This window comes from Corylus avellana, chromosome ca1, assembly GCF_901000735.1.
Source record: "Corylus avellana chromosome ca1, CavTom2PMs-1.0".
NCBI lineage: Eukaryota > Viridiplantae > Streptophyta > Magnoliopsida > Fagales > Betulaceae > Corylus > Corylus avellana.
Window position 1 is genome coordinate 18,576,970 of NC_081541.1, and position 60,948 is coordinate 18,637,917.

Consider the following 60,948-nt stretch of genomic DNA (forward strand, 5'->3'; position numbering starts at 1 on the left):
TAAAAGGCTGAACAAGATTAAGGGGGCTTGCTTTTTCTAATTATTCCTTTGTTAAGCAATTCTTTAATCTCGGTTTTACAAAGTTCCATTATGCCATGACTCATTTGGATGGGTCTAGCTTTAGTAGGAATATTTCTTTCACTGAAGTCTTTTACGTAAGGGAGGTTTACAATATGCTTTTTCCTATGCCAAAAGGCATTGGGGAGATCAGAACAGACTTCATTTTGTATTTTTTCTTTGAATCTTTCAATTTTCTGTAAGAGGATATCACTTGATAGCTTTTCTTCAATTCTTTTGTTCTTAATTTCTTCTTTTAGAGAGTTCAAATGCTTGCTCTTATTCTATAAAATGTTAATTGTTTTAAAAATTAAAACATCTTTTAACATATTGATGTCTTTAGCATGGGGTTTTTTAACGAATTTAAATTTTACTTTTTCTCCTAAGACTTCTGTGGTAATTCCTTTGTGATTTGTAATAAAAGGATACAAAATACATAAAAAGAGATTTCCTAGTATGACCTTTGAGTCAGACATGTTTTTTATTAAGACAAATGAAGTTTTGAAACAAACATTATCTTGGCAGACATGTGCTTTAGACAACTTGTAATCTATCTGCATTTTACTGACATTGGCTGATGATAAATGTTCTGTAGTTTTTGAATAATATTTAGTAGGTATCATTTCTTCTTGAATACAGTTTAAATCTGCACCTGAGTCTATCAAGGCTATAACTTCAAACTCAAACTCGTTGTTAATAATGATTGTTACTCTAGAGTTCCATTTTTGAAAAATTATTCTATCAATTATGTTTAAGTATTTTTCATCTGTAGTTTCTTTGAAGATTAAACTTTTAGTTGAAGATTTTGTAGATTTCTCGTCTTCTGAGTCTTGTCCACTTTCAGATTGACTCTATTCTGAAATTTTTATATTAATCTTTAAAATCATTACTTCTTGTTCCAATTCTTTGTTTTTGGCTTTTAAGTCTTTTACTTCTATTTTGATTTGATTGACTTCATGCAGTAAGTCTTGGATGGTTACTTCTCTTTGTTTTGATTTAAATCTGTTGAGGATTTTATCAATACTAATTTGTGGTTCTGTAATTTTTGTTAGTCCATTTTTGGTTTCATTTTTTATTAAATTACTCTTGAATTTTTTAAGGTATTTGGCTTTAGTTTCTGGGTCTTCTATTCCTTCTATTAAATCGATTAGCATTTCTTCATGTTTAGTTAATACATTTATCTTAAGTTCTGTTTTTACAACCTGAATCTTTACAACCGAGTTCTATTTCTGAATTACTAAAATTTTGGTTTGACTCGTAATCTGTTGAGGTGTTAAAAATTTTGTCTTCATTTTCACTAGAATCTGAATTTCGAAGTTCTAGGATTTTATACAAATCTTCTTTCTCTTTATTGGAAATTTTCAATTGATTGATTTTATCTTTTACTTTGCACTCATTTTTGTAATGGCTTGTCTTTCCACATTTGAAGCATTTTACTTTCTTTTTGTCATATTTTTCCTTTTTGGGTTTTTTTGTAATATTTTCTTGTAATATTCATTTGGTTCAAAGTTTTTGTTTTTTTTTTTTCTGTAATTCTTTTTGTAATGTTTTCTAGTTTTTATATATTTATCCTTATGTTTTCTTCTAGAAGGTGGTATAGGAGGTAAACCATATTGTTCACAAAAATTTCTCATTTAATATTTTGTTTCTCTTTTTTCTTTGTTCAAATTTTTATTTTTAATCCTATTTTACTTATTGTACTTATGATGTCTTCGTACGTGAGATTATCGTATTCTATAATTCCAATTTTATTACTTAATTCTTCACGAATTTTATGGACAAATAGGTTGGGTAGACCATTGATAAATTTATCTTTCCAGAAAGCATTTTTACAATCATCTCTTAACATTACTCTTGACATAATAACATCTTTATACCATCTAAAATCACTTAATATTGGACACCTAAGGTTACTTAGTTGGTCATGAATTATAGCTGTAACATTACTTGGGATTCCTATAAAATGTTTCATTATGGTGTAAATTAAAATATTAATTCCATCGAGGATTCGCCTGTTATGTGCTTCATCATAAATTGAGATTCCTTCTTCATCTTTCCGAACGGCATATTTTATTTCATTACGGTTTGTTTTAGTTAGGTATTTTTCCCACCAAGCTTTTAAAGTTCCCGTAAATCCTAAGGTTAAAATATTTACAATTTCTGCATTAGATTTTTTTTGAATTAATAATGTAATTATTAGTAACCATTGACATGTGCTGTAGTTTGTTTAAAATTTTTTGTTCGGATAAACCATCAAGATTCTATTCATAGATCTTATCAGAAGAGACTAAGAATTGGTTAAAAACATTTCTTTCTTCATATTGAATGTTTGGTGGTGTAAGCCTAGAATACCAATTGTGGGTGTTACTTGTTGGTCTAATGATTTTATTAACTTGGAATTCATTGAGTTGTTGTTCAATTTGTTGTATTTCATGATCTATAGTTTGTTCAGATTCTGAACTTTGAATTTCACTTGTTGTTTCATATGTGATTACTTGTTTATCTTTTTTAATGACTTGGATAGTTTTAGAGGTTGAGGCTTCATTTTTTACATTTTCAAGGGGTTTTAGCATGTTATTGACCTTTTCAAGACATGTTTCTTCTTTATTTTTTAGATTTAATGCTTTGGGTTGTGAAATTTTTAAGAGGGGTTGTTCGTAATGGAGTTTTTTCTTTTCAATTTGAGTTTTAGTTGGAGGTGTTGTTACCTTAATTTTGTCTTCTATTCGGTCTAATTGTTTTCCTATGGTTATAAGGCTTTGGTTTGTATAATTGTTTTGTTCCATGAGTTTTTTTTATTTCTTCATCTCTGGAAGTTTTAAAATGAGAGGCTAAAATTTTGATCCTTTGAACTTAATAAAGATCGGTTCTTTTGGTGGGTGACTTGCTTCTGTTATAGTTTTATCTTCTTTTTCCCACTTAGTTAACATGTTTAATTTTTTAATTTCATAAATTTTTATAAATTGAAATAATTTTATATGTAACTTATGTTTGTTCATAAATTTTTCCCATCCTGCAAAAAATTTTATTTTTTGTTCTTTTGTATATTTTAACTTATATTTTTATATATTTTTATTTTTTTTTTTTCCTGCATTCTTGGTAGAATTGTAGTTTTTTATTAAGGGTTGGAGGTTTAAAGTAAATGGTTTACTTATAGTCATTACAGTCCCATCCTGTTAACTGTAATAAAAAATGAAACAAAAAATGGACCAACAAAAATTACAGAACCACAAATTAGTATTGATAAAATCATCAACAGATTTAAATCAAAACAAAGGGAAGTAACCATCCAAGACTTACGACATAAAGTAAATCAAATCAAAATAGAAATAAAAGACTTAAAAGCCAAAAAACAAAGAGTTGGAACAAGAAGTAATGATTTTAAAGATTAATAAAAAAATTTCTGAATAGAGTCAATCTGAAAGTGAATAAGACTCAGAAGATGAGAAATCTACAAAATCTTCAACTAAAAGTTTAATCTTCAAAGAAACTATAGATGAAAAATACTTAAATATAATTGATAGAATCCTTTTTAAAAAAATGGAACTCTAAAGTAACAATTATTATTAACAACGAGTTTGAGTTTGAAGTTATAGCCTTGATAAACTCAGGTGCAAATTTAAACTGTATTCAAGAAGGAATGATACCAACTAAATATTATTCAAAAACTACAGAACATTTATCATTATCTAATTGCAGTAAAATGCAGATAGATTACAAGTTGTCTAAATCCCTTTTTATGTCTTTTGTATCATTTTACTACAGATTACAAAGGAATTACCACAAAAGTCTTAGGAGAAAAAATAAAATTTAAATTCTTTAAAAAACCCCATGCTAAAGACATCAATATGTTAAAAAAGATGTTTCAATTTTTAAAACAATTAACATTTTATAGAAGAAGAGCAAACATTTGAACTCCCTAAAAGAAGAAATTAAAAACAAAAGAATTGAATAACAGCCATTAAGTGATATCTCCTTACAAAAAATTGAAAGATTCAAAGAAAAAAAAATACAAAATGAAGTCGTTTCTTCCGGATTTCAGAACACTCTTTTCTCTTCTCCCTCTCTGATCATTAGTGAAATCTCACAAAAATGTATATCAGAGTTTCATCCATGTATTACAGAATATTTCATTCAATGAAAGTTTTTTCAAGCTAATTTTACAGCATCATATTTTCGTAAGTACTTATTTTCATATATCCTATTTTCATTATGTATATTCTTGTCTCTCTCTCTCTCTCTCTCTCTCTCTCTCTATATATATATATATATATATATATATATATATATATATTTATTTATTTTTGATTTGGTCCTTAAGGGTGGTCGAACCACCCCTAGCCCCAACTGGGGCCACCCTTTAATTTTTACTATTTTGTTTTTTTAATTATCTTTAAAATATATATAATATTTTATTTTATTTTTATTAAAAGGACATATGTCCCATTTATGGCCTTGCCATTAACTGGATATTCTCCTGTCCGTTATCCGGATCCAAAGAAGAAGGCTAAACTATTGGCCAAGTGATGCCTCTTGGGCAATTTTTTTTTTTTTTTTTTTAAACTTTACTTTATACCCTTGAATTATTGCGCGTTTTTTATAAGCTCATCAAACTTCAAAATCTTTCAATTTGTACCACTGAACTTTTAATTGCAGTTAATTTAAAGTCCTCCGTCAAATTTAGCCGTTAACTTCTAACAACAGTACCTAAGAAGATCAAAATATCTCTGATTTTCGTTTTTTTTTTTTTTTTTTTCTAAAAAAAGACGTTTTGGAATTAAAGGTAAATTTGGAATTTTATAAAAATTTTAGGGATATAAACGTCATTCTCTCACTTTTAACGTTTAAAATCTAACAAAGGGAAATAAATTGATTGCAATTGAAAGTTCAGAAGTTCAAATTAAAAAGTTTTAAAGTTTAGGAGGCTTGTCAAAATGCACGGTAATTCATGGGTCGAAAGTGAAGTTTATTTTTTTAAGGAGAAACTTCACTAAGCCCCCCTAAACTTCTGGTCGATTTTGCAGACCTCCCATGAACTTCCAAATCTCTCATTTTAGACCCATAAACTTCCATTTTCTCTCACTTTGAACTCCTCTGTTAGTTTTCAACGTTAGATTAAACGATTTGACTTTTTATACCTATTATACCCCCTACATTAAAACTACACCGTTTTGGGCCTCAAAACTACAACACCCACCCAGCCCAAAACGATGTCGTTTTGGGCATTAATTTTTTTTTTTTTTTTTTAAAAAAAAGAAAAGATAAAGCAAAATATTAAAAAAAGAAAAAAAAATTGGGATGGCGCCATGGTAGCCGGTCTGGGGTGGTCGAACCACCCCCATGGCCAAGGGGGTGGTCCAGCCACCCCAAAAAAAGAAAAAAGAAAAGGGGGAATGGCTTTGGGGCTTTTGGGGGTGGTCGGACCACCCCCAAAAACCAAACCCATCCCAAAACCCTTTTTTTTTTTTTTTGGCCTTTTGGGGGGGGCCGGATCACCCATACCGGCCATGGGGGTGGCTCCTCTGGCCAAAAATGGGGTGGTTCGGCCACCCCATTTTGGCCAACCGATTTTTTATCTTTTTATCTTTTTTATCTTTTTAAATATTTTGCCCTTTTTAGAAAAAAGAAAAAAAATTGTTGACTTTAATGCCCAAAACGACATCGTTTTGGGCTAGTTTTTTTTTTTTTTTTTAGTTTTTAAGTTTTTCAATATTTTTAATATTTTGCATTTTCTTTTCTTTTTTTTTTTTTAAAAAAGAAAAAAAAATTAATGCCCAAAACGGTGTCGTTTTGGGCTGGGGTAGGTGTTGTAGTTTTGGGCATTTTCGGAATTTTAAGTGGGTTGGTAGGGGTATAATGGGCATAAAAAGTTAGACTGTTTGACTTTAACGTTGAAAACTAACAGAGGGGTCCGAAGTTAGAGAAAATAGAAGTTCAGGAGTCTAAAATGAGAGATTTAGAAGTTCAAAGAAGGTCTGTAAAATCGGCGGAAAATTCATAGGAACTTAGTGAAGTTTCCTTTTTAGTTTTTTAATTTATTTATTTATTTTGAAATACTGGTGCACATGTCACTAACATGCAGTAAAACTAGATAAATAAAAGAGATGGCTACCCTCTTGCTGTGCTCTGTGCGAGAAGAAAAGAGAAGTGCAGGCTTTTCAAGAAAACAAGTTCCCAAAACTCTGAGCGAAACATAGAGAGACAGAGAGATCATATTGTTGGGCTGCTGGACGTGTCTTCTTCTTTGTAGAGAAGAAGAGAGTGGGTCCAAGAAGAAGGGCACTACCTCTTCTAAGGATGGCATGACAAAAGTGATCTCTTCAAACAAGGAAGCGAGTGGCTGTTGATGGAGAGTAAAAGAAAAAACAAGGGATCTGGAGGAAGATAAACCACCGGTAAGCAAGATAAATGATTTTTAATTTTTTTTGTAATTTTGTAATTTTTTATTTTTGTGGAAGAGAATGGTGATTTGGGAGAGCTTTGGAGAAATGCCTATGTGGCGTTGGGTGTAAAAGAGTTGGCAGATGAGGTGTTAGAACAATTTGTGTGGTTGGAGAAACAAAAGGTGAAGATGAGTTGTTTGACAAAAGGTCTGAAAGAGCAGGAAATGGTAAGAACAGCTCTTGTAGAGCTTCCTCAAGGCACTGCCAGTGTGGGCTGTGGGATAAGCCCACACAGGCGGTGCTGTCACCAGAAGGAGAGAAAACCAAGTTTAGGAAGAAAGGCGTTAGCCAATTTTCTCTGATACCATGAAAGTTTGAGAGAAACTGTTTTGGTTAACTTAATCCAAAACAGTAAGAGTACCATGTATTTATAGTCAAATGAGCTAAGAGCTCTTGTTACATAGATACTTACAAAGAGAACCGAAAGAGAAAAATGTTAAGGAAGATTTACAGTAACGTAAAACAAGGATAACTAATTAAGGAAATTGGAGAAGACTCCTAACTAAGGCTGTCAAGTAGGATGGCTGTGCAGAGTAGTCATTGAACCTCAAAAGCTGGAAAAGGGAGGCTGTATGTAGAGGCTACTGTTCACAGAAAACATGGAGACATGTTTTCTGTGAATAGTTGAGTAGTCAATGCAGTCAATCTCCTTGGATCACGGGATCAGATTGGGTCATGAGATTTGTGTTGTTGGCTAGTAGCTGAGAAGGTAGCAGATGAGTCTTGAATCACCTAAACACATATGATGTTGCTTAATTCATAAACTTGTCTCATTTTCTGGTAGGTTGATGATGGCAAGCACTTCTGGTCAAGGGTTCAAATCAAACAGAAATTATAGGTGTTGGCTAACGGAAACTTTTGATGGCCATGATGCAGCAGATGATGAGTTATCAGATGATCTGGATGGAAATGATAACATGATTCAACCATCCCTTCAAATTTTTCCTCTAAATTTGGAACCTTTAGAACCATTTGTCGGCATGGAGTTTGAATCAGCAGAGGATGCTAGAGAATTTTATGAGATGTACGGCAGGCGTATGGGATTTACCATACGCAATAATCGTACACGTCGATCACTTAAAGATAACTCAATAATTGGTCGGGAATTTGTTTGCTCAAAAGAAGGTTTTCGCATAGAAAAGTATGCAAATAGACGAAACGGAATTCTTCCATCACGGCGAGCCACTAGAGAGGGATGCAACGCAATGATGAGGATAGCTGCCAAGGATGGGGGAAAGTGGGTTATATATGGTTTTGTAAAAGAGCATAATCATGAATTGAATCCCAGCAAAATTCCTCCTCGACGATCTCATAGGATAGCATTTTGTGAGGTACGTTTGTAGAGGATTAAGAATATTGTGAGAACTTTTGCTAGACTGTTTGTAGGAGTTCTTGAGAAAAGAATTACTAATTTCATTGATATTTGACATATGTGAGATCTAAGAATTGAAAAACAAAACTAGATATGAATTGGCTACAATTTCATTGTTAATTCATGCATTGTGTAATATGTTTCGTCATTACAAGTTCAGTTTTATTTTTTAGTACCTCATATATAGGAGTAATTCCAATTCCAAACAACAAATTTTGCAAGAAAAATAAAAAGAAAGTGACTGAATGAAGTAAAAATACATGTGATTGGTGTTTCAAAACTGTCCTGCGATGGATTTTATGCTAGAAACTTGAAATCAATGAACATCTGAAACAAACTTAGTTATCTGTGTTAACTTCTGGTTAAAGTTAGCAATAACTAACTGTGACTTGCCAATGGTCTAAACTAATTGGGTTGTTTCTAGAATTTGAGTTGGTCTTTAAGTTTGCCAACCTCAAATATAGCATCTGTATACCCTTGCAATTGTATCTAGTTTCATGCATAATTTACTTCAAATGGTTGACCCATTGTTCTGAGATGATATTCTAAGTTGGTCACATTTTTCCTGGGGTTTGGGGTTTTGGGGGTGGGAATTGGCCAACTTATTTTAAATTAATTTTTATTTATTAATTTCCAGCTCTAGTAATATATAGGGGCAAATTGAGCACGTATGAAAGCATTAAACACATAGAAAAATTGGGTTATATGGGAATGAAAGGGATGAGTGTTTAAGCAATTAGGAAAAAACTAGCACTTTTCTTTGCTCTGTTATCAAATGGATTTTAAAACACAACATTTTTCAGATGTTACCCCCCTACCACTAACGCACTTTTCAAGGTGAAATACTTGAAAATGGGTCTTCTGGGGTGGGTTGTCCACCCAGAAGTGGGTCTCTACCCCACCTCCGCGGCTGGGCTGAGCTTCCAACCCTCCATGCCTTGAGGGCATCTGACCCTTATAATCATTTCATTAAAGAAGATAGCAACATTGTAACCAAAGATGATGCCCATGGTTCAAAGTTCTAGTGGCCTAAAAAATGGATTGCTTTAGAAAGTTAAGAAATAGATAATAAATGAATGAAAAAGATTTGAGAAAATTGCTACTTTTGGTGAACTGGTGAGTATCTGCCGCTCCCTCCCTCCCTTCATATGTGCTTCTGGTTTGATGCTCTGAACCATTCCCTACCCATTTTCTTCTTCGTCCATGAGTTGGGTGGCTATGATCCCTACCAAGTACAAGATGTGCTTGATGGGACCAATCAAGTTATGAGCTCAACCCCAAATAACTATCTTGTCATGCTGTTTTTTGCTAAAATTCCTCTGTTCTGAATTTAACTATTCCTGTACTTTTTGTATAAGCTTCCAATTCCACAGGGTCTGGTATATCTAATCTCTCTCTTTGCAGGATGAGAAAGACTTAAAAGTACGGGAACTAACCATGGAGCTGCATCGTGAGAAAAAGAAATCTGCAGCTTATCAGGAGCAACTACAGGTAGTTTTGAAATATATTGAGGAGCATACTCAAAGGCTGTCATTGAAAGCTGAAGTGGTAACTAACAACATAGGAGAACTTGAAGCTGAGGAGCAAGACAGTGCACAATCTGATTAGAGTGTCATTTGAACCATCTCTGTTATTAAATGTGAGAAGTTGCATCTGCATCTGATTTCTCTGATTAAATGAATAAGTTCCTTTAATGCAACTTTTTAATCACTTCATATTGTTGTCTCTGCTTCTATGTTAGGTGTCTACACTTGAATAAAGTCCTGCACAAAAATTGTTTTTTCATGCAACAATAACCTCTTAACGATATGTAGAAAAAGGCCTTTTTTTTTTAATGCTCTGTAAAAATGCATGCTCAAGCATTGTAGTAGAATTGTTGGACTGACTAGGTTGTTGAGATTTGGATTATACCAGTTATCTCCATTGATTTGTGTGTAGAATACTGGAGAACATTTTAGTGACTGCCACTAGCTATTTTTTCACAACGTTGCTTTTTTTTTTTTTTATGATGATTCTCAAGTGCCACAGAAGCAAAGAAAGCAACCAGCTGCCTGATTCATATATGCATATTTCGATTTTACTATAGTTTCTTGTTACCCATTCGGTAGAGAGTAATTCGGTTCGAGCCTTGGACAATTTTAACATCAGATGTATTTCAGGCAAGTACTTATCTGAGTTGGTGGATCCTATGGTGAGCATGATTAGATTATAACCTCTACATTGTTCTTTGCCATGTTCTGTGGTGATGAACTGCAGATACCATCCATGATCTCCTCACTGGTGGGATAAGTTGATGCAAGATGTTTCTTTTTTTCTTCCACGTTCTTTCTAGCATCCACAGGGTGGTAGCAGCTGATGGCTCTAATCAAAGACTCTTTAAGATGACATTGGTATAATGTGCCAGAACATGCAGTGACATTTTATATATTTTCATCCATGTAGGTGTACAAGACCCTCTTTATCTTCTCTCTCTCTCTCTCTCTCTCTCTCTCTCTCACTATCTTTTTGAAAGGTCTTTTTCATTCTTTCCTTTCATTCAGTTTCATCAACCTACATCTCTGCTGACAACAAATGTCAAGTATTAGTAATGCTATTTGTATTAAGAGCTGAAAGGGTCGTGGGCCTCCCAAATGTTACAAACAAAATTTGACTTCTTTGGAGAAACTAATAAACAAGTGAAGAGTTTATCTTAATGACCCTTGCAAATTTTTTGTCTTCTTCTTTATTTTTTAATTTTTTTAATTTTTTAATTTTTAATTTTTTACCCTGTGTTGTGCAAAAGCTTGTTATTTAACCATGTCTTTTTCTACAACTTCTTCATCTTCTTCTTTAAAAAAAAAAAAAAAAGAAAAAAAAAAAAAGAACTTGTAGTTTTTACATTTAGATTTGATGATGATAGTTAGGCTGCTTACCTTTTGATTAAATTACATTTGGAACTATAAATTGTTATCCCATAATATTGGATACACTTATGTGGATCTAGACATCTTTGATAATGCAATTATATGCCAGAATATTGGAATAAACAGTTTGGGAAAAAGCATGTCAATTTTTTTCAGGGTTGATCACCACAGTTTGCTAAACTAATTATAAACTAGAGCATTATTGAACCGGATTAGGAAAAAATAAATAAATAAATAAAAAAAAATTAATTCCCAACATTTCGAAGGAAATCAATTAATGACATAAAATTATGGGAGAGAGTTAAGACATTTAATTAAAAAAAAAAAAAAAAAATCCTAAACACTCACAAAAAAGAAAAAGAAGAATGAGTTTAGGACATGTGTTGCAATTTTGGACACTCTCTATGCCAAAATATATATATATATATATATATATATATATATATGATTTGAAACTCATTATCTGTGCCACCACCAAGTGAGGAAAGAGTTTTTAGAATGGTGGTGTTACTATGAAAGGGCTCGTTTGCTAATAATTTTTATAGACGGCTTTTTACTTTTTAGCAAAAAATTAAAAGTATCAATCAACAATTACAATCAAAAAGCAAAAAGCATCATCTAAAAAGCATTACCAATTGGTTTCACTTTTATCTTACATTACAAATTTGCAATTAAAAAGCAAAAAGCACCATTGAAAAGCATTACCAATTGGGTGTTCCTATTTCTTTTTTAACTTTCTTTTTATTGTTCTCAAAAATACGGATATTTTTTTTTTTTTTTTAAAAAAAAATTGAAATTATGTCTAGAAAACAAAAGAAAATTGGAAAAGCATGTGTTGGGAATTCGAACTAAAATGAATATAATACAAAATTGATTGTTTAGGGCCGGGGATAGAAATCAATGCAAGCTAACGCTACCCATGGTCTTCAACCCGTGAGCTCGGTTTCTCTCTGCTGACTTTAACGGTCCCGATGCAATTTCATTTAATCGGATGGTCAACATATTTCCTCTCTCCCTCTAACGTCACAGCTCTCTCTTCCCTCCGGAGTCCGGTATTTTCCCCCTTTCCCTTCTCTCTCTCTCAGATTCTCTGTGCTGATTTTGAGGTATTATTAGATTGGGCAATTTTTTCTGTGGATTGTGGAGCATTGATTCTACACCGAAAACTCCATGGAACATCATGAAGTTTGTTTCAAATTGGGATGTTGTTGCTGGGTTTGGGTCGATCTCTGAATGGGTATGGGTTCCTGCTGCCTGATTGGGGATTTAGTTTATTGTCTAAGAAATTGGGAGATTTAGAAGTAGAACCCAAAACTCATTCTCTGCATATTTGAATTTTTTTTTCTTTTTTTCTTTTTTGGAGTTCATCTGCGTGTGTGTGTGTATTGGGTTATGGTAGAATTTTGCATGAAACACCTTGATTGTTTGGGAGTAACCGAAGCTCATTGAAGGACATGTTGAAATTCTTGAAAAATGTTGAGTACCTGATTTGTTTGCAATTGAAAGAGAAGCTGAAATTCTTAATGTTTGGTTGAATTTGCTTGAAAAAAAATAATGTGAGTATTAGTCTGCTGGTTTAGTTCTGGTTTAGAAGAGTTTTTCTGTAATTACTTCTACTTTAGTTGACGCCACATCCAACCGAATTTCTGAAACTTTAATTGTTTGTTTCTACTAATTTAGTTTCATGAACTGAGATGAATTATGCATAGATGAAATCAGTTATTATATGAGATGTTCCCATCATGTTTTCTGTGTTTAAGGTGAACATATTGGTAAAAGCCATTTGGAACTGAAAGCTGATTCTTCTATTATCTATGTAGATGTGCATTGGTGGCCACATGCACTAGTGGCACATAATGGGAACTTCAGACTTTAGCATATATAACGGGCTGCTTAATTATTTCATGGTATGTCATCAAAGAGGTTAAGACACCTTTTGGTGTGACATTTTCTTGCATTATCCAAGAACGGGCCCAACCTTCTGCTGTTTGTTGTGCCGATCATCTTGTTTGGCGGGGATGAAGGAACCTGAGTTCCATTTGGTTAATGTGATAGATGTTTAGCCATTCTTAACGGGGATAACAAATCTACAGTAAGGTTCATTATTTCTCGTGTGGATCATAGCAGCATGGAGGTCAATTTGGTTAATTGGCTTTATGGGCTTAGATCCTCCAAATGCAAATAGACCAGAAGGATGAAAAACCAGAGCCATTTGACTTGGTGCTCTATCACTCACCTGCAGTGGGCTTCAACACCGGACTCGGATTGACCCCACCGGTTCTCCATCCTCAACTCCCAAAACGAAATCCCAAATAAACGATCGAAGCCGACTTACCCACAAGTCCACCACCATTGCGGAGCTCGATCCCAATCTAGGGTTGGGTTTCCCCATTTCCCAATCCCTTCCCTAGCACTTCCTCCAACGTACCCTTTTTCCCCGTGAGTTTCCCACTTCTCTTTCCAAAATTTACTGCTATTACTGGAATTGTCAATTTTCACCATTTGAAGATTGTTTGCTTAGCCTTAATTTGCTCATATCATTCAAGAAATCAACAGTAGAAAGGTTTTTGTTGGGTGTGATTTTGCTTTTGATGTGTACTTGAAGAATGACAGTTTGATTTCTGCCGTAGGATGATAATGGATCATCAATCTCATGGATTTGACTTGGATGAAAGCGATTTAGATATGCAAACTGTAGCATATCGAGGGATCGAAGATGGCTTTCCAGAGAAGTTGAACTCTTGCGTGAGTGAAGAAGATGACAGGGTACTAGACCAGTGTGTTGGAGATTTACCCATGAATGTGGGAGCTTTGGAACCGTACATAGGTATGGAGTTCAACTCAAGAGACGAAGCTAGAGAATTTTATGTTGCCTATGGTCGCCGCACCGGTTTCACTATACGGATACACCATAACCGTCGATCACGAGTGAACAATCAGGTGATTGGTCAAGATTTTGTTTGTTCGAAAGAAGGGTTTCGTGCAAAAAAGTATATTTATAGAAAAGACAGAGTTCTACCCCCACCTCCTATTACTCGAGAGGGCTGTCAAGCAATGATAAGGCTGGCGTTGAGAGATGGGATGAAGTGGGTTGTCACCAAATTTGTGAAAGAACATAATCATAAGCTAATGAACCCCAGCAAAGTCCCATGGCGGGGATCTGGAAAGCACTTAGTCAGTGAGGTATGTTTGAGATTGTTGTTTTTATTTATTTTTTGAATATCTAAGTACTTAATTCTAGACAATGTTGCTTGTTACAGTTGTTTGCTGATCCAAGTTTTTGAATGCGCTATAGTGACAGGGTTATTACCAGGCACAAAGCTTTTCAAGCCTGGTCTTGCTGTGTGTTAGCCATTACAGTTGAAACCAATTACAGCCCAAACCTACATGAAGGCCATAGTTATAGTTTCACCTAAAGTTTCTTTTCTTTATATTTCAGTATATCCTAGGAAAATTGAACAGTTCAATTTGGCTTTTGGAATTGGGTCAGCCACTGTCAGTCTACATCATGAATTTAATTTAAATCTTGGTGTTGCGCCTCATGAAGCGGAGGTTGCTAGTTCGAATCTCTCGTTTCTCCTTCGCTTTTGCCAATTACTTAAAATAGATAAATAAATATTGGTGCAAAAAGAGCTACGCCTGTTTTGTATGAGTCACTGAAAATCTTTTGGAACTTTTTTTTTAAAGAAACAGAATAGGATGAAATAGTCATATGAGGGTCACAAGCTTAATTCCGCTCTAAGTCACTGAGGTTAACAATTGGGGAATGTTGAGACAATCAAGTAGAAACTCAAGAGACTTGACTAACATGCTTGCAATGTGAATTATTATGTTACAACTAGCAAGAATCTGTGAATATTGATGTGATCTGGTACATGCTCGGTGTCAATTCTATCTTACTACCGGAGTGGAAATCGCATTTGCTATTTGTTTTGTTCAAAGTTTTAACTTTTACTTTTCTTTCTTGTATTATGAATAATATCAGTCATTACAATGTCATATGTAATGTGACTATTCACCTTTTTTGCAGGACGAGAAAGATAAGAGAATCCGGGAACTATCCCTTGAGTTGTATAATGAGAGGCAAAAGTGTAAGCGAAAGTGTGCTGCATATGAAGAACAGTTAAATATGATTTTGAAAGATTTGGAAAAACACACAGAACACATATCCAAAAAGGTTGCTGATATAGTTCAAAGCATAAAAGACATCGAGGATGAACAACTGGACTCGGATAGTGGATAGAGTTAGTGCAGCTTGTACTGTATCTTCCCTCAATCCTGGATTTTCTTTGATGTGTTGATTAAGCCCCATATGCATTTCTATGAGCCACATGTTCATTAACTTTCTTTGTTCACTTATGCTTTGAGTTAAATTAATCATTGAAGTGGAGAAAGATTAAGGTCCTCAAGGCCCTCAATGTCAATATCTCTATCCGAGCAAATCAGCAACTGGTGTGAGATGTCCTGGCTCAAGGTGCTTACTCTCATGACAGTCATTGCAGTGTTGTATGGGTAATTTGTTCTTCTTGGAGAAATGTTGAATCATCATCTGCAGAAAAGGGGTATATTGTCTCAGCCGTAGAGCCGAGAAAGGTATAAGCATTCTATCATTCTTATGTACAAACTATATTTTTTTTTTTCTTTTAAGAAGTTGTACAATTGTTTGTCCATTGATGTACCTGCATGTTTACATGTTAAATATGTTGACACAGAAATTTGTCTAATTTCCCTTGTCCACTGCAGTGAGGTTGATCATGGTACAATTTTGCATGTGACAGGATGTTCTTGTAAATGCTAAACTGGGTATTATTGCACTTTGTATTGACAAATATAAATTGCAAATTCTGACTCACAATAATTAGCGTTAAGAGGAACATTGTGGTAGTGGAATGGTATTATATGTGTAAGAAGAACGGAGAGTCAGTCGATCATCTACTTCTTCACTGCAAGATTGCAAGTACTCTTTGGCATACTATTTTTAGTCGGTTCGGGTTGCTTTGGGTTATGCCTTGCAGGGTAAGGGACTTATTTGATTGCTGGTGGACGGGAGGGCATTCTCGAAGTGCGGTTGTGTGGAAGATGATTCCTCTTTGTCTTATGTGGTGTTTATGGAGCGAAAGAAATGCTAGATACTTTGAAAATTCCACTAGGACTTTAGATGAACTTATTCATTTTTTCATTTTTACTCTTTACTCTTGGAAGGCCGCTTGGTTAGCTCCATTAGTGATTAGTTTTTCTGACTTTTTTTTTTTTTTTTTTTTCCTCTTAGGCGTTCTCTCTTTATACTTTCCATATATTTGGGTTGCGCCCCTTTGCGCTTTTGTTTTATTTCAACATTACTTATCAAAATAAATAAATAAATAAATTGCCTTCATGAGTTCACTTAAAAATCTTCTAGTAAAAAAATCTCTCTTCGTTTCCTTGTTGTTTTTGATTAATTTATAATTTTATTTTTTTGTAGATTTACTGACAGTGGCAGCCTATTTGCAAAAGTAGAAGTTAGAACAATCCAAGTAGGTCCTAAGGAAATAGGACTCTTTCACTGAGTCTCAAACCGGTTTGGTGACGGTGTGTAAATGGTTACCAAAATCCGAGGTGTTACCTTAAGCGTATAATATGGGAGATTACAAATATCAAATGTACATTTTGTGCATGTCTGTCCTTGTGTTTCTATATGTGGAACAATTTACTTGCTAGTGTATTTTTGTTTTCTTTTGTAGTTTCTTAATTTAATAGAGTTATGATTGATAAAATGTTCTTTTTGGAATTTATAATAAGTTTTTGTGATATAGAAAAAGAAACAGAAAAATACTCAACAAAGGTTACCTAACATCATTATTATTAGGTCCCTTGGTGGTCATCCGGCGTATGGGATAGGTCCTATAGCTCCTATCATGGAATAATGCTATATATCACCCTATGATCTATTTCTCATCTTCCGGAGTTGATGTGGCATGTTTTCATAGTATTTGGTGCATGATGATTAGTTTTTGGTTTGAGAGAATCACGTCACATCAACTTTGAAGAGATGAGAAGAGGATAATAGGATGATGAATAGAATTACTCTTCAGTCCTCCCTATTATGTCTTCAACGACAAGATCGATAGCATTTTTAGACTTAAATCCCAATATTTTTTATGGCATTAGGTTTGTCGGTATATATGTAAAATGAGGTTTTCCTTCAATTTGACAAAATAATTGGAAAAAAAAAAATGCCATTGAAGTTTTTGAGGTATTACTTTTTATCAAATCATTTCCTCTTAACTAGTAATATGTTTTTTTTTTTTTTTTTGTTCATTTATAAGGTGAGCTTCAATGTCCTTGGTTTTAGAGTATCCATGGGCTTGTAAATTGTTAAGTCATCATGACCAAATTTCTTAAATCCTTAGTTAAGCCCTTGGTCGAAGAAGGTTTATTTTATTTACTTCTTAAGGGTAGAAACATTGTTAAATAGATCTTTTTATTCATCTTTTGTTATACTTTCAACGGCGTTGCCACGAATCTAGTTAAGAAAATTTTAAAATTTTAAAGAAAATTTGAAATGATATACATATGTAATTTTTTTTTTTAAAAAAAAAAAAGTGGTCAAACCATCCATAAAAGCCTGGGCCACCTCCCTCTAGCCGGCCTAGAACCAACCCCTAAAGGTTGAGAGTGGAATCAACCCTAAGCTTAGGGTGGTTTCTGTCATCCTCTTTCGGCCAATATATATATATATATAACCCTCAAATATTACCATTTTGAGCAATCCATCATTTAGCCTCTTCTTGAGGCATCGGTGGAATGTTAACTAATCCCCTACTATTAGTCATTTTCAGCCATTAATGCCTACATAAGGTCTGGATCACCTTCATGTGGTGTTGCACGTTTTAGGATAAAAGAGTAAAGGGGATTAACCCCAAGCATTGCCATTTTGAGCAACCCATCTTTTCCTCACCTACCTACCATGTGAACCACTGTTTGACAGTTTAGTCGCTTATATAAGGTGAAATCATCCTAGCAGCTCCGCAAACACTAGGTCGTATCCTATCTCTCTTACTCTCTACTTTTCTCATTCTTATGTATTTCCTATGGCTATTGTAATGCTCCGACTTTATAATTAAGTTAACAAATAGAATAAATTATGTTTGAAAGATTAATAACAAATATTGGGTAATAGAATATAAATCCAAAGAAAAACCAGATCTGAGAGGAGGGAGCAGATCTACTCCCTCCTTTACTCCAAGCTCCTATCCTCCCCCTCCCCTTCTGCTTTTTTTCTTGTTTTTTTGTTTTTTGCTGTTTTTAGGTGTTCTTCGACCAGCCCAACAACTTCGGCCTCTTCCAACGTGCTATGCCGCTCATTTCTTCTTTGAGATCAGTGGGATTCTAGATCTAGGTCTTCAAACTTAGGTCTACTCTCCTCAACCGGTTTTCGTTCCGCCACGCACCAACGCCGGCTACTGCTGCTAGGGGTGAAATTTAAAACCGCCTAACCGCAACCGCTAACCGTTAACCTCTATAACCGTTAACCGCTAACCGTCTAACCGCCTAACCGCTTTCAAACCGCTTTGAAAGCGGTTAGTAAAAACCGCTAACCGCCTAGGCGGTTGCGGTTAGCGGTTAGTGGGTTTTGAAAATCCGCTAACCGCTAACCGCTATCCGCTAACCGCTTTTTTTTTTAATATAATATATATTTATATTATATATATATATATAATAACAATAAGTTGTGAGTTTATGAATTTTTTTTTGTTGATTGAAATAGGCCTCAAGCTTCAAGTTTAACCATATATGTTGGTTTTTTTGTTGCTTGTGAGTTTATGAATTTGTTTGTGTTTTATTTTATTTCTATGTGTGAGTTTATGAACTTGCTTCTGAGTTTATGTATAAGACTACAAGTGAAGTGATGATTTTGTTATAATTTTATTTGTATATTATATGATGTGTAGATTTGTAGAAGATGGCCAACAAGATTTTGGTATATAGCAATTTTTAATGCTAAAATGGCCATGAAAAGGGAAAAAAAAAATGTTTAAAATGAGAAAAAAAATGTTTAAAGTGAGCCCAAAACCGGCCCAAACCCGGTCCAAAATCGGTCCAAAGAAAAAAGCCCAAAAAAAGCGGTTAGAAAAAAAGCGGTTATTCCAAAGCGGTTAACCGCTAACCGGGCGGTTAACCGCTACCCGGTTAGCGGAGGCGGTTAGTAAATTTTACTAACCGCCTAGGCGGTTGCGGTTAGCGGTTTTAGCCACTAACCGCTAACCGCAACCGCTATTTCACCCCTAACTGCTGCTGCTTATCGTGTCCTTATCTTGAGATCGGTGGGTTTTTAGTGCGTATCGTCTTCTTCACCCCGGTTGCTGCTGCTGTTTGCTGGTTATTTGTTTGTGTTTTTGTTTTTGAATAAAAGTTTTCTTCAATTTAGATCTACCCTCATGAATGATCTATGGGGTGAGGAGGATTAGATCGGTGTGAAGGATTTTCTCTCACAGCTGGAAAATAAAGGTTAAAAAATATAGCTACTTATGTCTTAGATCTAGTTTGTCCAAGAGTAGATATGTGCATTAATTGCAGTTGTACATAGATTAGCGAAAAAGTTGAGGTAATAGATGGTACGTAATTGTAAGATCTGTATTGTATCTATGACGTTGTAACCTCATAACTTTGAGCTATGATTTTTCAGAGCTTTTATGCTCTATGATGTAAGAGCTTTATGATTTGGACCTTATTATCAATAAAATTAAAAAGATTCCCGTTTCAAAAAAAACAAAAAAACAAAAAAAACAAATAGAATAAACTCTTATTCCATGTGGTGCTACTACTTTTCTATGATTCTCACAATGGGAAGATGTCATGTGTTTTTTTTTTTCTTCTTCTTTTTTAAACCACAAACTCACTTGTATAAATGACACAATATATATATATATAAGTTATTATTCATTGAAAAGTGCAGAAGGGTGCAACCCTATTACACATGATGTATACAAAGAAAGGTTCCACTAAAGTCAAAAAATGGAACATAAAGACAAAAATTGAGACATGGTGAAAAACTAAGGCACACTAAAAGTGTCGGCCCAATCAAAACATCTTGCATTCCGCTCTCGCCAAATAATCCACATTAGACACAGTGGTGCAATTCGCCACACCTCCTTTGCTGAACTATTACCTTGCTGATTGCACCAACAAGCTAACAAATCTGCTACCCCTCCAGACATGACCCATGTGATATCAAAAAGAGAAAATAACACACCATAAAGCTTGTACCACTTCATAGTGAAGGAGAAGATCGTTGACAGACTCGTCACTCTGCTTACACATGCAACAACATTCCACCACAATAATACCGCTTTTACGAAATTATCCAAAGTCAAAATCTTTCCAAGAGTCGCCGTCCACACAAAGAAACTGACTCTCAATGGAACTTTTACTTTCCATATACTCCTCCACTAGAAAGAGGAAGCTAGCACATCTGTCCCCGAAGAAGAAAGCATGCAAAAAAAAAAAAAGACCATACCTCAAAGATATTTCGTTTGGAAGGAGTCCCTTTGCGTGCAATTCATCCCCCCATACCACATTAGGCATATAACTTGGCAAAAAAAGCCATCACCACCTCTACCTCCCAATCCTAGACATCTCGTAAGAAATGAACATTCCACTGTATAACACCATTCGACAATTGCATATGATCCCTAACCTATGCCTCCTTATTACTCACTATTTGAAATAATACAGGAAGCCTCCTTCAAGGACTGATCCCCGCACCAAATATCGTACCAAAACCTAATGTGGGACCCATCTCCTACTTCAAAGCTAATAAATCTTGAGAAAACTCCCCCACCTTCTCTGAATATGTTTCCACACACCAGCTCCACAAGGGCCCTCCACCACCTTGGTACACCAACCACCATTCATGCACCCATGCTTGACCTGAACAACCAACCTCCAATACGCTTTTATTTCCGTAGCAGATCGCCATAACCATTTACCCAGTAAAGCGAGATTGAAATTATACAAGTTTCGAATTCCCAAACCACCATCTTGCAAAGGAGCAAATTTGAGCCCATTTCACTAAATGGAACTTAGGCTCCTCATTTAGACCACCCCATAGGAAATCTTGTTCACATGAATAGAGAATAAAGACAAGAAATACATAGGAAGGTTGGACAAAGTACTTTTAATCAGTGTGAGCCTCCCACCCTTTGATAGATACATTTTCTTCCAACCGCCAATTTTCTTCCCATCTTCTCGACAATATCATTCCAAATGGTGGTAGACTTTTAAGGCGCTCCCAGAGGAAGACCTAAATATTTCATAGGTAATCCTGCCACCCTACAACCAAAAATGCTTGCCATCCTATCAACATCCTCCACCTCACCAATTGGAACAATCTCAAACTTTGGCAAATTAATTTTAACCCCTAGATTTCTGAGTTGGTCCTCATTGGCCCCACATAATACCAATGTATCATCAGCAAACAGCAAGTGTGAGACACTAAGTCTAGGATTGTTTCTTGTTCCCACTGAAGTACCAACCACAAGACTACTATCTTCTATAGGCTCCATCATTCTATTTAGTGCCTCCATAACAATAACAAATAGAAAAGGAGATCGTAGATCCCCTTGTCTTATACCCCGAGAGCTACTAAAAAAACCTGAGGGTTCTCCATCAATCAAAATTGAATATTGGATTGTTGAAATACAGAACGATATCAATTTCCTGCATTTCTCCCCAAACCACTTCGTTGCAATATGAATAGTAAAAAATCCCAATTCACATGATCATACGCCTTTTCTAAGTCTAACTTACATAACAAACCTGGTTCCTCAGATCTAAGACGGTTATCAATGCATTAATTAGCTATCAGAACTGAAATCCAGAATCTATCTCCCCTTAATATACGCATTTTGAGACTTTGAGATTATCATCTCTAGCACATTTTTCAATCGATTCACTAGCACTTTATAAATCAATTTGTACACAATGCCCACCAAACTAATAGGTCAAAAGTTCTCTAACTCCTCTGCCCCTGCTTTCTTGGGAATTAGCGTTATAAATGTTGAATTTAGACTTTTCTGAAACCTCCCCTTGCTATTGAAATCTCTGAAAATAGCCATTACATCTACTTTAATCATTTCCCAACATGTTTGCACAAAACCCAAGGAAAAAAATCAGGGCCCGGCGATTTGTCTCCTTGTAACTCCTTAACCACCTCAAACATCTCACTTTCTTCGAAATCCCTTTCTAACCATAAGCCCTCCTCACTTCCAATAGGCTGAAAGGATAAATCATCAGGTATAGGCCTCCAACTACAACTCTCAGTGAACAATTGGGTATAGAACTGAACAATATGCACCTTGATATATGTGGCTTCTGAGGACAAAGTGCCATTGACAATTAAAGACTCAATGGCATTGTTCCTTCTACTTGAATTTGCCAACCTGTGAAAAACTTTTGTGTTCTTGTCCCTCTCCCTCAACCATAGAGCCCGAGGTTTCTGACGCTAGCTTATCTCCTCACACAACAACAATCTCTCCAACTTTGAAGATAACTCATCTTTGCTCCTCCTTTCCTCCTCGTTCAACCCTTACCTTCCCCAAGGATATCAAGCTCCCTAATACCATCCAGTAACACCTTCTTCATTTTCCCGACATTCCCAAAAATTTCATTATTCCAACGCCGCAGGTCACCTTTCAAGGCTTTCAATTTAAGTGTTAGCACATAGCTGGGACTCCTATGAAATTGATAAGATTGCCACTAGGTTTTCACCTAATCCACAAACCCTTAGATTTCAACCACATATTCTCAAACTTGAAGTATCCTCCTCTTCTCTTCCTTACTCCACAGTCGAGTAAAATAGGAAAGTGATCAGACAATAGACGAGAGAGTGTTCTTTGAACCACACTAGGAAACTTCCCTTCCAATCTAGGAGATAGTAGAAATCTATCAATTCTAGTCCATCAATCGTTATTTGACCAAGTGTATTGCCCACCCACCAAAGTGATGTCCATCTGGCCCTGATCAAATATGAAACTGGAGAATTCCCCCATAGGAGTTGAATACCGAGTAACACCTACCCTTTTACTCGGATATCTAATGGCATTAAAGTCTCCGCCAATGCACCAAGGCACTTCCCACAAACTCATGATGCCAACCAATTCATCCCACACGAGCTGCCTATCATTATCTTCATTAGGACCATACACACCATTGAATGCCCATTCAAAGTTATCACTCACACTTTGAAAAGAACACGCAATGATAAAACGCCCCACACAAACCTCCAACTTCTCCACCACCCTTCTATCCCATATAAGCAAAATACCTCCGGAAGCTACTTGTGACCCTGAATAACACCAATCCATATGTGTGCAACCCCACAAGCTCCTGACTAGTTCTCTAGTTACATGATGCAATTTAGTTTCTTGTAAGCACACAATATCCACTTTCCACTCCCCTATAAGACCCTTAATCTTCATTCATTTTTTCTCCAAGTTCAGCCCCCTCACATTCCAAGATAGAATCTTAGGCTTCATTAAACAACTGTTAAGCCCCTCCCTTTCCCATTAACCTTGGTTGCAATCCCTTTCTTGCCATCATAATTGATAGAACATGACAACCGCTGTAACTCTCATTTATCTTTGGAGATTGTTGGTGTTGGTCCCATTAACCTTGGACTTGTTTTGTTCTTTTGATCAACTTCAATTGCTCTAAACAGGGCCATCATCGTGTCCTCATGCTCTTTAAGTGACAAGCCGACTACATGGAAAAAAACCTTTCACTCTTTCCACAACCCATTCGCAAGCCTTTGTCTTATTCAACTCCTCAACCTACAACATGTCCCACATTTGTACTACCAGAGGCTCACACTTCATCACTTTTTCATCTCTAAACTGTATCAGTTCCATGCCAGTGAGCTATTTGTCACCAGGGACAATGTTACCAGTGATAGAATATGTACTGGGGTTACACACATCATCAGTGATCATCATGATGTTTTGAGCCGTTATTTTTAGTAAGAAGATTGTGAGAAATTGGTTTTAGAATTAAAAGTTATAATGTTCAAATCTCTTTATGTTTGGGTGGCGGCTAACACCATTTTTCTCATTTTTTTTAGTCTCTTAAATTTTGTGGATTCATGTTCTTGTACTTCTTTATAGTTGAGGGTCTCTTTTGTCTACTTCATGTATATTTGAATTTCCTAGTTGAGGTCTATTTTGTATAGTCCTTGTGTATTTGTTTTATTCCCATTTGAGCTTTCTAACAAGATGAATTACTTATAAAATAAAAAGTAAGTCGATGCATGTTGGAGTTGAACAAGATTTAGTACTTATTTATGTTTTAAATCGAAACATGGGATATAAGTATGTAATGAGATGAATCTGCAGAATATAAACTTGAAGTGTCTGCTTTGGTGATAAGATCAAGAGGATTCTATTACGAGAAGTCAAAAAAGTAACTTAAATTAAGAGAGAAAAGAGTAGATAATGATCATTGCGAGGGGATCGGGCCTCCTATTCTTGCCTTAAGCAAAGGTTAATTTCCTTGATTGATTTGCCATACAGCATGTACATCTTATTTATAGGGAAAATGAAGCTAAATGTCAAATGAGATCCATGAAGTCAAGCATGACAAAAATGAAAACAACATTATCATGGCGTTTGACAAGTCGTGACGAGAACTTCGACAACAGCTTGATTATGGCGTTTGACAAGCCGATGATCCAAAATAGCAGTAGGTTGAGCGCAGATTTCTCCGATAGAAGTAATGTCAAGCAAATGCGGTTGAGAAAATACATTCATGCCCAACTTCGTTTTTAGGTAGGAAATATGGAAGACCAAATGAATCTTGGAGTCAGGTGGAAGATCGAGGCGATAAGCGATAGGACCAATGCGCTCCAGAACTTATAGGGCCCATAAAATCATGGAGATGGCTTCATGGATGAATGCACTTGGATAGAAACTTGGCGGTAAGGCTGGAGATGGAGAAAGACCTAATTGCCAATGTTGAATTCATGTTCACTCCTATGTTTATCGGCCTGATGCTTCATATGGAATTGGCCAACAGTAAGGTTATCGTTGAGGAGCCACAAAATTTGGGTGCAATCTTGAAGAACACGGTCAACCTAATCCACCATCGACAAGCCTGTAGTGTAGGTTGGTAGGATAGGGGAAGTCCGCCCATAAACCGCTTTAAAGGGATTCATTTTGGTAGCAGAGTGATAGGTTGTATTGTACCACCATTCGACCCATCAGAGCCATTAGACCCACTACTTGGGCCTATCTCCCATGAAGCTCGTAGGTAGTTTTCCAAACATAGATTCACCACCTCTGTCTGTCCATCGATTTGGGGATGATAAGTGGTTCTCATCTTTAACTGAGTGCCTTGCGAACGGAAAAGCTCTTTCTAGAAGTTAGAAGTGAAACCATGGGAGGGTGGTAAGCCATCGATGAAGTCCATAGAGATATCTGCCCAAGCAATTTGGTTATCCACTTATGGTGTTCCGTAGAGGAGTTTCTTTGTTCTAACAAATATTTGAGGCTATGGTGATCAGTTCATATTTGGAACCAGCGGCTGATTAAATAAGGTCTCCATTTGGTAACAACATGGACAACTGCTAGCATTTCTTTGTCATAGATGGACATGCTGAGATGTAATGGTGACAATGCTTTGCTGGTAAAGGCTAATGGTCGACCCTCTTGCATAAGTACTACACCTATGCCAACACTTGAAGCATTACTCTCAATGACGAAAGTTTTAGTAAAATCTGGCAAGGCAAGCACTAGCGTCATTGTCATAGCATATTTGAGTTGGGCAAAGGCGTCTTCAGCCTTAGTAAACCATCGAAAGGCCTCATTCTTAAGCAAGGCTATTGATGAGGCACTGATCTTACCGTAATTCCGAACAAACTTACAGTAATTGCCTGTTAAAGCCAAGAATCCTCGTAAAGCTTTAATTGTTTTCGGAATGGGCCATGCTACCGTGGCATGGATCTTAGATGGATCTGCCACTACACCATCTTTGGACACAATGTGACCAAGATACTCCATTGCAGAGCTTGCAAAACTGTACTTAGACTTCTTCATAAAAAGGGAATGTTGCTGGAACAAGGAAAATACAGCTCGTAGATGACACAAATGATCGTCAAAAGAAGAACTGTAGATGAGTATGTCATCAAAAAAAAAAAAAAACACAAATTTACATAAATAAGGTCAGAATCTGTCATTCATAAGGCTCTGGAATGTTGATGGCATGTTGGTCAATCCAAAGGGCATTACCAGGAATTCATAGTGGCCATCATGAGTCCAAAATGCTGTCTTTGGTACATCTTCATCATGGACTCGAACTTGATGGTAGCCCGAGCGAAGATCTAACTTGGAAAACTGTTGTGCTCCTCCCAATTCATCAAGTAATTCATCTATTACCGGAATGGGATACTTATCTTTAACAGTGGTGCTATTTAAAGCCCGATAATCCACGCACATTCACCAAGTCCTGTCTTTCTTCCGTACAAGTGACACAGGGGAAGAATAAGGGTTGACGATGGGTCTAATGATGTCGACTTTGCGCATCTCTTATACGGTCCGTTCAATTTATGCTTTCTGAAAGTGAGGGTAGCAGTAAGGTTGTACATTGGTAGGTGCACTCCCGGACATAAGAGGAATTTGATGATCATGTGACCGTTGGGGCGAAATCTCGTTGGGTTTAGCAAAGATATCAAGGAATTCTGATAGCAATGGTGCTAATGCGGATTCATAGTCTTCATGTGTTGCATAGCTTCACTTTTTAATTGTAACAAGTACCCCTTGTAGGTTTGGTGGCTACTAACAGAAGTGATGGTGTGACCACGTTCCCCATGGAATGTCACTCTATTCCCATTCAATGTAAACTTCATGGTTAACTTGGAGAAGTTCCATAGCACATATCCCAGAGTCCAAAACCACCTAATAATCACCATGAGGTAGTAAGTACAAATCAACTCACAGCTCGTGGTTTTGAACAAGCAACTTGACATTTGAAGACTTACTTTTGCACGTCAAGGTGCCCCCGTCTGCCAATTTAACTTGAAATGGCTCACAATGCTCCACATGGATCGAGAGTCTTTGAGCAATACCTTCACCAAGAAAGTTGTTGGTGCTATCTGTGTCAATCAATACTGTAACAAGTTGACGTTTGAGGAGGCCACTAACCTTCGTGGTTTGCGGGTTTGAATAGCTGGCTAAGGCATGTACATTGAAAGTCACCTCACCTTCGTCACCAACATCGTCATTGTCTTCTTGCTCGGACTCCTCACTATTAACTTGCTATACCAATTGCTCAATCATGAAGAGTTTCCCTTGTTTGCACACGTGCCCTCATTGCCACTTTTCATGGCAATGCCAGCGAAGCTCTTTTGCATTTTTTTCCTTAAGTTCTTCTGGGGTCAAACAAGCAGTTCTCTTTGTCGATGTTGAAGAAGAGCCGCCACCCCAGTGAACGGTCCACTTGACATCTAGGTTATTATGCATGTCTCTTCACTAAACTTTTCTTCTTGTACTCGTGCAAAGGAAAATGCAGCTACAATGGTTCATGGCCTATAAGTCTTAACTTCTCTCCTGATACTAGGTTGGAGACCCTCAACGAATGTACCGATCAACTGTCATTTAGACCAATTGCTGGCACGATTGGCCAATCGCTCAAATCGGCTGTGATATTCACTAACTAAGGAAGTTCATCGGATCTTGGCTAGTTCACCATCGACATCCTCAAATGCGAAGGGCCCGAATCATACCAAAAGGCCTTCCACAAAGGCCGCCCATGTAGGTGTTCCACGGCTTGCCTAAAACCAATCATACCATTGGATAGCTTCACCTTCAAGATTGATGGATGCAATATCAACTCTAGAAGCATGAAAAGTGAGGAAAGTGTAGTTTCATGCGTGGATGCAATATCACTGAGGAAAGTCTAGTTTCATGCGTGAAAAGTGAGCGTCAGGATTGTGGCGATGTGTAGTAGGTGGAGACTGAGAAGGAGATAGCCTTGTGCTGCGATCCTCCTGAATGGCTTGCGTAATAGGCTCCTTCAATTGCTGCAGAAACCCAGAGTCGAATCGTGACTCCAGTGGAGTTCCTTCTAGGTGTGGCGAATTACTACCGGAGGCCATTGAATAAGCTTTCAAATCAAAAATTCCTAGCACTCGCTTTTGGTTGCATGTGTAGGGCATGCAACATTTTTTTTTTTTCTTCGAATAGGCTATTCTTAGAATAACAAAACCTGGGCTAAGGTTATCTTAAACACATATCCAAACAGGACAGATCAATTACTAGACTAGAATAAAAACGAAGCATTAAATGAGGATAAGTATATCCTTGTACTGCAATCTAATATATATATATATATATATATATATATATATGTGTGTGTGTGTGTGTGTGTGTGTGTGTGTGTGTGTGTGTGTGTCTGTGTGTTGGGGGGGGGGGGAGTTTTAGATAGGAAAGGCTAATATCGTGACATATGATGTTCTATTATCTAAAAAATGTAAGAGCTTGACACGGGGCATTCAAAATTAAAATGAAACTGTGCATTTCAAAACTAGGCATTCAAAACAAAACTCCTATCTCCCCTCCCTTACAATCAACCACCCTCAACTGTTTAAAAAATTAAAAGTAAGAAAGTTGAATAGTTTGTACAAACGTAAATCATTCTACCCAAAAACAAACCACTAGAACACTTGCAATTCGCTTACCATCTATTCGTCATTGTACTACGAGTAAGTCTTAAATATTCTTTGTAAAAACTTAGTTTAAATTGTGTTAATTATGTTTATATATGATATATAAACATAAAAATGAGCAATTATCGGGAACTTGTAGTTGAAAGACTTAATTTTCATCTTGAAAATGAGCAATTTGTAGTGTTCGATGATTATGATTACTTAGATAATGTTTTGAATCAACCGAATATCGGAAAAACTAAATTTGCAGAATGGATGAAAGCAAGTGCTTTGTATGAAGAAGCAAGAGAATTGTTTTATTCTGATTTTCCTTCCAAATGGGAATGGCATAATAAATATAAGGAATGGAAATCAAGGAACCAAAGAAGATGTGTATGAATGATATTTTAAGCTCATCCTGGAAGTGGCGAAAGATTTTATTTGCGAATGTTACTTAATATTGTAAAAGAACCTCGATCTTTTGAAGAAATAAGAACTGTAAATGATGTATTGTACCCAACTTTCAAATTAGCATGTTACGCTTTTGGTTTGCTTGATGATGATAAATAATGACATGAAGCTTTAAATCAAACGTCACATTGGGCTTCAAGAAAGCAACTCTGTGAGCTTTTTGTCACAATGTTGATATTTTGTGATGTTGCAAAGCCTTATAAATTATGGACATCAAACTGGAAGTTGTTATCTGAAGATATTTTGCATCGAGAAAGAAGAATTGTGCAATATGAAGACCTACAACTTACTGACTTGCAATTACAAAACTATGCTCTTTGTGATATTGAAAGGTTATTGAACAAAAGAAGAAGGTCTCTTAGAGAATTTGAGCCAATGCCATATCCAGACACATTACTTCTTAGACAAAGTAACAATAGACTATTGCAAGAAGAATCAGATTATGATAGGAATTCTTTGAGAGAGGAGCATATTAAACTTCTTAGTGGTCTGAATTGTGAGCAAATAAATATATAGCAAGTAATAATTGGATTTGTCACATACAACAAAGGTGGTTTCTTTTTTGTTTATGGACAGTAATTGTAGTTGCATCTTCTGGGATTGCAACATTGTTGTTACCTGGAGGAAGCATAACGCATTCAAGGTTTCAGATACCGATCAAAGTAACAGATAGCTCAACTTGCGGGTTTAAACAAGGTTCACATCTTGCAGAATTAATGACAAGAGCAAGTCTAATAATTTGGGATGAAGCTCCAATGACTCATCGAAATTGTTTTAACGCTGTAGATCGTTCATTAAGAGATATTTTTTTGGTTTTAGCTCTATCTTCTAAATAATTTGCATCAATGTATTTGGTTTGCAACTCAAGATATATATCATTCACTATGTCATTAATATGATGACTCTGATGTTGAATTGTTAAATCATATGGTATTGCAATGGACATTTCACCTTCATTATCATCTAATTCGCCATCACCTATTTTCAAAATCCATTGTGTGAATTCCATAGTAACATTATTATCTGGATTTTATTCAAGTCTCATATTCTTTATCAAAGTAACAATTGTACAAAATTTCCATAATGAAGACTTGTTAACTGATGCTTCAACAATTTCTTTTCTTCGTCCTTTAGCTACAACTGGTAATATTTGTCGAAAATCACCACCAAGGACAACTTTCTTTCCTCCAAATAATTTGCGGATCACTAAAACGTAAAATATCAACAATTTGTGCCTTCCATTCACTCTTTTGATCAAGAATTAATTCTCCAAAATTTCTAGATGATCTTTGTTAGGTTTATTTTGGCCTTATTCAATGATCAAAACATGTGTTTGTATTTTTCTATTTTTTTTCAAGTGTCGTGGTCAAGATTGGATGTTTGACAGTGCTCCTTGCCTTCTAGTCAGATAGGACGTTAGGACGGGCTCGTGACGGGACTTCGAGAAGTGCTCTCGGGCTGTGTGTTAGATGGCACATCACGACACGATCATGACGGGACATAGTGAAGAGCTCTCGGCTTACTCGTCAGGTAGGCGTCAGGACGAGGATGTGACAAGACTGTAGAAGGAACTCCCTGGTTCCTCGTTAGATGCCTCGTCAAGACAGACGCATAACAAGGCTGAGTTGATTTTACTATCCACGTCATGATGCGATTCATTTCCTGTTAAGACAAGAAGAAGGATTTTGTCTCCGTTGGATGCACGTCAAGACGTGAGGTACAGTTTCTGTGATATCTTGGTTTTCTTACTTTATTTATCTTCTCATTGCTCTTGGGAAAGCATTGGATGTGTTTACGGAAGTGTTGTATAATGTTCTGGTACCTGGACATCACTCGGACATCCATTGGGCATCACTTGGAAGTGATTATGTCATTTGGGAATGAAATTCCCATCACTTGGGTGTCATAACAGGATACGTGACGAGAAAACAGGGAGCTACTGCCCATTTCCTGTCATTACGGGTCTGAATCCCGTTAGGACGCAGCTAGTTTTTGCAGAAAGTTCATAACCATTTTTGACCTAGAAAACGTCCGAATTTGAAGATGCTCATTAGAGGCACAGTTGTGGATCTAGGAAAGAGCTTTCTAGAGTTATAGCCAGAATACCCAAACTAGTTTAGTTCCCCATATGACTTTTTCAGCTTATGACAAGTTTGCCCTTTCTCTTTGTATATAGAGAAAAGGATGCCCATTTGGGAAGGTTGGACCTCCATGCATGAAAAATAGAAGGAAGAGTCTCTAGAGAAGATTGATTACTCCTCTATGTTGATCCAAGAGGGATTGAGTTGAAAGCCATTGTTGTTTTTCCTCTCTTGATGGTTGTGAAGCTATTTTCCATGCTTCACCATTGTTGTACCAAGTGGAGTTCCTGAGAAGCCTGAAGCTTTGTACCACTTGAGTTGTTGATTGTTGGCGTGTTGCCTTTGGCATGTTGCCTTGTTCATTCGTCTACTAAAAAATTGCTACTTTGGATGCTTGGTGATGGAAGCCTACCAAAGGGTCGGTAAGGAAAGTCACTGCTTGACGATGGTCATGATGGAGACAAGCTGGGATGCTTGATGTTCGTACAGAGTCTAGAGGTCCTCCAGGGAGTGAGTATTTTCTATTCTATAACTGTGAATCTCCATCTAGTGATTTCTTGGGTTTGGCGGCTCCGAAGTGGTTTTTAGCTTGAGGTGCTCAAGGGTTTTCCACTTCGTAAACAAACCTTGTGTTTTGGTTGTGTTTGTTTTATCCTTCCGTTGTGCATGTTATATGTTTGATAAAATGGTTTAGTTATTTCCTGTTGAAATATTTGGTTCCTAGAGATAGAACACGATCCTAGTAAACTTTCAATCTCCTTCTTCAGGAAGAATCTTTATGGATAACTAGAGAACTATGGCTTACTTGCAAAGACTTGAATACGAAATTCTTTCATACATCCACTATTATTAAAAGGCGGAGGAATGCCATTGATTTCTTAAAATTGCCTTCTGCGGTGTGGACTTCTAATAGACCTGGAATTGGTAATTGTTTTACATCTCATTTCAAGACTTTATTTTCCTCTTATGCTCCTATCTTAGACGAGGATCTTTTATCTCTTTTTGATAATTGTATTTCTCCTGAGAAAAATGCTTCTCTTTGTGCTATCCCAGTGGAACAAGAAATTGTTTTGTCTTATCTAGTATTGGTTCTACAAAAGCTTCTGACCCTGATTGGTTTACTGCACTCTTTTGTAAGAAATATTGGAGCATTGTCAAAGATGTGCTGATTTCAAGCATCTTGGAGTTTTTTTTGGAAAAAAAAATCATCTTTTAAAAGAGCAAAATCACTCTTTTATTGCTCTCATTCCTAAACAATTGGGGTGCTTCGTCTGTTCATCACTTTTGACCCATCAGCCTGTGCAATATTATCTACAAGATTATCTCTAAAATCCTGGCCAATAGGTTCAAAGTTTTGCTCCATCATTTTATCTCTCCTTATCAATATGCTTTTGTTCCTTCCAAAAGTATCAAGATAATTCCATTCTGGCTCATGAACTTCTTTATTCCCTCAATTCAAAAAAAAAAAGGACGAGGATGGCTTATGGCTATCAAAATTGATATGGAAAAGGCCTTTGATTGAATGGAATGGAGCTTTCTTCTAGCCATATTATCTAAACTTGGATTTCATCCAACTTGAATCAACTGGATTAGAATATGTATCACTTCTCCTTCATTCTCCATTCTCATCAACTAAAGTCCTTTTGATCTTTTCAGCCCAGCTAAAGGGATCCTTTATCGCCATTTCTCTTTATTCTTGGCGCCGAAGTCATTTCTCTTCTGCTGCTTCAGCAAGAATCTCTGGATCTTCTTAAAGGTATCAAAATTGCCCGAAATTGCTCTCTAATTACTCATCTCCTTTTTGCAGATGATCTTATTCTTTTTGCTAAAGCAACTTCTTTAGAGTGAGTATTCTCAAGTCTTGCTTAGACAAATATTGCCTTTAGTCTGGACAGTCAATTAACATTTCCAAATCCTCTTTCCATTTTAGCAAAAATATTGCCTCATCTACAATCAATAGTATCATCAACATCTTTCCCTACATGATGGCATCAGTGTCTTCTAAATATCTTGGCCTGCCTCTTTTCTTTGGTAACCTAAAGCAACTGCTTTTCAGGATATTTTGGAGAAGGTTTCAAGCAAAATCGAGGGTTGGCGAGCCAAAACTCTGTCCCAAGCTAGCAGCACAGTTCTTATTAAATCGATAGCGTCTACAATTCTTTCTTATGCTATGAGCACTTTTTTGCTCCCAATCTCTCTAAGCTCTTCTCTTGATAGAAATTCAAGAATTTTTTGTGGGGATTCCCAAAAGATAAATCCAAAAATCTCTCTCTAAAACCATGGAATTCTATATGCCTCTCGCGAGAATTAGGAGGTCTAGGTTTTCCCTGGATGCATGACTTTAATCTGGCTCTCATTGCCAAACTGGGTTGGAAATTATTATCTAATTTTGATTGTCTCTAGCTCAAACAGTTTCAGAACAAATACATCAAATATAGGAATTTCCTCTCCTCTCCCAATCCTTCTTCGGCTTCCAGGCTCTGAAAGTGTATTCAGAAAATTAAACCTTTTATTCTAGCGGAATCTTGTCTAAAAGTCGCAAGAACCTCCTCTTCTCCAATCTGGTCCTCCAACTAGATCCCCACCATTCCCTCTGTCGAGCCTACGCCAAAATTCCCCAACAATCGGAATCTTCCCTCTCTCCAAATTAGGGATTTAATCAACCCTCTCATCCCCGAATGGAAGACTCCCTCTATCCATGCTTGTTTGATGCATCCTCAGCACAAGAGATTTTTGAAATTCGCATCTCTATGGATCTTGAGCCTAATTACATCTGGACTCCATCTACTTCTGGGCATTTCTTTGCTTCCTTAGCCTACCATTTCATTAACTCTTATTCTTCCAATTTTTCCTTCCCTGCTTTTCCCAATCACTTTTGGAAATCTCTATGGAAGTTAAATCTCAATGATAGGCTTAAGCTTTTTTTGTGGAAGATTGCTTGGAATATCCTTCCAACCAAGGAGCGATTAGGACAACCGTTTCCTTCCATTTCTAAACTTTCTTGTCCTCTTTGTAAAGTGGGAGATGACTCTATGCATCACTTGTTCTTCAACTGTGTCTTTGCTAGAGTTGCTTGGCATAATTCCTTCTAGCCTCTGGATTCCGCAGCTTTTAATTTCTCTTCTATGGTGGATTGGATTAATATTATTATCTCTCCAGGTAGTTCTCTTGGTATCCCTCTAGTGGATAACCACAAGTTCTAAATCTTTGCCTATGTGGCATGTAATATTTTATGGTTCTACAGAAATAAAGCATTTCATGATGGACTCTCCTTCGATGCCTGCAGTGTATCTGTTCATATTAATAAAATCACTCTCGAGCATTTTCAGGCTTGGAAATCAAAGTCTCAAGCCCCAGTGGAAAAATGGATCGCTCCTCCCACACAATTGGTTCAAGATAAATTTTGATACTGCCATCCGGGATTCTTTTTCTGCGCAGGCGGCAGTCTGTCGTGATCCTAATGGACAGATTATACGCATGATCTCCCAAATAAGTCCTCCATGCCCTCCAAATGTGGGGGAAGCTTTAGCAGCTCTTCTTGGGATTTCTTTAGTGTCTTATTTTCATATTGATCACTTTATCTTGGAAGGTGATTCTGAGGTGGTGATTTTAGCCTTTAAACATCCAGAAATTTCCGAAGACTGGCAAATCTCCACCATCATTTCTGATATCTTAGATGCTATTCCTATTGCTTCTTCTTGGGAAGGTCAGAACGTTAATAGAAGTGTAAATTTCTGTGCCCATTATAGGGCATGTCGGGCAACAGCCAGATACTACTCTGGCAGCATTCCTTGATAGTGGAAAAAGATCCCTCTTATCTTCTTTTGTTTGTTTCTCGTAGTTTGTCTTCTTTCAATGTACTAATAAAAAATAATAATAATAAGAAACGTAAAATATCTCTTAATGAACTACCTATTTCGATGAGCCATATCCAAATGAGTAATGATACAGGTTACGCGGCGTGCGTAAACAGTAACGCACGCCGCTGACGTGGCATGCGCCACGTCGTTTGCCCCAAATTAAAAAAAAAAACCTTGAAAGCACGCGTGAGTGAGTTTGGGGTTTCATTTTCATTTTCCCTCTCCTCCTCACTCTGCACACGCCGCTCTCTCTCTCTCCTCCCGACCTTCCGCCTCACCGCTCTCTCTCTCTCTCCCCGACCTTCCCCCTCTGCCCACCACTATCTACTTCCGGCAACGAGCGCCACCCGCGCACCACCATCGGCAACGCCCACCCACGGAATCAGCTCAGTTCCAATCCGGGACGACGCCCACCAAACTCCAGCCGCGGACCGCCACCGAAAACGCTCACCATCCAAGATCCTGCCGGCCGAACGCCACCCACGGCACCAGCTCAGAGGCTTGTTTTGTCAAGATCCGTTTTTTGCAGCTGATTTGGTGAGTGGAATTTTGAAATGGGATTTTTGTGGGTTGTGTTTGGGCACGGCACCAGATCATTGCTGGGTTATTTGTGGGTTGTGGGTTCTCTATGGCTTCACTGTTTTAGTGATGAATTGTTTCTCTGCTTTTCTCTGCAACCAACACCCACAATCTTTGGGTTTTCAATTTTTTGTGTTTTTAGCTCAAATCTCTGTTTTAGTAATGAACTCTACTCTCTTGCCTGCTATACACACCTTGTGTTCGGCAAAATGCCTAACCGACATTTTTGAGATATGAACTTCAATTCATGTTTTAAAATGCTCTTGCTAAATACCTATGGTGTTTAGGATGTGTTTTTGAGAATTTTTAGCATTAGTATCTTTGGTTATAACATGCTCAATTTTAGTGTTTGATGAGTTGCCTAAATGAGTGGTACAGGGGACTCAGCCGCATTTGTTATTCTAGTTAATTTTTGGAGGGTTTTTCTTCTTGTTGCTTTTGGGTCTTGTGTTATATTTTTTGCATATGTAGATTGTCATTTGTAATTAAGCTATTTGTTTGGCTTTTTATTTTATTTTTTAAATGTTGTTCGTCGGTTTTGTGTTATGTTCTTCTCTAAAGCTCAAATACAGGTTAAACACTGGGCAATTGGACAAATTCTTATGTCCAATGATGAGTCTCTTGCAGTTCTTTGACCATTTATTAAAATATGTTAAACATGATTATCAAAACCTGCGTTTTTTCTCTTTTCCTTTTTCATTTTCAAACTAACCCCTCTCCCTCCATCTCTCACTCTCTCCCAGACACCCATGCTCGCACACGCAATGAATGAGTCATTTACTATTTAACAATCACATACATGGCTCCCTAAAGTGGAAGAATATGATATTAAGTTTTATACTCACTTATAATGGATTCGTAGTAGGAATAAAAATCTTAGTCATGCCAAAAGGTTAAAATCCAAAGAGATATCTTGAAAAATAGACGCTTATTGACAAATATCTGCTGAACCATATAACGCTTGAAGGTTCTTGTTTGTTCTTCGGTTTTTCTAGGGATGGTGTTTTGGATTTATTACGTTTTAGTTATCTGGTTTTCTTAAATTGGGGGTTGATGTAGGTGGTTGTTATTGGCTTTGGCTGTTTTTATTGTTTGGTTGCATCTGTTTTTTTTTTTTTTTTAAAAGCTTGTTAAGCCATGATTCAAGTGCATATGTAAAATAAAAATTAGTGGAACAATGGATTCAGTGAATGAAAAGAGAATGATATTTTTTATTTTGGGGGCTTTGTTTAATTGGTTTGGTGTTAATTTTCAGTATTTGATATATTTAAAGCGTAAATCAACATGTACTTGGGTTCTTGTATTCTGATTTTTTATTTATTCATAATCTATGTTTGTGACAGAAAGCATGGTGGTGATGTTTTACTTATTTTGATTTTCCTTGCTAACGGCTCTAATCAAATTTATTTTTAGTTTCGACATTATGCGGAATCAGTTTGTTTGCGTCCTATAGGAGAGCTACAAAAGAATCTAGACTATTTTGAACTCATTGTTTATTGGGTGGCTGAAAATTTTGAGAAAAGGGGTCAAGAATTATATGCATGTCATTCGAGATTTTCAAAAGTCAAGTTTAATTAGCCTACATGGTTGTGTTAGGCTGAGTTCACTGGAACACCATACTTCTTTTTCATGTAAAATGCTGAAAATTCTTAACTTTACATCCTAATTCAAATGGATTTTCATGAAATATGAACAAATAGAAAGTAAAATGCTTGAGAATGTCAAAAATTGAGCCTAACTTTATACTTTTCTCAGGAGCCAAAAGGCTCTATTGGGTTTTCAATGAAGGCTTTTTATAAAATGCATAGTTAATATGCTGAGAATTAAATGGAAGCATTGGCACTTTGGTTGATTTTGCATGTGATATTTTAGGCATTTGTTTGCATTTCTCAATATGATGATGAATGTCTCTGTGATTTTTATTAGAAATAAGCTCTCTTTTTTGGAGCCTAGATAAAATGTTTCTAGTGGGTACCATACGACTGAATTGGGGCCAAATCCCGAGTTATGTGGTGTTTAGATGCAATATTTCTAGGTTTGTTTTTGCAGACCTTATTTTTGTAGAATCTATGCATGTTTGTAATGCTTATGTATTTTTTGCATAATGGTACTGGAGATGAACTGAGATTCTAGTATTGTCTTGGTTGGTGTTTTTTAATTAGATTGTACATATGAATAGATTATGTCTGTATTATCAAATAGCAAAGATTACATTTGTGTGGGCATTGATCTTTAATTGTTTGATGTGTATGATCAGGAAGCATCATTCAAGAACTTGGTTGTTTTAGTTTAAATTTTCCATTTTTCGTAGTGGGTATGGTTTATTTTGGTGGGTTCTCACCCAATTTCATGTGATTCTTGATCTGGGTTTTGAGAATTATTGCTTGATCCGGGTGTTTAGGTGGTAAATGCTACCAGTTTTGGTGAAACAGGGCGGGTGGAAATTTCCTACAATCGGAATGTTTGCTTTTCCAGAGGGATGTTGAAGTTTGCATTTGGAATTTATTGAATGGAACTAGTAGTAGTGTCTGAAATTTACAGGTGGAAATTTCACTTGAGAATTTTTTGTTGTTAATGTTTGTCATTGGTGTTTTTGTTTTTGTATTCCATATGTTTGATGAAATTTTCATGAGATTTTTTGTTGTTGATGTTTGTGTTATTGCTGCTACACCCACAATCTTTGGGTTTAATTATGCTTATTTAAAGGTTTTTTCTAACATGTTTGTATAGTTTTTCTTTTTTTGTGACCATGTTGCTAACATTTCCCACTTTTGTTTTTTGGTTGTTATGCTGTGCTCTAGAAAATTTAAACAAATTGGTCCAGTCCACCAACTCAAATGTGAGGCTGCTGTCAAAGAAGGTTGGAGAGCTTGAGAAAATAGTGACTCCACCATAGCATCAGCCAAGGCCATCCATGTCTATTTGAAACAAATTGTTCACACGATTGTTTGTTGTCCAATGGGAATGTACTGTAACCTCTTATGGGCGAAACTTCAAACTAGATTGTGCATAGAAATATAGAGGCCTTGCGTGTAAGTTTGCCTTGTGTAATTTAGGAAATATTTGGGAATGTACTGCCTTTTTTGTAATTTTGCGACCTTGTTGAATAGAATGAAAATGTTTTGTTTTTGTCTAGCACTTGATGTGCATGAAAATATGCAAGGAAATCGCAATTGATGATATTTACTCTTTGTCTACCAATTTTGTTGGGTTGTGATACAATTTTGCACTACATGCCTGGTTGGGTTGTTCCTCTTCATTTGGTTAAGAGGTTGACATGTTGCGTTGGTACAATTTTTATCAGACACCATAACTCACCAAATGTAATATGTATTTTTCATACCAAATGTAATATGTTCATAATGAAGCAATTTACATGGTTTGTCAAAAAAAAAAAAACCAGCAACCCAATATGTTGCAGCGTTACAAATGTCATCTCACTTTGGCATCTCAATTACAAGAAAAAGAGAAAAAGGCAACATTACCAACAATTTAATGAAGCACTACATTACCAACAATTAACATGGTTTGGCAATTACAAGAACAAAAAAAACCAGCAACTCAACATGTTGCAAAGTTACAAATGTCATCTCACTTTGGTATCTCAATTTAATAAAGCACTGCATCTCACTTTGGTTCATTTCAAGAAGATCAACTTCAATCCAGCTCCTCTCCAACCTTCTTTGTCAAGTCTTCAATCAAAAAATTATACAAACATGTTAGAAAAAACATTTAAATAAGCATAATTAAACCCAAAGATTGTGGGTGTAGCAGCAATAACACAAACATCAACAAAAAAAAATCTAATGGAAATTTCATCAAACATGAAATACAAAAACAAAAACACCAATGACAAACATCAACAACAAAAATTCTCAAGTGAAATTTCCACCTATAAATTTTAGACACTAATACTAGTTCCATTCAATAAATTTCAAATGCAAACTTCAACATCCCTCTGGAAAAGTAAATATTCCGAATGTAGGAAATTTCCACCCGTCCTGTTTCACCAAAACTGGTAGCATTTACCACCTAAACACCCAGATCAAGAATCACATGAAATTGGGTCAGAACCCACCAAAATAAACCATACCCACTAGGAAAAATGGAAAATTTAAACTAAAACAATCAAGTTCTCCACGACAGCTGACAACCAAGTTCTTGAATAATGCTTCCTGATCATACACATCAAACAATTAAAGATCAATGCCCACACAAATGTAATCTTTGCTATTTGATAATGCAAACATAATCTATTCATGTGTACAATCTAATTAAAAAACACCAACTAAGACAATACTAGAATCTCAGTTCATCTCCAGTACCATTACGCAAAAAATACATAAGCATTACAAACATGCACAGATTCTGCAAAAACAAACCTAGAAATATTGCGTCTAAACACCACATAAGTCGGAATTTAGCCCCAATTCAGTCGTATGGTACCCACTAGAAACATTTTCATCTAGGCTCCAAAAAAAAAAATGCTTATTTCTAAAAAGCATCATAGAGACACTCATCATCTTATTGAGAGGGTTTTTCTTCTTGTTGGTTGCCAATGCTTATGAATAAAAAAAAAATCAGAATACAAGAACCCAAGTACATGTTGATTTACGCTTTAAATATATCAAATACTGAAAATTAACACCAACCCAATTAAACAAAGCCCCCAAAATAAAAAATCTCATTCTCTTTTCATTCACCAAATCCATTGTTCCACTACTTTTTATTTTACATATGCACTTGAATCATGGCTTAACAAGCTTAAAAAAAAAAGAAAAAAAAAATGCAACCAAACAATAAAAACAGCCAAAACCAATAACCACCTACATCAACCCCCAATTTAAGAAAACCAGATAACTAAAACATAATAAATCCAAAACACCATTCCTAGAAAAACCGAAGAACAAACAAGAACCTTCAAGCGTTATATGCTTCAGCAGATATTTGTCAATAAGCGTCTATTTTTCAAGATATCTCTTTGGATTTTAACCTTTTGGCATGACTAAGATTTTTATTCCTACTACGAATCCATTATAAGTGAGTATAAAACCTAATATCATATTCTTCCACTTTAGGGAGCCATGTATGTGATTGTTAAATAGTAAATGACTCATTCATTGCGTGTGCGAGCATGGGTGTATGGGAGAGAGTGAGAGATGGAGGGAGAGGGGTTAGTTTGAAAATGAAAAAGGAAAAGAGAAAAAACGCAGGTTTTGGTTATCATGTTTAACATATTTTAATAAATGGTCAAAGAACTGCAATAGACTCATCATTGGACATAAAAATTTGTCCAATTGCCCAGTGTTTAACCTGTATTTGAGCTCTAGAGAAGAACATAACACAAAACCTACGAACAACATTTAAAAAATAAAATAAAAAGCCAAACAAATAGCTTAATTACAAATGACAATCTACATATGCAAAAAATATAACACAAGACCCAAAAGCAACAAGAAGAAAAACCCTCCAAAAATTAACCAGAATAACAAATGCGGCTGAGTCCCCTGCACCACTCATTTAGGCAACTCATCAAACACTAAAATTGAGCATGTTATAACCAAAGATACTAATGCTAAAAATTCTCAAAAACACATCCTAAACACCATAGGTATTTAGCAAGAGCATTTTAAAACATGAATTGAAGTTCATATCTCAAAAATGTTGGTTAGGCATTTTGCCGAACACAAGGTGAGCATAGCAGGCAAGAGAGTAGAGTTCATTACTAAAACAGAGATTTGAGCTAAAAACACACAAAAAATCGAAAACCCAAAGATTGTGGGTGTTGGGTGCAGAGAAACAATTCATCACTAAAACAGTGAACCCATAGAGAACCCACAACCCACAAATAACCCAGCAATGATCTGGTGCCGTGCCCAAACACAACCCACAAAAATCCCATTTCAAAATTCCGCTCACCAAATCAGCTGCAAAAAACGGATCTTGACAAAACAAGCCTCTGAGCTGGTGCCGTGGGTGGCATTCGGCCAGTCGGATCTTGGATGGTGAACGTTTTCGGTGGCGGTCCTTGGCTGGAGTTTGGTGGGCGTCGTGTTCGGTGGGCATCGTCCCGGATTGGAACTGAGCTGATTCCGTGGGTGGGCGTTGCCGATGGTGGTGCGCGGGTGGCGCTCGTTGCCGGAAGTAGATAGTGGTGGGCGGAGGCGGAAGGTTGGGGAGAGAGAGAGAGAGAGCGGCGTGTGAAGAGTGAGGAGGAGAGGGAAATGAAAAATGAAAACCCCAAACTCACCACGCCGCGTTTTCGTTTAATTTGGGGCAAACGACATGGCACATGCCGTGTCGGGCCGGGCGGCGTATTGTTCACGACGCCGCTGTAATCAGATTATTATCGAATGACGTATAATATGCCACGCCGCCGGGCGTAGTGTTATTTTCACGCGACGCCGCTGCAACCCTATCATTAGTAATGATAGCGTTACGCGCATGCGGGAACAATAAGGTGACCAATCGACGCGGGTACGTGCTACCGCCGCTATTTCCAAATTCCTAAAAATAAAAAAAATAAAAAAAAAAAAAAACCTTGAAAGCACGCGTGAGTGAGTTTGGGGTTTCATTTTCATTTTCCCTCCCCATTTTCCCTCTCCTCCTCACTCTTCACCTTGAAAAATTTTGCAGAGTGTGAGCTTACCACAATTTGGGGCAGCAACTGATGGAGTGACCGAAGGGGATTGGCCACGACTGGGGGTAGCAGCAGGTGGACACGTGGCCGTATCTGTCGAGCTGCGGCTTGCAAAACGAACAACGTCGGTGGCCTTCCAGGCGTTTGAAGATGGCGGACTGGGGAGCATTTTGGGTTTCAGAAAAATTAGGGTTTGGGGGGAAGAGTTGAAGAGCTGCCTCTCGTGGGGGAATGGGTTCCGGCTGGAGCTGATGGAAGGAAGTGGAGGTGGTCGTCGGCGGCGGTGACGGTGGGGTGGGGAGAGGAGAGGAGAGGACGCACGGTGCCTGTGGGGGGATAAAATGGGTTGGGGAAGAAAAAGGGAGAAAGGAAAGGGGTCGGGTGGTGGCAGTGACGGTGGGGGAGAGGAGATCACGGCGCCGGTTTCGGTGGGATCACGGCGCCGGTGCCGGTGGAGAGAGAATTTGGGCGGAGGGAAAACGGGTTTGGAGGGGAAATTTTGGGTGGGGGTCATCCTGGACGAACGGTTTAGTCTTTAGATTTTGAATTTTTTTTTTTTTTTTTTTTGGTAATGGGGGCAAACGACGTGGCACATGCCACATCACCGGCGTGCGTTACTGTTTACGCACGCCGGTGTAACTTGTATCACTACTCTAAGCGAATCAATGGCCATGATCTTCCCAGCTTTCAAAATAAATACTTATTTCTAAAGGATAAAGGAAATCCCTTTTTCTTTTTTTGACGGGTTGAAGAGATAAAATACAAAATAATTAGAAGAACTGGATTCGGCTAATGTGAACGCGTGATTTGTGGCCAAAAACTCAAAAGCAAATTATTTACCTTTTTTTAACTCTTCTATTATATATATATATATATATATGAGAGAAAGAGAGAACTTCGCGTCCACAGCTTTGATCGTGTGGGGTAAAGAAGGAGCGTATCTAGTCGTTTTTACGCAAAGATTGGCGTAGAATGAATCGTCCTTCTTTCGTCGGGAATGGGAACATTGGGAGCTTCGTGGAGGGTAGTTTCCACTTTCCAGCACCCTCGCAATCTTTTTTATTTATTTCTATTTTAAAAGACACACATAACATTGTTTACGTGGGATGGAGGTACATTGCTGACATATGGCAAATGGGAACTATTAATACGTTCTTCGTTCACATGTCGCGTTTTAATTGGTTCACCTTGGATATATTAACAATTGGTAGGCTATTCATAATGGACTTTTTTAACGAAATTCCTTTTCCTCTGTTTTTTCTGAAATTCTCTTTTTTAACGAAATTGCTAAAAACGTATCAGAACTGAAACAAAACTTCCCATCACAGCTTTTGCTGTAGTCTAAGAAAGACTGATGGGTTCACCACACAGTTGCTCCAGCTCACCTTCTAACATATTCAGTAAATCTGCTTTGCTCCGCCTATAGACCCAGGTTTGAGCGTTCCGATCCCAATCAAACCTCGCCGGACCACTGCACAAAAAACATGTTCTTCAGATGGCAGAAGAGAATTTCAGAAAAACAGAGGAAAGGAATTTCGTTAAAAAAGTCCATTATGAATAGCCTAATAGTGCAAATAACATAGACAAAGATTGTAGACACCACACATATAACATAAAATGCTGGGTCCAGTCCCATATTCACGTTTCATTGGTAAATTTTCTGCATTAAAAGACATGGCCTATAAATGATGAAGCATGCCCCTTTGATAGATAAAGAGCAATTGGTTTTAAACAAGTGATGTCTTTCACATCCAACTCTAGAAATGAATCATAATTTTCAATCAGTTCCTGACAGATAAGAAACGAATTCATAAAATATTGGGAGGTATATTGGATAGTATTGAAAGCGGAATCTCTTTCTATAGGAAATTCACAAAAGCTTTTTTTTTGTACAACAAGAAATAATTAAGTAATTAAACATTGGAATAATCTGACTCTACCTGTCTCTAAAAATAGTCTATTTGATAAAACTTAAGTCTTAGGGAGCGATTTGATAAAAAGTGATCTTAGAGACGTTTGGAGCATTTTTCCCTAATATTAATTAAATTTGTTATGCTATTATGGTATGTACAATTACTTCAAGTAAGGAACGCACACCTAAGCCCCCTTCTTTTGTTGGAAGACAAACGAGGTTGCAAGGCAGCCACTTAAATAAGAAGATTTTGTTGATTAATTTCTAGATCGAATAAATGTTCTAAGTGTTCTATATTTTCTTGATAAGGCCATTAACCCACGGGAATTATTCATGATATTTCAAAGAGGGCAGAACCCCCAAAAAGCTTCTAAAGAGAATGAAAGAAAAGATAGCACCCCATTAGATGGTATCACAAGAACATCAGATGCCAAATTTGTTCTGAATTATATACAGGACCACAAAAGCACGCACAGGATTGAAGATAAGACATCCTGTGTCTCTTTTTAGTATGAGAGAAGGATGCAGGGTTACCCATATCTGGATGCCTTCTAGGATTGAGTACAAAAATGCTGGTGTGTATGTTTGTGTAATCAGATCATCCTCAGCAGACTGAGTGAGAGTGAGAGTGAGAGAGAGTGGGGGGCTAGTTTTAGTATTTTGGGAGCATAAGAGAGTTTGTAAGGGAGAAGAGATCGGAGTTGCAGAATTTGTCAAGCTGGATTCTCTTTGCTGAGATGATTTATATTTTAGCAAGTATGATCTTCATCAAGCTTCTAAAGAGAACGAAAGAAAAGTTAGCACCCCATTAGATGGTATCACAAGAACATCAGATGCCAAATTTGTTCTGAATTATATACAGGACCACAAAAGCACGCACAGGATTGAAGATAAGACATCCTGTGTCTCTTTTTAGTATGAGAGAAGGATGCAGGGTTACCCATATCTGCATGCCTTCTAGGATTGAGTACAAAAATGCTGGTGTGTATGTTTGTGTAATCAGATCATCCTCAGCAGACTTAAGTGAGAGTGAGAGAGACAGAGAGAGAGAGGGAAGGGGGGGGGTTGGCGGGCTCAGTTTTAGTATTTTGGGGGCATAAGAGAGTTTGTAAGGGAGAAGAGATCGGAGTTGCAGAATTTGTCAAGCTGGATTCTCTTTGCTGAGATGATTTATATTTTAGCAAGTATGATCTTCATCTCATCAGCCATAGAATTAATTAATTACTTACTGAGTTGTGATAGCATTAACTATTTTCGGATTGATCCAAGCTTGAAAGTGCGACAAATGTTGGGGGGTAAGGTATGAAGTCTGAACACATGCTGTAAAATGTAGAGCTAAATTATAATGCGTAACATGTTACATCGTAATTCTAAAACCTGGAGGTCTGTAAAAGTTTCAGTTTAGCTTAATTTTTTAATGTACCATTGATTTAGTAATGCTTTGAATGATCATGGGCTATACTTTCTTAGACATAATCTATGCAAGACCTATTCACATCCTCCATTTGATCACAACTAGAGATTTGGTGGCAAGCCCGGATCTTGAATTGTTAACATTCGTGTGTTCATCTGTAAGCAGAACATGCCAAATATATGGAATCACATTTACATCTTAGAGCTACAATCTTTAGGCATCAAAGATGTGTCCAGATAATGTAAGCCCTCCTGCCCCTCTTCCATGCATGCACATGAGGTTTGGTGAGGAGTCTCTTCCTTGATGCATGAGGAATGCATGTTCCTATCCAATGGGATTCCCATACGGGAAAGTACATTCCAAGCTAATAACTTAAAGGTTTGTGCACATACAACAAATGTGGAAGCCCCAGTCTTAGGAGGATAAGGTAGATTCAGAATACAAACCAATCCAGTTGCCTAGGGAGGAATACCAAAACAGATTTTTTTCCCCTATAACTTTCCTCCACAAAGATGAGTCTAATTCTAAAAGCCTCCACTCCATTAGGAGTATGCTCATGGATGTCGAGTTCCAACCTAGTTGGCTTTTCTTTCGAAAGTGATTATAATAGGAAAAGAAGTTAAAATATGAGGAGAGAGAGAAGATGACAAGTCATTTTATGACTTGATTTTGATACCATAGATCCTGCCCAGTTAAAAAATGCAAAAGGTTCAAAACTTCTAAGCTGCATTTTTTAAAGATGACAAACAATACATGACCATATAAGCAAACTATTTTTTAAAGATGACAGAAACAATACATGACCATATAAACAAACTATTTTTTAAAGATGACAGAAACAATACATGGCCATATAAACAAACTATGTACTGCTACTTTATAGTTCATCTATAAATGACGCACACCTCATTAATTCAAGGTCTGCCAGGAGATACAGGCTCACAGAAATTTGCACTAGTCCTAGGCCCCACAAGAGTAATTGAGTGATAAAGATGGCCTCACTATAATGCAGAACAAATTTCAACCACCACCCAGATTGTTTAGCTAATTTATACCGACAGAAACAATACATGACCATATAAACAAACTATTTTTTTTGATAAGTAAACAAACTATGTACTGTTACTTTATAGTTCATCCATCAATGATGCACACCTCATCAATTTCAAGGTCTGCCAGGAGATAAAGGCTCAAAGAAATTTGCACTAGTCCTAGGCCACAAAAGAGTAATTGAGTGATAAAGGTGGCCACTATCATTCAAAACAAATTTCAACCACCACCCAGATTGTTTAACTAATTTATTAAAAATTCCCAGCTCTAAAGTAACAATAAGGAATGATCAAATCATGGGTGCAAATAAGACCTATCAAACAAGAGGATACCAAGTCTCTAGAAACTTAGGGTTTTCTAATCAAACAATAAATATTCAACTTGATGCTTGGTGAAACCACAAAATTCTATTAATTTGCAGAATAAGTTTATGGCAATAAATCAGTAGAAACATACATTTAAGTACCAAAAACACCCACACATTAGTTTTGTCAGTAATCTAGCATTAACTAATCAAAAAGGGGTTAAATACCTTTAACCTCCCTCAACTACCACTCATTTACACATTGCCCCCACAAACTACCACCTCTCACAGTTAACTGCCTTAAACTACCAACCACGGGCGAAAAACCCCCTTCGTTAGTCAAGATCGTTAAAAGTGACGGAATATCGATCACGTGCTACACAAGTGCGTTTTTTAGTTGTGAAATGATGAAAATATCTAGAGTTTAGAAACAAAATTTACTTAATATCCTTAAAATTAAGAAATTCAAAAAAAAAAAAACTCAAATTAAAAATTCCAAAAAAAAAAAAAAGGGTGGCCGAACCACCCCGAAACACACTTGGAGGTGGCCCGTGTGATCGAGGGTGCCAATATACCCCCAAGTACCTAGGGTGGTTCGACGACCACCCCTATTCTCTCTCTCTTTATTATTTTTTTTAGTTTCAGTTTTTTATTCTTGTATTTTTTTACTTGAGGGTACTTTGGTCATTTTCTGACTAAAAAACATGTGTTATGCACGTGACCAAGATGCCATCGGATTTAATGAGTTGGCCTAATGGAAAGGGTTTTTGGCCAACGATTGGTAGTTTAAGGTGGAAGAGTTTGACAAGTGGTAGTTTGTAGTGTTGAGATAAAATAATTCTAGGAACCCGAATGAAGCAGAAAATAGCATAATAGAAAATAACGTAGTCATACAAAACATCAAGATTTAAGTGGTTCGGCTTAACAAACCTACATCCATTGGTGGAGACGACCCAAGGAAATTCACTATCAAAAAAATAGAGTACAAAGAAAACTACTCAAACCTAAAAGCCTCAATATACCCAAATCCCACTATCACACAAAAAGAGAAAATATTCTCTAAATTCTCTTAGTGCCGTAAGACACACCAAGCTTGTGAGAATACAAAAAATGAGAACATTCTCAAGCCTCTCTCTTTCTCTCTCTTCTCACGAAGTCACTACTGCTTTCTTATTGAATGGCCAAATGACTATAACTCATATATACTAATGGTAGTCGATCAAAATGCTTCATGGTGAAGGAAAGAAAATACTTCTGCTAGGTGAGAAAAAGAGAACAAATAAGTAATACAAGGCTGGGGCCCACCACAAGACTTGTGAAATCAAGTCATTACACGACTTGTGCGGATGTGTAAATAAGTAGTAGTTGAGAGGGGGGGGGGGGTTTAAAGGTAATTAACCTTTAAAAAAACCCCGATTTTAGCGAATTTCAATAGATCCCAATCATTTTTAACAGCATGTCAAAAAAGTGATAAATCGATTTGTAGTGCATTAAGTAGATTTATAGTACAGTAAAAGCAATTTGTGGATAATTCTCAATGAAGATCTCATATCAATTTCCTTCAAAAGATTTAAGCTGAATCTTTTCAAACAATCATTAAAGTCTGGTTTTTGGTAGATTGATAGGCATTATGTAATTTGAGCATGTCCACTCTATATTTGCTGCTGCTTCAGCTAAAATCTAGGATATGGTGACATTATGTAATTCAACATACACAGCTTCAAGGATATAAGCATACCAGGTTAGAATAATGCTCATAAGGATTACAAAACACAACAGATATATATAGTTCAGAAAAATGATGTATAGCTCATACCTCACTGGGGAAGATAGCCAAATTTGTCTATTTGGTGTTTGTTTGTTCAACACATACATACCCAGATCCCCGAGTTTCAAGGTTAACACCTCATTCTGCCACATGCACACCCGATAAATGTTACAACAATTGCAATGCCTTAAAAAATTAAGCCAATTCTAAAAAAGAATTAGTCACACTCTCACCCCATAGTCTACGTCAAAGCCATCTATTTCAACATTATCACCATATTCCTGCGCACCAAAGACAATCAAAACCACATTGCTTGTGAGTGCTTATTGTCATAAAAGAACACAAAAACATAAGATAATGTAAGATAACTAACATAAAAGAAAACTTTTACGCACTCTACAATATCCATGAGGAACAATTCGCATTTTGACAATCAGAGAAACTATACAAATCTAGATAACAGCATCTATAAACCAACATACAACCAGTAAATCCATTTCAAACATCAAGGCCTGATATAGTTCTAAGCCTCTATTCTAAAACGGGTATGTGGAAAACCAGGTTAAAACACTTAAATTAAGCAAAAATAGCAAGATTTTTCAAACAAGCCAAGCCAATGGCAACAAATACCTCGAGTTTCTCTAGGAGGTGATGTATTGTGGAATTGCTTAGCCTGTGAAACTCATCCTCTTGCAGTACAGAACTGTTTTCACATTAATCATTAGCAAACCCATTGTTGTCCATTTCCATTAAACCAATTTCTTAAAACTAAAGAAAAATGCTAAACCACTCACTCAAATCTAACAAGTAAAAAAAAAAAAACCAAAATTAAAGATGTAAGCTCTAAAATTTTCATTATTTTTCCGTACATTTTAGGACTTCAAAAAACAACAAGTATTATATCTAAGCTGAATGGGTAAATTATCCATTACTTAACAACAAACAATCAACACAGTACTTAAAAAAAGTCAAACTTTTTACTTTCTATTTGATTTTCCTTAGGTTTCTCGAGAACCCAACAGAGGAACAAAGATTAACGCACCTGTAATCAATGGCGGCAGGGCCTTGAGGGTCGTCTCCGAGATTCAGTGGACGAGAGCAGAAGGTTCTACAAGCAGGAGACCACCGAGTTGTCTCAGACCTCGAAGCTTCTAGAAGCAGAAAACTGAATCTACGGATCGTCGAAGAAGAAGAAGAGGAAGAAGAAGGCTTTAAAAGCCTTGGGAGCCTTCTGAGGTATTGCAACCTGGAAGCCATGGCAGTAGGGAATACGGCTCGTTTCTGTGAGAGAATGAATTTGATCAGTGTGGTGTGGATATCTACATGGGCCAACTCCAATGGTGGGATAATTATCGGCCCAATAAAATGGGCTTTAGACTGTTCCCTTCTCCTCTTTGAAATGAAACAATGATAATGACACATCTTTTGGATGCATTAGTATTAATGCATTATAATTAGCTACAAACCAAATCCTTTTTCAGTTATGATTTCTGTAAAAACATCTTACATTTATTTATTTGAAACTATTTTATCAAATAGTCAGTTCCTCTATAGTCCTAGTAGAGTTCTCAAAACATCTAACATTTCTTTCAATCCATATACACCACATAAGACATATAGGGATCATTTAATGAAAAGAGAGATCACTTGGAACTATTTTTAATGAAAATTTATTATAGTGAATTTTGAATTGAGAACAAGTATGGGAAATCAATCTCATTTCTGCTGTGGAAGTATGAAATTTCATGCTTTGGTTTTTCCTTTTCTTTCCTTAGTTTTAAGCTGGACTAAAATTGATTGGATGACCCACCCTTGTTAAGACTCATTTTAGATTTGGCAGGAGCAAATACAATTTTGAGCTGCAGATACATGTCTAATGCATGTTGATCATTGTTTTGTTTTATCATCTGGAGATATATTGTTTAGCAGGATTACTGTAAACTATCAGCTTTCCAACTGTTTAATCCACAAGCAATATATTGTCCTTCCTTTGATTTTTTCTGGAAAAAAAAAAAAAAAAAAAAAAAAAAAAAAAAAAAAAAAAAAAACTCTTGGGTCTGAGTTGGAAGACATAATAACTTTAATCCATGAACTTGCTGGTATGTAGGTGTTTTCACTCTAGGAACTTTCTAGCATAGTATGTGAAAAGGATATAGAAATTTGAGTTCTGACCTTGGTGGGTGCTCTACTAAAGTTATGTCCAATTTGAGAATTTCGCGTTGGAAAAAGACAAGTTTAGAGGACCAGATGGGAGAATCTGGTAGTGAGAAGGTTGTTTCCAGAACCAACAGAAAAGATCAAGCAAGAACTACCACTATCAAGAAATGATGGGTTCAAGCACTACCAATCAAGGTAAATTTAGCATTCACTTCTTCTATTATTGGTCTGAGTCAGTTTACTGCTTTCTGGTTTATACTTTGACTGGCGTTGATTTTGATTCTGAGAATCAAATCACTGTGAAGCAGCTTGAGATTACAGTCTACTTGCCGTGGTTAGGCTCAAACAATACATTTCCTTGATGTGCTGAAAAACATTGTTACTTCACTACGCTTTGTTGTTGGCAATGCTAAAAGTTCAAGTCAAAATCGTAAATGAAAATGGTTGGATTTTGGTTTCATGTATGTATACCTACCATACAAAGACAGAACTCTTGCTCATTACCCATATATCGTTTGCATTATATTTTTCGTTCTAGTTACGAGTAATGTGGAGATATTTTTCTGGTTTTATATGATCTAAGAGCCATCATGAGAAGTTCTATCCCTAGCTCAATGCCCCTCCTCACCTATAAGAATGGGGTGGAGGTGAGGTCATAGATACAAGACCTGTTGGGTGCATAATAACTTATCAATAACTACAAAGTAAAAAAGAAAAAAGTACATCCAATGAAGCTTCACGGAGCAAGATGTTGGGAAACTATGAAATGATATAGTTATAATGAGGATGTTAAGGCGGACAATTTGAGGAGTTATGAAAGATGGTATAAAATATAAAAGAATGATGAAGAGATTAAGATTAGCTTTAATTACATTGTAGAATGATAGTGCACTTATCTAAAGTTGGTATGAGTTAAGGGTTTTTGGAAGGGAAAGATAATTTTGAAGGACGTTGCTTAGACTAAGTTAGCATAATTTTGTCCTGTGATAAAGAAATGGCTCTTGACTAGCAAAAAGGAAATTAGGGTTCATGTTGTTGACGACCATTAAAAGGAACTGTCTTCGAATTGATTTATGGGAACAATGAATGAGAAATTTCTTGGTTACTATTGATATTAGTATTTACTATTGTCAATAGTAGTATTATTTACCCAATCTTGATTGTCCTTTGTAGTGTCACTAGCTTTGAAGGGTTTAGGCTGATTTCTCCAGTTATAGCTTGTGCATGTCATGTGCTGCATTGTTTAGTATATTGGAAAGGTGATTAATGTCTTTCTGGATTTTTTTTCATGAAAGTAATTTGGCTGGTTTTAGCAAGATTTCAATATTGACTTATGAAAATAGCTATAAAACTTTCATGACACTACAAATTTAAACCAATTTTGAAAAATCAACCCCTAGACCTCCTTCCAATGACCGATAATAAGATCTTATGTAAAATTTATTCCCATCCCAGTAACTTGCACCACATCAAGTAAATCAAAGTTTTCAATAGATTCAAGTAAGTCTAGCAATAAATATACAATTAATTTGATGCATATACCTCAAAATATCAAAGAATTTTCAACAGATTCAAGTTGCTTTGTCTACTGCAATATCAAACAATTTGGGTAGTAAAATTTTCAAAGTTCTTCTCCATACCTTAAGTTCTACCGAAATTGAGTTCAACTAGATTTTTGTCACTTGCCAATAAAATTAAAAAGAGTTCGACTTTAAATAGAAAAAGATCCTGGAAGGAGCTTTCATATTAGAACTCTAACCCAACTTGTACTAACAGCTTTCGTAGATGTTTCTCCGGAAGAAGCTGAGCAAAAGAGCCCTTATGAAAGTTTTAAAGATGCCAATGGAACAAGTTCGTTCAAGGATGCTCAGGTGGTAAGTATTTGTTGTTGAGCTTTTGAACGAGCTGTGATGTTTAAGTTAATGTCTTAAGGTTTAACTATTTGAGCATTTTTGAAGGTTTCTCAAAATGGAGCTGCTTCTGAGCGCATAGGTGGTTCTGAATGCTCCCAAGCTACCACTAACCCTACCGGTTCTGAGTTGTTCCAATCTACCCGTAACTCCACTGCTTCTGAGGGGTCCCAATCTTCGGGTATGTAGTCAATTGCTTTTATTATTATTATTACTAGATTGCATTGACCATTTGCAGTCCTTCATTACATGGTTTGCTCCCTCGGTTTTATTACTGGCTTTTCTGTTATCTTCTGTTTCTAGTAAGTGTAATATCTTAAATCTATACCAGGACTTGTTTTACTGATATCATGTAGAAGAGTTCTTTAATTCTAGAATTTTTTCTTAGTTCAAGATTCCTATGTGGTCTTGATGGATGGTTGTTGTAGATGGAAGTATTTGGTGTCAGGAGTAGCTTAGCGTTCACCAAGGAATTAATGGAATTTGTTTAGAGTTTAATAGGCAATCTGCTCACAAGTTTTATGTTGTGTAGTGCTAACTTCATTGAAAATATAAATATAATTTCAAATCAATATCTTAATCATCAAAGTTCTTTGAAGCAATATTAATTGAAAAACTTGGTTGGAAATGAAAGCCTATTGCAACTCTGACCCTCCAACATTAGTCATTAATGTATCTTCGAAATTAATGTTTGAATTCATGGTACAAATTTTACACTGCTTTGGCATCTCTTGAAACAATTTAAGTGAATTTCCAGTGTTTTTCTATATTGATTTCATATGATATAACATGTCATTTCTGAATGTTTATTTCCTTATGCATTAACAAAAGAAGGGATTTTGGCAATCCTGATTATCAGATTTTGCGATTTTAAAAATTATTCTTACTTTAAATTATGTTCGTGAACTTTTACAAATCATATATTTGACCAGTGTCGACCACCTCTGCCACATTACATCAAGCACCACCAAACCACTCTACCACTTTCCCCACCTCCACCATTTTTGTTACATCTTATTAGATTTTGAAGTCCTAGTTTCTTAAGAACACAAACTTGAAGATTCTTTGAATGGGTCTCACCAATTATGCATCTTTTCAATAAAACTTTCTGCACAAACAACATATATTTAAATCCAATGGTTTATTACCTTTATTCTTCCACCTCTCTCCTTTACTCACTTGTTCAAGATTTTTTTATTTTTCTAAGCATGTAGTTATCCCAAAAACCCATTGGAATAGTCTTAATTTCTGTCTTTGTTTAATTCTGTAACAAGTCAATCTTAGTTCTATGACCAGTTCTTTGTTAGTCAGGCTTTTCATTCTCTTTCTTCCGCTCATTCACTTTCTTCTTCAGGTTCTTCCACCTGCTTTGATACCACTGTGTCAAAACAGCAGCCTTCTAAACATTGTTGATGTTTCAAGCAAAATTATTGAGTTTTAATTTTTTTGGTAGGCTGCATGGGCTTGTGTTTGAAACCAGCGAAAATCCTTTCTTCTGATCAAAGCACTAGAATTTTGAGACTCCACCTTGGCCTTTTCTTTTATTGGTAAAATTCAGGGGCGGACTTACTTGTTGCTTTGGGGGGACGAATGTCCCCCCAAAGTTTTTAAAATTTCCCCCAAAGTATATGGTTTTTTCAAGTTTGTCCCTCTAAAATATTATATTTGTCCCCCCAAATAATATTTTTGTTCCATTTTGCTCTCCTCTAGTCCTCTTGGCTCTTCCAACAGAGAAACCTACAAAGCTCCTAGTCTTTTTTATGAGGTCATAGACAAGATAGCATAGTAGGCTGCAAGTGCAGTAACAACTTTTCTTAAGCTGCAGAGAGAAGTACAAAACTTAAAAAAAAAAAAGATTCACAAAAAATCTAACTTTGTAACTAGTTTTCAAAAATTGAAGTTTTTAGATAGGAATATTCTATAAAAAAGTTACAATTTGTCAAAAATGTCTCCATATAGACCATACTCGTTGGCTTCTAACAAGATCTCTAATTTGGTTTGAGATTTTGAAGCAACTTTTACTTGGCTTTGAACTCTATCTAGACTCTAGCGTCATGTCTCTTCTCTGCCGACTGCCATCAAACTCATTACCTAAATGTCTCTTTTCATATAGTCATATTATCATCCTCTCCTCTACTCAGATTATAACAAATGAAAGTTATTGTTCTTTGGATTCAGCCTCTCATTTTATTGCTCACTGCTAAACAACTAAAAAAGTTGAAGCTTTTTCCTCTCTTCTCTGCGACTCTGCCATCGAACCTACAAAGCTCCCGTAAGGAATTCGGCACTCTGTAAGGCTTTATCTGTTTTTTTATTTTTTTATTTTATTTTTGTTTTTTATGTGTGTATATCGTGTAGAGAACCAATAAGGTTCTTGAGAGAGTTATAGATTTCTTTCTTTTTTGTTTTTTTCCTACAAGGGCAAAGGCTATCTGACTATAGCAATTTTTTTTTTTAAGAAGGTAACCTTTTATATTTTTTCCATAAAATGACTAGAACTGTTGTTACCCACATGATTTGCTTTAGTTTTGTAAGTTGCCCTTGTGTGTTATGATTAATAGATATTCTAAAATAATTTTATAGACATAACTTTTGTATACATTAATGACTTATGATTTACTATGAAATTAAATTTGAGACTTCTTTGTTTTTATTTTACATAAATACGCACAAACGTACCTATATAGAGAAATTATATATATCTACGTACCTTCCTCCCCCCATACTAAAAGTCCTGGTTCCGCCCCTAGTAAAATTAACATGTACAGAGGCAGCAACAAATTTTATTTTCAGAATTCTATAAACATAAAATGAGCAAGGCTATGAACAGTCAATTCTGCTTTTTTCTTTTTTCTTTTTTTGGTTGAATAAGCAATTTCATTAACAAACAAACCAAGAACACATCAACAACTAATACAAGCCTGATTAACAGACTGAAAACAGCCAAATTCAGAAGGAGGCCAAAAAACAACAAACAGCAGAAAACCTCTAGCCAACAGCCCAAAACAATTAAACCAAACCCTTACAGAGGGCTAAACAATAGCCTCAAATCAGAAACAAAAACCAACAAAACAGAGGAAAAAGACCCTATCCTCAAACAAGCCACATATAAAATCTACAGCAACACCCTTACAGAGGAAACATATTATCCTCAAAACCATAAACAAACCACAAAAAACCTGCAACATATCATCAACAAAACAGACTTTCAGACAAGGTCCATAAGGAGCAGAGTAAATTCTGCATTTCCAGCACATTCACCTCAACCCACCCATTACAATTACAATTTATGAGGATTAGTGTTCAAAGTGAAAAATTTTGCGGAGTGTGAGCTTACCACAATTTGGGGCAGCAACTGATGGAGGAGTGACCGAAGGGGATTGGCCACGACCGGGGGTAGCAGCAGGTGGACGCGTGGCCGTATCTGTCGAGCTGCGGCTTGCAGAACGAACTGCGTCGGTGGCCTTTCAGGCGTTTGAAGATGGCGGACTGGGGAGCATTTTGGGTTTCAGAAAAATTAGGGTTTGGGGGGAAGAGTTGAAGAGCTGCCTCTCGTGGGGGAATGGGTTCCGGCCGGAGCTGATGGAAGGAAGTGGAGGTGGTCGTCGGCGGCGGTGACGGTGGGGTGGGGAGAGGAGAGGAGAGGACGCACGGTGCCTGTGGGGGGATAAAATGGGTTGGGGAAGAAAAAGGGAGAAAGGAAAGGGGTCGGGTGGTGGCAGTGACGGTGGGGGAGAGGAGATCACGGCGCCGGTTTCGGTGGGATCACGGCGCCAGTGCCGGTGGAGAGAGAATTTGGGCGGAGGGAAAAATGGGTTTGGGGGGGAATTTTTTGGGGTGGGGGGTCTGGGACGAACGTGTTTAGTATTTTAGATTTTGAAAATTTTTTTTTTTTTTTTGCAATGGGGGAAACGATGTGGCACACATGCCACGTCACCGGCGTGCGTTAGTGTTTACGCACGCCGGTGTAACTTGTATCACTACTCGAGTGGCTCTAGCTTATAGCCAAACACCTCTAGTCTTCTCCAAATAACACTTCCAGAATTCATATTGCACGCTCAAGCTGCACAACCCAACCCCAAAACGTTATTTTACAGTCGTCAGTAACGCACCACCACCACAACGGCGGCGAAATACAGCAACGGGGAGATAAACCACCACGGAGGATCAGCTACTGCAACTCACGGTCAGACACTACATAATTTTTTTTTTTTTTTTTTTAAATGAATCGACTAAAAAAAAGAAAAATTAAGATTTCCAAGAGAATCGAACTGCTCTGATACCAGATGATATGATCCAGAGGATTCTATCACAAGAAATCAGAAAAGTAACTGAAATTAAGAGAGAAAAGGGTAGATAATGATCACCTATTCTTGCCTTAAGCAAAGGTTAATTTCCTTGATTGATTTGCCATAGGGCATACATCTTGTTTATAGGGAAAATGAAGCTAAATGTGAAATTAGATCCATGAAGTCCAGCAATCTAGAATCAGAGACCATCTAGAATGAGGATCCTATCATTTGGTGACTGCAAAATCCATACTTTGTGAAGTTGGAGATAATTATTGATTGGAAATTCCATATTGTAGGTACATAATGGCGGGCATTGATGGTGTACATGACTTTCTAGACAGTGATGATGAAACCGTAGAAAACTGTGATGAACTAGAAGGCACAGAAGATGGGCTATTGCAGCATTGTAATTCAAACACTGTTGTGAATGATCACATTAGTCTAATAGAACCGTCAACAGCAGGTTTAAGTGCACAAAGCTTGGAACCATATACTGGGATGACTTTCCCATCATTAGATGATGCAAGGGATTTCTATTATGATTATGCCAAGTGTATGGGTTTCACCATAAGAACGAATCGGATCAGACACTCGCTAAAGAACACGGCTATAATAGGGCGGGACTTTGTTTGTTCGAGAGAAGGTTTTCGTGCTGCAAAGCATACCCTGAGAAAAGACAGAGTTCTTCCTCCACGGCCAATTACAAGAGAAGGGTGCAAAGCCATGATCAGGTTGGCAGTAAGGGATGAAGGTAAATGGGTTGTTACCAAGTTTGTACGAGAGCACAACCACAAGCTAATGACTCATTGTAATTTTCCTGGTGAACTGCCAATCGTAAATATACTTAGTGAGGTATGTCTATGACTGATATACTAATCTTAAAGATGGTCTATAAATCAATCTTTGTTGTCTTAATTGAATTGAACAGTTTAGCAGTTATCGTTACTCAGGATTTTATTTGGAAATCCTTTGTGAGAATTACACCCTCTAGCGATTGTCCAATATTATTATAGACTTTACCAATTGGATATATATGGCACTTTAAGCCCCAAAGAGGTGTAAGCTAAACATAGAGGATTTTCCTATGCTCCTAATAGTGACCAAGTGTTAGGTTGAGTTCACCTATCATGTGAAAGCATATAAACCAAAATTTTTATGGAAAACTGAAGATTGTTTTTAATGTGCCCCCTATGGTGTTTTAGTGTTGTTTATGATAGTGTTGGTCCTGGTTAAATGGGATTCTGGGAGAAGATGGCTTGGATATGGTCCTACCCTTAAATGGGATCTGTGTGTGTGTGCAGGCAATTATATGCGATTCAATACCTTCCCACTAAATTTTGTAGTTTTATTTTTATTTTATTTTTCCTTTTCCTCTATATTTCACACTTTTGCTATAAATGAAGTTTTTTTAATTTCTTGATTGCTCAAGCTTGCCTTGAATAAGATTGATGTTGAGCTCTTTTATAACTCAAAATTGTATGAATATAGTTAGAGGTTGTAACAGAATCTGATAAAACCTGTTCCAAGAAAACCAGTAATCTTGTAAATTTTCAAGCATATGCATCTGCCAGTATGGTCATAGCAAATAGTGCTTCTTACTTTTGGAAGTGATTTGCTTCTTTTTTTTTTGGTTAGTCAAATACTGCTTCTTCATCAACAAAAGCTTCAGTCCTTTGTTTTCTCACCCTACCATTGAATTCATCTCTAGTTATCCATAGTACAACTTGTTTAGAGAAGCCCATTGCTTCACTACTCCATTTGGTATGCTATTACCTTCAAAGTTAATATTGGCTCAATATCTGACTGATTCTGCTACATTTGGTATGCTATTACCTCATGATGTTTTACCAACATTAGCTTTCTGAGTTGTTTAGGACTTTTGGGGATTTTATTTGGTGCTATATTACTGTAGTCGTGCTGATTAGGAGATTCAGAAGTTTAGGCTTGATGATTGTCGCAGGTTGGGGTTTTAGAGAGTTTGCTTAATGGGCATTTTGTCTGTAAGCCACCTTTACAATTTGTATAGAATAACAGTGGAAACAAACTTACCAAAGGAAAATTTTTGGCATAAAAAAAGTTGGAAAACTTCTATCATAGTGTGTCATAGGTATTTGGTCCAAATTCACTTCATTTTTACTATTGCTATTTTTCTTTTAAATTTTTTAGAGCAATTACCTTATGGGAAGTTGTAGCAGCTGCCAATACATGGTCAATATTATATAATGTAGACTGACTAGTAAATCCTATGCCTATACTGTACAAAATAATATATAGGACAGCATGCCATGACAAGTTCATATGTTTTGTTCTTTACCATGGTAAGTGCCCCATGATCTGTTAGTGAACAATAGGATGAAGGAGTACAGTAGCAGTTCTAGTTTACTATGGTAAATGCCCTAAAATTATGAAAGAAGTTTCTTCACTGGTCCATTTGAGAACATCCAATAAAACTGAATGGAAAAAAGTTTCTTCACTAATGTAAACATAATTCATTTTGCTGGCTTCTGAGGTAGCCATATTTATAAATAACCCTTTTTTTTTTTTTTTTTCTGTTGAGAAGGGGATGGTCTTGATTTGTAAGATCCGAACCTGAGACTAATCACATCCCCACCCCCTTTTCACTTGAGCCAAGCATTGGGGGGGTGCACTTTGATTGTTTGTTTCTTAGTAGTAGGACTATAAACAGACTAAGCTGTTTGAGCAGGGGGGCAGCATCTCCTCATTTGGTGAGGGGTGGCCGCCTCGGATCTTGGCTGTCATTCACATTAGAGGGGCCGCATCTCATCTGGTGAGCAGTGGCCTCCCTTCACAAAGGGGTAGCCGGCCACCACTTTGCAAGGGACACCCCTCACCAGATGAGGGGTGGCCAGTGAGAGGAGGCAGCCTTCATTGGTGAGGGGCTGCCCCCTCTCTTTTTTTATTTTTATTTGGGGACTCCATCAGAAAAAATAGACAAAATTGGACATGAGGATCAATTTGATACAAACTCTAACCCCATAGATCATTTTAGTAATTTTTCCTAATTTTTTGTATCCTCATTTCTACTAGCTAACTTTTCAAGTGTAAAATATGTTTGTAGGAAGAGAAGGATAAAAAGATCCAGGATCTATACAACGAGCTTCAGCATGAAAGAGAGCGATCTGCAGCACTGAGACAACAGCTAGGCTTGATTCTCAAAGATCTTGAGGAACATGCTCAATTCATGTCTTTGAGAGTTGAAGATGTAGTTAACAGCATGAGAGAAATTGAACTTGGTGATGTATAGTTTCAAGCCAATGACACATGAGTCTCTTACAACCAAAATTTAACCCTTTTACCAATTGAGATCCAGTGACTCAGTGATCCTTTTGTTTGTAACATGAAAGAAGAAATAAATACATTGCTGGTCTCCTAGCAAAAGAGTTGTTGACTTCCCTCATGCTTTCCAATCCAGTAAAGTCCAGTTTTAGGTTCAATCAGATGAAGACCATTTTGAGGTAGGTTTTATTTTTCCTTTTCAGTTTCTTTTTTTTACTTCTCTTTGATCAGATATAAGAGATAGTCTAAACATCATTCTCCTGTTCTTTTTCCATACTACTTTGTTAAAAAATCAGCTATTGAATTTGCCCATACAACTTTTTTAAAAAATCAGCTATTGAATTTGCAGGACCCACATAGAGAAATGCATATAGTTCTGGAAGATGAGAGGATGAGATGGCTCATGATTAAATTTTGTTAGAATTTTCTTGTGACTATTTTTTCCACACAATGCTAAAAACAAGCTTATTTTATATTTGTTTAATGGTATCTTTGAGCCCGTCCAGTCTTCTTAAGAACCTTCTTCTCTTTGCGTTTTGGACAAAACATCAATGTGGTGATTTTGACACAAATCTTTCTTTATGAAAATGCTTTATTCGGGTCCATCTAAAAAGAGAAGTGAGAATTGATCCAGTATGACATCTACTCATCTAGTACATTAGATTTGGTCAATAGTTTGTTTCCTCGTTTGTTGGACAGACCAAGTAAATGACAACTCTCTCTCTCTCTCTCTACAAGAAAATAGGCTTTTGGTCAAATGAACCACC

The 60,948-nt window shown here is 36.6% G+C and overlaps 4 protein-coding genes across 14 annotated transcripts; 3 read left to right on the plus strand and 1 right to left on the minus strand.

Annotated features, from left to right (window-relative positions):
• The first annotated feature begins 6,161 nt into the window (after positions 1–6,161).
• Positions 6,162–10,565, plus strand: LOC132179237 (protein FAR1-RELATED SEQUENCE 5-like). Of its 3 annotated transcripts, none has more exons than XM_059591911.1 (4): positions 6,162–6,452; positions 7,285–7,831; positions 9,277–9,511; positions 9,893–10,565. In XM_059591911.1, exons 2-3 carry the CDS (start codon positions 7,289–7,291, stop codon positions 9,478–9,480), a joined length of 747 nt encoding a protein of 248 aa, XP_059447894.1. In that variant the 5' UTR covers positions 6,162–6,452; positions 7,285–7,288; the 3' UTR covers positions 9,481–9,511; positions 9,893–10,565. The 3 variants fall into 3 exon arrangements, with proteins under 3 accessions (XP_059447894.1, XP_059447902.1, XP_059447912.1); XM_059591919.1 differs by having other exon boundaries at positions 10,032–10,565; XM_059591929.1 differs by having other exon boundaries at positions 10,129–10,565.
• Positions 10,566–11,683: 1,118 nt separating this feature from the next.
• LOC132179255 (protein FAR1-RELATED SEQUENCE 3-like) lies at positions 11,684–16,479 on the plus strand. Of its 6 annotated transcripts, none has more exons than XM_059591962.1 (4): positions 11,684–11,827; positions 11,892–12,012; positions 12,596–13,958; positions 14,806–16,028. In XM_059591962.1, the coding sequence occupies exons 3-4, from the start codon at positions 13,407–13,409 to the stop codon at positions 15,016–15,018; spliced, it is 765 nt and encodes a 254-aa protein (XP_059447945.1). In that variant the 5' UTR covers positions 11,684–11,827; positions 11,892–12,012; positions 12,596–13,406; the 3' UTR covers positions 15,019–16,028. The 6 variants fall into 6 exon arrangements, 3 of the variants coding, with proteins under 3 accessions (XP_059447945.1, XP_059447936.1, XP_059447923.1); XR_009439902.1 differs by lacking the exon at positions 11,684–11,827 and adding an exon at positions 16,237–16,479 and having other exon boundaries at positions 11,836–12,012; positions 14,806–15,368; XR_009439901.1 differs by lacking the exon at positions 11,684–11,827 and having other exon boundaries at positions 11,836–12,012; positions 14,806–15,368; positions 15,519–16,028.
• Positions 16,480–38,833: 22,354 nt separating this feature from the next.
• On the minus strand, positions 38,834–56,444 carry LOC132168188 (frataxin, mitochondrial-like). Of its 3 annotated transcripts, XM_059579307.1 has the most exons (7): positions 55,930–56,443; positions 49,568–49,806; positions 49,156–49,228; positions 48,759–48,806; positions 48,574–48,668; positions 43,463–43,548; positions 38,834–39,129 (listed from the first exon to the last, which is right to left on the minus strand). In XM_059579307.1, the coding sequence occupies exons 2-7, from the start codon at positions 49,780–49,782 to the stop codon at positions 39,095–39,097; spliced, it is 552 nt and encodes a 183-aa protein (XP_059435290.1). In that variant the 5' UTR covers positions 49,783–49,806; positions 55,930–56,443; the 3' UTR covers positions 38,834–39,094. The 3 variants fall into 3 exon arrangements, with proteins under 3 accessions (XP_059435290.1, XP_059435291.1, XP_059435289.1); XM_059579308.1 differs by lacking the exon at positions 43,463–43,548 and having other exon boundaries at positions 55,930–56,444; XM_059579306.1 differs by lacking the exon at positions 38,834–39,129 and having other exon boundaries at positions 42,707–43,548.
• Positions 56,445–56,596: 152 nt separating this feature from the next.
• Positions 56,597–60,686, plus strand: LOC132189365 (protein FAR1-RELATED SEQUENCE 5-like). Of its 2 annotated transcripts, none has more exons than XM_059604093.1 (4): positions 56,597–56,778; positions 57,181–57,736; positions 59,964–60,360; positions 60,516–60,686. In XM_059604093.1, the coding sequence occupies exons 2-3, from the start codon at positions 57,188–57,190 to the stop codon at positions 60,147–60,149; spliced, it is 735 nt and encodes a 244-aa protein (XP_059460076.1). In that variant the 5' UTR covers positions 56,597–56,778; positions 57,181–57,187; the 3' UTR covers positions 60,150–60,360; positions 60,516–60,686. The 2 variants fall into 2 exon arrangements, with proteins under 2 accessions (XP_059460076.1, XP_059460067.1); XM_059604084.1 differs by having other exon boundaries at positions 60,531–60,686.
• The last annotated feature ends 262 nt before the right edge of the window (positions 60,687–60,948 follow it).

Bases quoted from the DNA above. Each gene is read 5' to 3' on its own strand.
- LOC132179237 (XM_059591911.1), top strand. From the start codon at position 7,289: ATGATGGCAAGCACTTCTGGTCAAGGGTTCAAATCAAACAGAAATTAT. The intron at 7,832-9,276 runs GTACGTTTGTAG...CTCTCTTTGCAG, and splicing joins ATAGGATAGCATTTTGTGAG to GATGAGAAAGACTTAAAAGT.
- LOC132189365 (XM_059604093.1), top strand. From the start codon at position 57,188: ATGGCGGGCATTGATGGTGTACATGACTTTCTAGACAGTGATGATGAA. The intron at 57,737-59,963 runs GTATGTCTATGA...ATATGTTTGTAG, and splicing joins TCGTAAATATACTTAGTGAG to GAAGAGAAGGATAAAAAGAT.
- LOC132168188 (XM_059579306.1), bottom strand. From the start codon at position 49,782: ATGGCTTCCAGGTTGCAATACCTCAGAAGGCTCCCAAGGCTTTTAAAG. The intron at 48,807-49,155 runs GTATTTGTTGCC...TTTGGTGCGCAG, and splicing joins ACCTCCTAGAGAAACTCGAG to GAATATGGTGATAATGTTGA. The intron at 43,549-48,573 runs GTATGAGCTATA...TTTTTTGTGCAG, and splicing joins TGGCTATCTTCCCCAGTGAG to TGGTCCGGCGAGGTTTGATT.
- LOC132179255 (XM_059591962.1), top strand. From the start codon at position 13,407: ATGATAATGGATCATCAATCTCATGGATTTGACTTGGATGAAAGCGAT. The intron at 13,959-14,805 runs GTATGTTTGAGA...CCTTTTTTGCAG, and splicing joins GAAAGCACTTAGTCAGTGAG to GACGAGAAAGATAAGAGAAT.